Source organism: Schistocerca americana, chromosome 2, assembly GCF_021461395.2.
Source record: "Schistocerca americana isolate TAMUIC-IGC-003095 chromosome 2, iqSchAmer2.1, whole genome shotgun sequence".
Classification (NCBI taxonomy): Eukaryota; Metazoa; Arthropoda; class Insecta; order Orthoptera; family Acrididae; genus Schistocerca; species Schistocerca americana.
The window spans coordinates 657,945,413-658,017,501 of record NC_060120.1 but is presented as its reverse complement, the minus strand read 5'-3'; the positions used below and the strand labels follow the sequence as shown (position 1 = coordinate 658,017,501).

The window sequence follows — 72,089 nt, the reverse complement described above, 5'->3', positions numbered from 1 at the left end:
TTTTTGATTGTGAAAAATTTTGAATTGGTTCCGGACTATTTTCCCGACTTATTAAATTGTTTTCAACTTCATTATTCATCATACTGTTCTCCTGTGTTGGCGAGTTCGCTATGTTAACAATTTCGTCATTCTCACTATTTATCATTTTTGCCTTTTTCATCGATCGCGTAATCATTTACAAAATATACAAAACTCGTCACTATACGAAAATTACACACAATGACACTTTATCACCAAAAATATCATTCACACGAAATGCTTCCCTCAAACACGATTAACGAACAATTGAAATCTTCATAATTGCACAAAATTGTCAAACGCGTATACAAGCCATCAAAAATTAAATTCTGAGAAAATACCATTAAAAGAATGACAAGACAACTACCAATGTTCTGTTACCAAATCTACACATGCATTATCGACTACAACTACTAAACTACAAATTACTTCAACAATACTACTGTCTGCTATTTTTACTATCAGAAGAATTCCAAGGGACGATCCCAAGCAGCGGTCGCCACGTGCATGGAGGCTTAATTATATAAATAATGAATGCAAATACTTTTTAATTTTTTTTTGTCGCTGTCTGTCCGGTCACGAAGTCTCGTAAACGGTTGGCCCTGACTAGTACTAGTACGCAATCTGACTGCATAGAATAACAACAAAGAATGAGAGAAAACTTCCGTTCACACAATTAATTAATTAAGTCCCCAGCAACTATAAAACCTACGAAACAACAAAACACAAGTGTAGCTGTTCTGTGTGTGGAAGTGTGATTCAACGTATACATCTGGCACGGTTCTTCCTCAATAAGACCAGATATTTTAAACATCATTTATACTGAAGTAATTTAAAAAAAAAACAGAAATACTATAATTGCACATAGAAACCAGAAATACAGTGTAATACAAGAACACGAACCAGATGCTTTGTTGACTGAACCTGTAACCAATAGGCATTATTGTTCAAGACATTGAAATAATACAAAAAAAGGAATTTTTTTACCTTCATATATATATTGACGAAAAGCACATTACAGCATCCCTAATCCAACAACATCTGGTGTCTAGCCCATCAAAACAATATGACAACATCTGAACAAGCACTCTCCATGGGAACCTCTCAACAACGACTCACCACTGCTACATCTCAACAAGCACTGCCTACTACGACTTCTCGACAAGAACTCACCACTGCTACATCTCAATAAGCACTGCCTACTGCTACTTCTCAATAAGCACTGTCCACTACCACATCTCAACAAGCACTGCCTACTGCTACTTCTCAATAAGCACTCTCCACTACCACATCTCAACAAGCACTGCCAGTGGAGGCGGCTGAATAATACTCTTTGGCGCAATCTCTGGCGCTGTGGCTCAGTGTAGCCACCTTTCAACGTTCATGGTTTATATCCATTTTGGCCTTGCTAATGAAGTCGTGTTCCTGAACCTCTTCACCGTGCCGCATTCATTCTGTTCACTCTCAAGGGATGTTTTTTATTGCTTCTTGTATAAGTGTTTCAGTGTCCGCTGTCTTTAATGTTTTTCTGCTGCATAGTAGTAAACATGTGCCTACATTTCGTGATATTATACTGGCAGCAGTATGATGTTAAGCGTTTCACTTGGAGGACTTCTTATTGGGAAAGTGGCCGATATTAAACACGAATAAAATATATTAATGTGACAGTGACGGCTAACTACCACCTACTACTGAATCAAAAGCGATATTGTAAATAACTTGTATTTATTGTAAATTACCTCACGATAGAAATTAGATCATATTGAACAGATCATGAATGAAAACAAATTGTACACTGTTCTTAGATATACTACACTGGTGAGATTGGCTCTCAGCTCTTAATGTTAAGTTGATGCGAAGTTAGATTTAATTACGTCCCTGGATAAGCAAATGGTAAATGCCATCTGACTGCGTTCCTATAATCTCAATGTTAAGTTGGTTCAAATGGTTCTGAGCACTATGCGACTTAACTTGTGAGGTCATCAGTCGCCTAGAACTTAGAACTAATTAAACCTAACTAACCCAAGGACATCACACACATCCATGCCCGAGGCAGGATTCGAACCTGCGACCGTAGCGGTCGCTCGGTTCCAGACTGTAGCGCCTAGAACCGCACGGCCACTCCGGTTGGCCAATGTTAAGTTGATGCGAAGGTAAATTTAATTATGCCCCTGGATAAGCAAATGGTAAATTCGATCTGACTGGATTCCTACAATCTCTTTTGTGTCTGAAATAATATGCACTTCGGACACCAAAACCAAGAAACAAACCAAACAACATGCAAAAAGACGAATACCCAAGAACGAATCACAAGCAAAAGTGCACTGATGCTCAGTGGATGGCAAGAACACGATCCAAGAACTATTTCTGAACTTTACTGCCGCTGCTGCAAGTTTTACAATACCGTCTACCAGCGTGCTGGCTCCGTCGATACTGCTGGGGCGAAGACTGGAGCTGCGAAGTCGCTGAATTAAGATAAGTCTCTCAAATATCTTGATCAGAATAAACTGCTCAGTAACTACTAACACCACAAGCCCTATATTTGCTCTAAATGATATACGACGCTTTCAAGACTGGCTGAACAACCTTTAAGGTGCAGCCCAGTGTGTCTTGTACTAACGTGCAATACCAGTATGATAGCTCTTTGCACTGGTTGACTACGTTCAATGGTGACTGCCAGCCTATAAGGCAGAATCAACTGCAATTATACTAGTAGTCAATGCAATGCCTATCGTCGATGCTGATGTCCTACTGTAGCTGCAGACTTTAGATCATACACAGCACAGTATTCAGAATCTAAGTCCCTGTCTCAGAGTTGCCGAACTTTGCGACTGTCCGCTTTCACGGCACAAGCCGCTCACCTTTCTGCCTCGCTCTCCCTGATGCTCTCGCGACAATCTTGCCGCCAAACTCTAATCAGCCGATCCCGACGCTGCAAAGGCGTCCCACATCTCCCTCACGGAGTGATACAATTTCTCCACCTATCCAAAAATTTCTCTGACCCTCAGCGTTTCCCGCACTTTCTTATGAACTGCCCAATCAGAGCTCAGCCCATTTGCTGCTAAAACAGCGCGCGACCGGGCGGCGCCAGCGCGTACGTTGAACGCTCTCTGTCTGCTCGAAATTTCCCGTCTCTCTCTCACCTGTCACCCGGCGGTGTTCTTTTTGATGCTTGCCGGTCAGTGGCCCCATCCCCTGGGACCCCCGGCCCCTGCACAATGCTCTTCCGGCGCTCGCCGGCCCTCGCCTCCCCGGCTGTGCCTGTCCACTCCTCGCCTGCACTGGCAAATTTGCTTTGCTTACACCTACAGCATGCAACTAAATAGTATCATTTCCAAAGCCCGTATTATTTCAGACATGTGTTTAATCATCACATGTCTCTTTTTATAATCCACCTAATAAGACTAATTAACCATTATATGGGTTTATTTACTTCAAACATGCAGAATAATCTGCGAAATGAACGTCACAAATGAAAGCCACCTTTCACACTGTGTGACCACATCAACCTCATATGTTCTGTGACTTGTTTCAATTAACGAGGTGCAGGAGTTCGGCCATGGGTCTAGCTTACACAGTGCGCAATACTTTTATTTTTAAGCCAGAGCACAATGTCCACTTTCCTGGTGTTTCTACGTGGTGTTTTCTCTGTACCAGCCGAACGATAACTAGCATTGTCGGTAGGAATGACCGAATTCCGTGTAAGGTATGGTGAGAAATTTTTAGTGAACCACATGCTGAATGTAATTTCATGTCAGAATCTGCTGCCTTTATTACATCTAAATCCAGTTTTTCCCTCACAAACGAAACTAAAATTAGATCCAGCATACAGAATAATTATCCGATAACTTTTTCAGTGGGAAATTTTAAGTCTGGCTGTGCCGTAACTCATTTCCCAGCAGATTTCTCTTCGGTGATTGTAATTCACCCCATGTTGCAACAAGGCAGACATTGTTGAACAATCTTTGTCTCTTATTTCGTGCATCTTCTTCAGAAATGTAGCTCATGCTGTAGCTATACAACTGAAGAGCACAAGGCAAAAATGATGATAGTCACTTTTTTGTAACTTTTCAGGACGACGAATTTTCTGCTCTAGTCTCTCGTATATCGTAAACGTTCAATGTATAATTATCACAGCAGCATTTTTATTGTTCTATATCTATTTGTTTAGTTAATAAATGTAATACAATAAACACATTTTCAATTTTAAGATGGTCCACGAAACTCTTCTGATCCTAATGTTTCGTCCAGAACTGCGATGGACAACATCAGAGGTGTTGGTCTTCCGTTAAGTCTTGCCGACCAGCAGCAATGCCATGCACTCTTCAAAACCTTCATTCTATCAATATATCGTTAGCTCAAAATCAAAAGAAAAGGATTACCGTAATAGTTCGCAAAAACGTTACTTCATATTTAATAGTCCACTGTTATCACCACAGGTTGTAAGGAATAAATAAACGAAGTACAGAATAATAAGTACATTTATTAGAGAAATGTAATTGATTTGGGCAGTTACAAAATTCCCTTACTGTCGAAAATATGCGAGAGGTATTTCATATACGACAAAGAATATGGATTATCAAACGTCTTCGCGAGAGCCTGCTCTGAATTTTCTACGTCGTTGAAAGCCCGTGCGTATTCTGCGCCGTACATCTCCGAAGTCAGAACGAAGCCACTCATGGCGCTGAAGACAACGGCTGCAGCCAAACAGCGGTCCATGTCCCGCTGGAGTTCCTCCACGGTGTACGCGTGCGCGGCCTGCTCCATGCCCAGACGACGCAACAGGCCCACCAACGTGTCGCGGTAGAGGCGCAACAGGTCGCCCAAACGGTGGCGGTGACCACCTCACTGGCGTTCGAGTACAGGAGGTACTGCAGGTCCGTAGCCGGGCTGGTCACGTTTGCTGCCTACAACAAAGCCACAAGCGAGTGCAGGAAATGTTACAGGCAAGGGGAGTGGTTGCTGACACTTGAAATGACGAGGAGACGACGCTCATGGAGTGGTGATTCATCAGCAAGCTTTTCTAATGCGTATTTCGAGCAGCTAATGTACCGGAGGAATGTTCACGAATAACAATGCGGTGAGGGAGCTTACTTTCGGCCGCAGTCATTTGAATTTACACATTCCGATCCTGATACACAAATGCTAAGTAACTCCGCAATATGTGCGTTGGGAGAGTACAATGAGGTAAAAAAAAAGTAATGGGAAACTTGCTAATGTCGTGTCGACGACCTTTGCCTGGTGTTGTGCAGCACCTTGACGTGGCGTGGACCCAAAAAGTCATTGGAAGTCAGAGGCACTGAGCCATGCTACCTCTACAGGGCGGTCAGAAAATGTGTGAAATGCTTGTGGGGATGTTACAGGGCAGGTTGTACTGAGACATAAATGTTAAGAAATAAATTCCATACGTTGCTCCGTTTCCGGGTTATTTAGCGTAGAATTCAGCCAATCAGGGCGTCGGACGCTCACACTCAAGCGGCCTGCCAGGGGCGGTGTTGCCCAACGAGTGCTTTGTCTGGTTAGCTGAAACTTGAATTTACGCACGCGACGATCTGATTGGCTAACTTCAATGCTAAACAACTCGGAAACGGCGCAACGTATCGAATTTTTTTCTTAACATTTATGTCTCAGTACAACCTGCCCTGTAACATCCCTACAAGCATTTCACACATTTTCTGACCACCCTGTATAGCCGTCCATAACTGTGAAAGTGTGCACTTACCGACCTCTCGATTACCTCCGGTAAATGTTCGATTCTATTTATGACGGACGATCAGGGTGGCCAAATCATTCGCTCGAACTGTCCAGAATCTTCTTCATCGCGAACAATTTTGACCCGCTGACATGGCGCAATGGGATCCCTTAAAAAATCCATTGATGTTTGGGAACATGGCGTCCATGAATGGCTGCAAATGGTCTCCAAGTAGCCCAACACCCAGAAGATCCAGCTTATTCCATGTAAACACAGCCCGCACCATTATGGAGATACAACCAGCCAGCACAGTGCCACGTTAACAATTTGGGTTCATGGCTTCACAGGATCTCCTCCACACTCCAATTCTACCATCGGTTCTTACCAACTGAAATCACGACTCACGTCACCAGACCACGGTAGTGTCGAACTGATATGATCACGAGCCCAGTAGAGGCGTCGCAAGGGAAGTTGTGCTTCTTATAGCAAAGGCATTCGTGTCCGTCGTCTGCGGCTACAGCCCATTAATGCCAAATTTGGCTGTGCTGTCCTAACGGATACGTTCGTGGTACGAACCACATTGATCTCTGCTGTTGCTTGTCTGTTAGCACTGACAGCTCTCAGCAAACGCCACTTCTCTCGGTCGTTAAGTGAAGGCCGTCGGCCACTGCATTGTCCGTGGTAAGAGGCAATACCTGAAATCTGGTATTTTCGGCACAACCTTGACACTGTAGATAGCGGAATACTGAACTCTCTAATGATTTCAGTAATAGAATGTCCCGTGCGCCTAGCTCCAACTGCCATTCCGCGTTCAAAGTCTGTTAATTGCCGTCGTGCGGCCATAATCACGTCCGAAGGCTTTTGCACATGAATCACCTGACCACAAATGACAGCTCCGCCAATGCACTACCCTTTTGCACCTTCTCTACGTGATCCTACCGTTATGTGTATACGAGCAACTCGCTATCAAATGGTTCAAGTGGCTCTGAGCACTATAGGACTAAACATCTGAGGTCATCAGTCCCCTAGAACTTAGAACTGCTTAAACCTCACTGACATAAGAACATCATACACATCCATGCCCGAGGCAGGATTCGAACATGCGACCGTAGCGATCGCGCGGTTCCAGACTGAAGCGCCTAGTACCGCTCGACCACAACGGCCGGCTAACTCGCTATCCAGTGACTGCTGTCACTTCAGTGTACATCTTTCACTCTGTCTTGGTGGAAGAGGTAGCGGGGAGGGGGAAAGGAAATTTGGAGATTTTTGAAGCCAAATGTCTACTATATGCAAAACACGTGTACTTTTACACATTCCTGTTCAAATTGCACACGTATAAACGATAGGTCCATTGTATCCAAATTCAGAGGACGTGTTGAACTATGCACTGGCCACGATTTTCAGTCTGCAGGCAGGTCTGATGTAACTCTGCAAGCTAGATTATTCTGTGTAAGCCCTTCATCACTGTATCATTTGAATCCTCTTACTGTGGCAACCTTTGTTCCGCCTCTGCGATTTGTGTCCCAATCTTCCTTCCATTACAAAATTACATATTCTTTGATTACTCGGAATGTACCCTGACAGCTTAGACGTTCTTTTAGTCAGGTTGTGCCATAAAGTCTTCTCCCCATTTACATTCAATTGCCCTTCACTAATTACTCTTCTTGCCCATTCAATCATCACCATATTTTTGTAGCACCACGTTTCACAAGTTTTCATTCTCTTTCTGCCAGTACTGTATATCGCAAACGTTTCGTTTCCATATAATACCACACTCAAAATAAATACTTTTTAAAATGTTTCCCTAACTTCTAATTTTATAATTATAGGTCAGGCAGCAGTAGCCGACAGCGACAGACGCAGTAACAGATAAGTAACCGTATTTGTCATTTACTAGTTCGTAACCAGGAGCACATTTTATTGTATCTTCTGTGTGGTTTAATAGTTTAGTGTCTTGAGTTTCTGCGTGTAAATTTAACTTCTAATAGCCACAGTTCTCGCGTTTTCGTTTGCGTGAGAAAGTAAAGCGGTTTTTGTGACATATTACAAGTTCCAAATCAGGGTCAAATTATTTAGTTTCACCTAAGTGCTTCGGTAGTTAGGTTTTTGAATATCGGCGTATTACTTGACACAGTTCGTGTGTTTTCGTCAGGTTTTACAGTAGATTTCCGTAGCGCGAGTCGATAGTCGTTTGTTTGCTTGTTTTGAAAACTAGTGTTACCGCTTGTTGGCGTTAGTCAGTCAGTCAGGCAGCAGTAGCCGACCGCGATAGACGCGGCAACAGATAAGTAACCGCATTTGTCATTTACGAGTTCCTAAAAGGAGCGAATTTTATTATATCATCTGTGTGCTTTAATAGTTTAGTTTCTTTAGTCAGTCGATTTGGGAGACAATCTGAGCCGCCGTCTTAGGTTGTTTGCAGTCGATTATCGACTAATAAAGTCAGTCATCAGAAGATCAAAACAAACTGCAAAACGATTTAGAAGAAATACCGAAATGTTGCAGTTGACCTTAAACAACGAAAAGTGTGAGGTCATCCACATGAGTGTTAAAAAGAATGCGTTAAACTTCGGTTACACGATAAATCAGTCTAATCTAAAAGCCATAAATTCAACTAAATACATAGGAATTACAATTACGAACAATTTAAATTGGAAGGAACACGTAGGAAATGTTGTGAGGAAGGCTAACCAAAGACTGCGTTTCATTGGCAGGACACTTAGAAAACGTAACAGACCTACTAAGGAGACTGCCTACACTACGCTTGTCCGTCCTCTTTTAGAATACTGTTGCGTGGTGTGGGATCGTTACCAGATAGGACTGACTGAGTACATCGAAAAAGTTCAAAGAAAGGCAGCACGTTTTGTATTATCGCGAAATGTGCGAGAGAGTGTCACAGAAATGATACAGGATTTGGGATGGACGTCATTAAAAGAAAGGCGTTTTTCGTTGCGACGGAATCTTCTCACGAAATTATAATCACCAACTTTCTCCTTCGAATATTTTGATGACACCGACCTACATAGGGAGGAACGATCACAAAGATAAAATAAGGGGAATCAGAGCTTGTACGGAAAGACATAGGTGTTCGTTCTTCCCGCGCACTATACGAGATTAGAATAATAGAGAATTGTGAAGGTGGTTCGATGAACCCTCTGCCAGGCACTTAAATGAGATTTTCAGAGTATTCACGTAGATGTAGATGTTAATATATTCCTATTTTACAAGAAAACTTTTCTTGCTATTCCCAGTCTGTTATTATTTGTTCCATCGTCACATGTTTCGCTGCCTAAATAGAAAAGCTCGACTACTACTTTACTTCTTGCTCAACATTTACATTAAACAATTGGCATAGGATTACAGCACATCTCACACCATTCTCAATTGCTGTCTCCCTCTGAAGTATTTTACTCTTAGAAATACTGTTTGATTTACGTACAGGTTGAGGATAACCTATCACTCCCCCTCGTTTACCCCTGGCAACTGTATAATTAGAAAGAGTGCACCGTCAATAAGGGACTGGTACTGTGGACAGACGACTTCCACTAGGCTCCACAGAAGCCCTTTTTGTGTGACTAGAAAGATACGTGATATGCTAAACCCACTCAGTAAAGAAGCGTCAGACGATGTGGAAAGGTGAAAGCAAGTACCGATACGCCTTGCTGAAATCAGGAGGTGATGTATCGGCGTAAGACTGAATTAGAACGGGAAATTAGAACGGGACAAAACGATCGATTTTCTGTAAATGCATGTTCTAATGACATTTTGGTTTGTATACAGAATACTGCTATGTAAATAGTCCTATTAATTATTTTATTATCTGCAAGTGATATCTTTTTAAGGAGTGTCCAGACTTACTGTTGTGTGATATTAATTTATTTTTCTTTCCCTTTCTCTACAAATCTGTTTCAGCTAAACTTGCAGTACCTAGTGACCTGCTGTACAATGTGGATGACTTTATTTTCACTGTATATTGTTATGTTATAGTAGAACACTGATCACGGATCTGTACTTACGCATACATTGTCTAGATGGACTTACATACATATAACATCGTTGGCAACCGTATTTTGACTATCGTTCTATATTTGCTGATCTAAGATGGTAATTAATTTGTTACGACAGTTTCTCAGCTACGATATCTACATCTGCGTCTACGTGGTTACTCTGCTATTCACAATAAAGTGCCTGGCAGAGGGTTCAATGAACCACCTTCAAGCTGTCTCTCTACCATTCCACTCTCGAACGGCACGCGGGAAAAACGAGAACTTAAATTTTTCTGTGCAAGTCCTGATTTCTCTTATTTTATCGTGATGATCATTTCTCCCTAAGTAGGCGGGTGCCAACAGAACGTTTTTGCATTCGGAGGAGAAAACTGGTGATTGAAATTTCATGAGAAGATCTCGTCGCAACGAAAAACGCCTTTGTTTTAATGATTGCCACTCCAATTGACTTTTCATGTCTGTGACACTATCTCCCCTATTTCGCGATAATACAAAACGAGCTGCCCTTCTTTGTACTTTCTCGATGTCATCCGTAAGTCCCAAATGGTGTCGATCCCACACTGCACAGCAATACTCCAGAATGGGGCTGACAAGCGTGGTGTAAGCAGTCTTTTTAGTAGACCTGTTGCACCTTCTAAGTGTCCTGCCAATGAATCGCAGTCTTTGGTTTGCTCTACCCACTATATTATCTATATGATCGTTCCAATTTAGGTTATTTGTAATTGTAATCCCTAAGTATTTAGCTGAATTTACAGCCTTCAGGCTTGTGTGACTTGTCGCGTAATCGAAATTAGGCTGATTTCTTTTAGTACTCAAGTGAATAACTTCACACTTTTCTTTATTCAGGGTCAAATGGCACTTTTCGCACCATACAGATATCTTATCTAAATCATTTTGCAATTCGTTTTCATAATCTGATGATTTTACGAGACGGTAAATGACAGCACCATCTGCAAACAATCTAAGAAGGCTACTCAGATTGTCTCCTATGTCGTTAATATGGATCAGGAACAACAGAGCGCCTACAACACTTGGGGAATGCCGGATATTACTTTTGTTTTACTCGATGACTTTCCGTCTATTTCTGATAGGAGATCACGAATCCAGTGGCACAACTGAGGCGATACTCCCTAGGCACGCAGTTTGGATAGAAGACGCTTGTGAGGAACGGTTCGTAAGCCTTCTGGAAATCTAAAAATATGGAACCAATTTGGCATCCTCTGTCGATGGCACTTATTACTTCATGAGTATAAAGAGCTAGTTATGTATCACAAGAACGTTATTTTCTGAAACCGTGCTGACTATGCGTCAATAAATCGTTTTCTTCGAGGTACTACATAATATTCGAATACAGTATATGTTCCAAAACCCTACTGCAAGCCGGCCGGTGTGGCCGAACGGTTTCTAGGCGCTTCAGTCTGGAGCCGCGCGACCGCTACGAACACAGGTTCGAATCCTGCCTTGGGCATGGATGTGTGTGATGTTCTAAGGTTAGTTAGGTTTAAGTAGTTCTAAGTCCAGGGGACTGATGGCCTCAGCTGTTAAGTCCCATAGTGCTCAGAGCCATTTGAACCATTTTTGAACCTACTGCAACTCGACGTTAGTGATATAGGCCTGTAATTCAGCGGATTACCCCTACTTCTCTTTTTGGATATTCGTGTGACTTGAGCAATTTTCCAGTCTTTAAGTCTATAAAGTATATGCACTGTTATATTATATACATTATATGGCTGTGCGTATATCAATGGTTGCTGTATTTTAGTAGTACTCTTTGTTTACAGCGATCGTAGGTGCTATTATTTTGTAGTTATTTATTGGGTAAGCGTTTTTTATTTGAGATGTAAGTTTTTGTTAACTTCTATTTTCGATCATTTTTCGTAGATTATGATATTGTATTACCTATTGTATTGACTGAGTTAGAAGACTGGAATACATCCAGAAAATAATTGAGGTCGTGGGTTAATATAACAATGTGCGAATGTGGAGAGGTATGCATCGGCGAGACTGGTAGGCCAATAGCAACGCGCATTCGGGAGCACGAGCGTTATATTCGTCTAGGGCAACACAACAAATCCGCAGTGGCAGAACATCACCATGACTACGGAAAAGAAATAAAATTCAGTGAATCCTGTGTGTTGGCCAAGCAGCCAATTATGACGAAACGCAAAATCAGAGAGGCCGTCGAAATACTTAAACACCCTAACAACATGAACAGGGAGGATGGACTCAGGCTTGCCCCATCTTGGCTGCCAGCAATCAGAGCCCAACAGACAGCACTGTTAACAGGAGGGACGAACACTACCGGCGAGTAACTGCCGCCGCGCGGCCGACGTCCATCAGTTGGTAAACAGCAGCAAACTTCTCATTCGACGGTGGCCACCAGTCACAGTACATAACACAAGAGCCAATGGACAACAGAGGTCACGTTCTCCCTCCACCGCAATAACCTATTAAACTAAAGTTACCTCTACTTCTTCCTTAAGTGACCAATGAAACTAACTACCTTTTTAAAATTATGACGTAATGGCATGCGCAGTGAACACTAACAATAAAATATAAAGGACACTGCATAGCTAGAACGCACCATTAGACCCAGAAGAAGGCCTTGCAATCGTGGCCGAAACGTTGGTTTCTCTATAGCAGCAGTAGTTTTTACATTATGACGCAGTACCAAACTCAGAAAACTTTTATGTCGAATAACAACAAGATGAAGAGGTTGGCGAAGGAGATTATTTGAGGGAGGGGGCACATCAATCAGTCAGAGAAGTAATGACTCACAAAAAAGGTCACAAACACATGTTGTGTACTATTGGGGGAATGATGGTCAGTTCAAAAATGGTTCAAATGGCTCTGAGCACTATGGGACTTAACTTCTGAGGTCATCAGTCTTCTAGAACTTAGAACTACTTAAACCTAACTAACCTAAGGACATCACACACATCCATGCCCAAGGCAGGATTCGAACCTGCGACCGTAGCGGTCGCGCGGCTCCAGACTGAAGCGCCTAGAACCACTCGGCCACAGCGGCCGGCGATGGTCAGTTGATATAGTGACTACTATTAGTCTAAATGGCAGTCACCATGTCAATTGACTACACTATGTATGTATGTATGTATGTATGAGACCTAGAACGGAGAGGCTTCGTCCCACCATAGCCCTCAGGGTTTGATAATCCCACAACAGGCCACAGCCGTTCACCCACCCCACCGCTGCCCCACACCGAGTCCAGTGTTATTATGTGGTTTGGCCCCCAATGGACCCCCAGGGCACCTCTCATACTAGACTAGTGTAATCCCAAATGTTTTCATGGTAGAGTAAGTATGGTGTACGCCTGATTACCACACCAATTCTGGGATCATGTCTGCGGTACTCTAGCCCTCGCTTTCACCCACACGGCGGCACGTCACTGGAATCACATTTACTGACTGATTAATGAAACTGATCATGAGACCCCTCTGCATGGTGAGTAAATTTCTTCTTGCTACCAGGTAATTATCACAGATGATTCCATGGCGTCTCCGGAGGCTTCGCGCAGGCTAGGTAGCCACCTCTTCTGATAATAAAATGGTTGGTAAGCATGATCAAGTAGTTGAAGATATGCAACACTAATTACATTCTTTCTGTCGGTTGCACTGTCATGTTGATGTAAGGAAGCCACTTAGAATTCTGGTGTACTCCTCCCAAACTCATCTTGCTGAGACCTGTCGGTCAATGGGGGACAGTAGGACACGTTTCACTCTCTTCTCCAGCCCCCCCCCCCCTCCCCCAATGACACTTCCGGACCCATCCCCGCCCCCGAAACCTGGTCGCATGTGATCGGTTTCCACCACCGCAACAGGGTCGTGAACCTTCTACCCAGCGTAAGGTTGTACTGTTCCCTCCAACAATCCACTGCTCCAAGTGTCGGTCAGCTGTTAATGATTCCAGACTCACAAAAGTTGTTCTGTCCTTCTCATACGGACTGGGCGCTTAAATGTCGCTGGAGTAAATACCAGAATGTCGAAGAATACGCTTCCCCTCATCCCTCCTGCAAACCGAAACGCTCTGAGATGTTTTTTTGTTTTTCGAAATATCACTTAAAGACTGACCCAGCCAGTAACAACAAAATACCTGTTTACTGAATGCCACATCCCAAACATGTATGAGTCTGCAGACCTACGTTTCCCTCATATTACAGTCATGTAGAAGCGTTTCTATTGGCTCCGGCCAAATTAGTGGCCGGATGTTTTGAGACCTCAAATGGGTACCTCTGGAGTGTATGTGACGTTCTTTTCAAGGACTATTATTGAGAACCGCCTGGAGAAGGATTCTACTATCGCCAACATAGATTTCGCGATTGGCCATAAAGATAAGATACGAGAAATTAGCACTCACTAGGAAGCGTATGGACGGTCTTTTCCGCCCTTGTTCTATTTGCCAGAGGACTAGGAAACGAAATGACCAGTGGTGGTACAGGGTACCCTCCGCCACGCACCGTACGATGGCTTGCTAGGTATGCATATAGATGTAGAAGTAAATTTAGTCTGCCTACTAAGATGTGACTATCTATTTACAGGTACACTAAATTCGCGGAAGAAGGTTGTCTCTTATTTAGCGAGAAGAAAAGGATGGAACTTCTGCTGTTTATGGTCTCTCTGTAGAACCCTCATATTACTGCCTAATATTCTCACTGCGGTCACTTTGCGAGACTTATGCGAGAGGTTGGAATACGTTTGCCCACAATACATAGAAGAAAAGGTATAAAGCTCACAACCCCATTTACTCCTTCAAATGCAAGGCCAAACCACCTCCCACCAACCCCAAGCTACCTGTTCCCATTTGCCCCATCGATCAACCCAACCACCCCAACATTTCCCCCCACCCTCCCCTTATGGCTAAAGACATCATGCTCTAGAATATCCACCCTTCCAACATCCCCACACTCTCCACCAGCACTCTCTTGCAATCCACCCCAACTTCCATTTGAGTATCGACACTACATACTCTCATAACCAGGCTCACTTCACCTTCATCCACCTAGATGCTTTTGTTTAAGCCGCTCTCCTCCTTAGTCCATTCCCTTCCACCATTCCCCCTGGTGTTCCAACAGTACCATCTCCTGCAGCTAAACATTTGCTCGCTTGTGCCAACAAATACCTCTTCACGCATACCCTGTCCCAGCTCCAGGTCGACTTCATCACCCTTAACGAAACCTTCCTCCAAACTCACCATGTAGTCTACACCACTCACTACCTCCTTCACTGGACTGACAATCCCCTTCACCTTGCATGAGGTGGGGTCTCTATTGGCCACCTCAAGCATATCCCCATCTGGCCACAATTGCTGCTCACTGACCCAACTAGACACCTCATCCTTAGTGTCAATTTTCCCTCCCTCACTGTCACCTGAACCGCTATCTATGTCCATACTGCAGCTCCTCTCCCCTACGAATTCATCTCCCATGTTGACCACACCTTCTCTTCCTATGTGATTGCTGCAGACCACAGCATCCACAGATGTGACCCTGCTACCCTTCAGTAGTGGCATCAGTTCCTTGCTACTTTCCATGATGACCTTGTTCCCCTCCCACAGCACACTCTCCCCAAAAGTAACTCCAACCCAGATACTATCCTCACTTCCCCCAACCTCCTTGATTGTATCGCCACAGATGTCCTTGACCCTGTTGGTAGTGACCACTTTCCAGGCTTTCTCACCATCTCCTCCACCCCTTACCCCCTCCTGCCCCCTCCCTGCTGTCCCCCAAAGTCTGTCCATGGTTACCAACACACCGACTGGTATGCCTACTGGGAATATGTTACCCACAGGCCAAAAACCACCCAATTACCTTTCACCATCCCACTGATATCACCCATGCTTCCTCCTTCCTCCAGAAGAACATAACTGATTCCATGGTGGCCCAGGTTCCTACCAAACTTATCCACCCTTACAGCTGTATTCTTTCTCCATATGCTGTCCTTCTTCTCCATGAACCCCAGTGGATCTACTGCTCCTTCATTCGCACCTGTGACCAAGATTCACTCCTCTGCCACTGGCAATTACAACACCACATCTGAAACCTGTTAACAGCAAAGAAATGCCAGACTGGCGCCAGACTTGTACACAGCTCAACTCCACCCTCTATCTCAATTCATACAAGTATTGCTCTTCCTTCCACTGCCTCACTGGTGGCCATCCCTCCCGCTATTATCCTCTTCTCAATGACAACTTCTCCCTTCTCTGACAACTTCAGTAAGACAAACCATTTAGCTTCCCACTTCTCTGAGATCTTCTCCATACCCAATGATCCTTACTTTGATTATGCCCTCCTCCCCACAGTCCTTGAATGCTCCAATACATCCATCCTACCACTCGCCCCCGTTTTTCAGTATTTGGATCAGTTACCTCCCTCAGACATAAACACTCCCATTGCTTCACACAATGTCAAAGTCATACTCTGCCCCAAATGCAACACCACCCTTTTTCATGATGGTTTCACCTACCGCCCCCTCAAGAAATCCCTCCCTCATTCCCAGATGTCCTTGCTACCCTGTATCACATCATCCTCTCCACCAGATTTTACCCTGAACTGTGGAAGACTTGCCACATTCTGCTGTTCCCTAAATCCCACAAACCAGCCCTCTCCCTGACACCTGTTTCTATTGTCCAATCTGCCTCACCTCATTGTTCAGTAAGGTCTCCAAGTCCATCCTCTCCCACAGTATTCGTCACCAACTTAATCAGTGCCACCTCCTTCCCCTTATGCTGCATGGCTCCTGGTCCTGCTTCTCAGCAAACAACCAGCTGTTTAACCTTATCACTCTCCTTTCCCTCAAACTTAACTCCCATCATTCCACTATCTTTATTTCTCTTAACCTCCAGAACACCTATGACCGAGTCTGGCATCCGAGGCTCCTCTTTAAACTCCAGACCTATGAAATTCCCATCAATTTCGTCCACCTAGTTGCTTCTTTCCTCTCCTGTCATCCCTCCTATGTCACTATCGACAATACCAACTACCAAACTTTCTATCCCACCACCAGTGTGCCCCAAGGCTCCATTCCTTTCCCTTTTCCTCTATCACTGTAGATATGCCCAAACCTCCCCGATCTGTTCACCTCCTCCAATTTACTGATGGCACCGTCTTACTGGCCCTCTGTCCTACCCTTCAATGGTCCCAATGTACCCTTCAAACACACCTCGACCAGTTCACCTCCCTGTGCAACCAGTGGCTCCTTTGCATCAACCTTTCCGAGATCCAGACAGTCATCTTAGGTCATACCACCTGCTCCTTCCATCTCCACAAACTTTACCTTACCATTTATGTTCGTCCTATCTGCCTCACTCTCGCCCTGAAATTCCTTGGCCTCACCCTCGACCGTCAACTCAACAGGACTCTCCATCTCCTTATGATCCAATACAAACCCCACAATGGACTCTGCCTCCTGAAACTCTTGTTTACTCTTGTTCAGATTGACATGGGGAATGCATCCTTCCACCGTCCTTAACCCCTAAAAATCCTTAATCCATCCCATATTCTGTTATGACAGCATTCCCTGGATTTGTACCCCACCCAGATTCTATAAAGCCCTCCAAATCCTTGAATGCAATGCACTTCACTTTGCCTTCCATAACCACCTCCTGTCCCACACGCATGAGTCCTCTATGACCTCATCTCCTTCCCACATCTTCCCTTTTTCCTCAAACATATTCACAACATGTACATCGTCCACAAAGTCGATTCCCCCCCCCCCCGTTGTGTCCTGTCCTCTCTACCCCCATCCCATTGGCTCACGTTTACCATTGTGACCTCCCCTCTATTTATCTCCACACTCTCCACCTCCTTTACCAATGCAGCTTCCAGTGCCTACACCTCCTGGTTGCTGAGTTTCACCCTGATATCTACCCCTCCTACCATATGTAACCCCACCTTCCCCCTCCCCCTCCTAAAGGGGTCCCTCACCCCTCCTCTCCCCTCCCCTGAATGGTTTTCTCCTCTCTCCTATGCCCCCTCCATTCCCAGTGCACCCCTTCTGTGTCTCTACACTCCCTCCTGACTTACCTTCCCTCTCCCTCTTCCTGTCCCAGCCCACCATCTCCTGCCCCTTGGTGGGCCCCCTAACACTCGGTTTTTCATCACACACTCTCCAGCTGAGCCTCCCCTGTTGCCACCTCCTCTCCCCTCTTTTCCCTCCTCGGAGGCCTCACCTACCTTGGCATATCCCTCCCAGCAGTTTTTCCTCTTTATCGTGTGTGCTCCAAATGGCTCTGAGAACTATAGGACTTAACATCTGAGGTCATCAGTCCTCTAGAACTTAGAACTACTTAAACCTATCTAACCTAAGGACATCACACACATCCATGCCTGAGGCAGGATTCGAACCTGCGACCGTAGCAGTCGCGCGGTTCCAGACTGAAGTGCCTAGAACCGTTCGGCCACACCGGCCGGCGTGTGTGCTCCATCTTGTGCAGTTGTTGTGGTGTGTTTTAATACTGTGGCCGACTATTAACTTGTACATGTGATTTCAGTAAATTTTACAAGCTATTCACATCGCCAACTGGGATTTTCATCTTTATCTCGACATTTTTTTACTGTGGCAAACGGGCGTTTCCTTACAAGTGTATATTTTAACCCCCAATGTCTCCCCTTATAATGTTCTTATGGCCTCCTTTTTATAGCCTTTTATAAGTATCGTTTTCATCTTTTTATTCAATGTATCACTTAGCTGAAGAGTGGTGGATTGTGCCGCTGCCAGCCCTGCCCTGCCCATATGGGACAGGGAAATGAAATCACAATAAAGGAAAAGAAATAGCCACTCTGGGATGCGACCAACCTCGTTTAGATGTCAAACACTGTGTCAATATTTCACCATTGATGAAACACAGTCGCCTACATTGAACACCAGTGAAATAGAAACTGAAATTATATAAATAAAGACTACACTATTATTACGTCATCTGCAATGCAATGTGGTTACAATTGAATTTATGGCCAAAATTTGAATTTTCGTAAAAATTTGTGTTTCCCACTATTTTTATTGGCACATGGTTTGGAGGGGTTGGGATTGCACTGAGGGATCCATGTACCACCTGGGGAAAAACTATTGCATCAGGAGGTAGGTGGAATTAACTGATCAATTAATTCATTTTTCATAATAAATTTGATATCAATTTCATACCACAAGTGTGCCAGAACGAGCTTTATTGTACTACTACTGACATCAGCTGCATTTGGACACTGAAATAGTTCAAAGGCAAAAGATGAAAATTTGCTTCAGACCCAGACTCGACATAGGATTTCCCACTTTCTCTAAGCACTCCTCTATCCATTTGATCTACCTGGACATGCTTTCTATGAAATTCTCAAATTACTGCACACTACTCAGTAGGACCCCTGTCCATTTACCTTATTTGCTTACAGCATTTCCTGAATTCCTGTAAGACTTTCAGACACTATTGCCCATCCTCACTGAAGATATCATAGCAATCAAGTTCACAGATATTCGTGTAAAGAGGAAAGTTTCAGTCTAGGTCAAAATTTAACTTTCGCCAAATTGAGGAATTTCAATGCCTAATTGCAGCTGATATCAGTACCTTCTTCAAATATTGATATTCAAAGCCTCTGTACCAAAACGATGGATTCAACACATACGTAGTGTATAAGTGGATAGCTGAAAGCATAGGAACCCTGGTTGATGTGCTATACAACTGTTCATTTGCTATTTCATTGAACTATTGCATAGTCTGCAGTGTGTGACAGTATAAGTTAGCATTAGCAGCACAAGATGAAAAATGTTTTGTACTGCAAGGTGAAGTTAATACCATGAAATGGGGATCATGTAGTGTGTGGTTGATGTCGGTATTGTTTTTAACCAAACAAAGACAAATTTTCGACAAATAACACAGATCATTTAGGAGCAGGAATAATGTTAGCACTTTGCTACAAGGATGAAACTAAACTCGTAGAGGAATTCTGCCTTATGCTACACAACTTTGTGGTTTTGTTTGTTTCAGCACTTTTTATGCTGTCTTCATTGCATTTGTTTATTTTCATTGTCAGGTCTACTACACAATATACAGGTTATCAGAGGCCTTTTTTATGCTGTATTGTGTTTTTACTCTTTTGTGTCGAGATAAAGTTTATTCCTTTTGTTTTTTTCGTTACACATTTATTTTGTACGGTTTCTTGCCAAGTACAGTGAAACAAAAAACTAAAAAGGTCTTTTGCATGAGGTGGAATTCCTTTCCAATTTTCTTAGCAGGTATGGAAATAAGAAGAACTGCAACATTCACAAGATCGTCAATACGAGCATTCAGCTAGTAAGTTAGGTAACCAGTAGAAACCATGTGTGTATTGTAACGTTATAGAACATATTGTTATGTGTGTTGAAAAATCATACAAACAATGCAGGTTCCTTTAAAGTGTGATACAAAGTTTGAACTAAGTTCGCTGACAAGTGCAGCTTTACATGTGGTTAGATATGTTGTGTTATTATGTGAGCTGTATGTATTGCTTTAAAATGCCACACAACTACTAATAAATGACAGTAACGATATGTGTATTTTGCACTCAAAACATTTATGAACTTTGATAAGTACTAATAAAGACAATTTCATTTTGCTACAGAGATCAAATTTTTGTTCATTGGCAGCTCTCTGCAATTATACTTGTGGAGACTTGTCCATTGTTGTATCTGAGTGTGTTATGTTTTGTTTACATTTCGTATTTCCTGCACTATGAAGATATTCTTTTCAAATCACATGATTTTTAGAATGGTTTATTGTGCTAAAGTGTCAGAAAATGTCAGTCTGCTGTATAGTAAAGCAGTGGAACATAATAGCTTCTACATTCCTTATTAAAATATAGTTAAGAAGATCTATATTAGCCAGTAATAATTCAATTGTATTATATAACATTTTATTCCCCACTGAAGTGGTGGTTGATTAAGTGAAACATAACTGGAAAACTTATAAAATGTCATGCAAAGAAAATTTCCTCTCTGAACGATCAGTAACATAGCCTCAACTATGAATAAGATTAAAATGCCAGTATCTTTACATATACTGATAAATGTTACAGACGATTAAGATACGGACTGTGGCACTTAATTTGAAAGTCCAGGGTCATGTTTTGAACATCAAGTGTAAATTATGCATTAGGGGGAGTTAGAACAGAAATTTTTTCACATTTTATGGTGTTTATCTCACTATAAAATTTGCAATTTTCCGAATAAAATTGTATATATCTATCATTTCTAAACTCATATGGAAAGTACTTTATTTTATTTTTTTAAATATAACCTACACAAGTTGAAAATGTTAAAATATTTACATATATTACTTCAAGATCTAATAAAATCGGAAATTTTTTATATAGAAGGCTGTGGATTGCTGTGTTATAAAGGTCATGTCCAGAAGAGGATGGGTACCAGATAGAGGAAGTGAAATGAAGTTTGAGAGACAAGAAACTTCCAGATAGTAAAATTATAAGAGGCAGGCTGACAGTCAAAATGATTGACGAACTACAGCAGTATTTTGGGATGGCTATTAGAAATAATATTGAGAATTTGTTGAAAATGAAGTGGGCAGTGTAGGCTACCTTCTTCCACAGACTGACAACTGATGAAAACCCAGTACACCACCTTTGTCCTCCTGGACCTGATTAATGGTGCAATCACTGCAACGCCCGGTACTCAAACAGTTCATACACCCATAAACATTCCCTCCAAGCAGCAGTCATGGATATCATAAAACCTGTTTACAGAGACGTGGAAAATCCTGAATTACTGAAGAAGTGTCTCCATAGCCATATTCAAAATCCCAATGAGTTGTTCAATAATCTTATATGGACCCCCTTACCATAAAAATGTTTTTTTTAATGAAGACACTTAAGTTGGGGGGGGGGGGGGGGGCAGTGATGCTGTTATTGCTTTTAATGATGGGAAAATTGGTAGGGTGAAAATGCTACAGCATATAGGAATTAAACCTGGAGCAAACTGCGCCATAGAACTTCAATGGATGGACAAGGTTCGCATTGATCAAGCAGAGTATGCAGCACAGTTGGCCACTAAGAAGTCCAGAAAGAAGAAAACACTTTGAAAAAGATCAAGAGATTGATATACAGTATGCTGCAGAGTGCTTCTGAGTGACTAAAAATAAAAAATTGAGCATATATTAAGTGAGATACAGTCTTTTGAAACTTTAGAAACCATCCCTGAAAATTTACATTTTCTGTTGCATTTTCACTAAATCTCAGAAACCACTTCGAGTAGAGTATTCAAATTTTCAAGGAGTAATAACATACATATCCTGAGTCTATTCAACTAAAAGAAGAACATAATGCTATCTATAATTAAAATATTTAGGATAATGTACAAGAAACGTACACAACATTTTAACCATGTAATTAAAAAGATTGTATTTCCTAAATCAGTGGCTGAAATGCTATTATTGTAGTTTAGTAGACTCATAACATACAGTTTAATGGCCTGTAGAAGTTTCATGTCATGGTTCCTGAAGTACAGGGAAGTCAAGTCATTAAATTTAACATTGTCTTGATAGGGCGTTCCAACTCCCCTTAGATGCAATTTTTTGGTAGCTGAGAGTTGTGCATACCTGTGTTTGCGTACATGTGTGTGTGTGTGTGTGTGTGTGTGTGTGTGTGTGTGTGTGTGTTTGCATGCGCATGCCTGTGTATACTTGATAAAAAATACAACAGATGGGATGTCAGAGTATTTAATTTGGGGCTCCATTGTTTCTTACACCAGGTGTGATGCAGAGATTAAACTATGCTCATTAACGTGTGCTACCATATGTTGATGATGACAGCAGCAGGGTCATGGCTTTGTAGCGTACTGCTCAACATCATTACAAACTGACAGTTGATTTTATTTCGAATGTGTTTATAATTTGTTAGTAACATTATGTAAGTGAACATTGGTTGTTAACTATTTATGGCGAATATGTTTCATACTCATTCTCATATTACCTCGACAATGCTGTTTAGTTTCCAACACTTTCCTGTTCGGTGTCAAAGTAGCAATTGATTTGAATGTTTATGCATGTCAACTAGCTTGGAGATGTATTACTATCAGCATGATGTTTCACAATATATTGAACTACATGACTCAGTATTTTTCTTGTGGTGGGTACCTATCATGCCAGTTTGAACTTCTGTAACAGAATAAACCTTCTCTTTTATGCATTTTTTAGGTTACATCATGTGGTAGCTTTCAGAGATAGGACTTGGCCGTATTCTGACAAGCAAAGAATATGCACTGCATTTTATAATTACCATCTCCACCTGACAGGGATATCATGCCTCCTTGCCCATCCTTGAAACAGAAAACTCTCTAGTTAGTGTACTTCCAAGAAATAAAATACAAAAGTGTAGCGAAAGGGTGACTTAACAAGGAGAAGTGATGGGCCCAATGTAGTGCTGGGCTATGACTTGCAGCTCTAAGTGTGTGTGTTTGTGTGTTTTTTCACTGGTGTGGCAGAATGTTTGCTAGGGGGCAGAACTGTTGCTGATAAGCATGGCTCACAGCATGGGTGCAGGTGTGGCTGAGGGTGTGGCTGGGGCCGGTGGCTTGTCTTCGGGTGTTAGCAGCAATGCCCTCACTATACGTTCATTGGACATCCAGAACCTAAGTTGCCTTCCTACTTACCAAGAGTAACATTCCACTTATTTTTACATTCATCTTACTATAGCAAGCAAATGGAAGTAACAATGAATCTTCTTGAAGAATCGTATTAAATTTATTTTTAATACCTCTATATCTACTCTACTGGCCATTAAAATTGCTACACCAAGAAGAAATGCAGATGATAAACGGGTATTCATTGGATAAATATATTATACTAGAACTGACATGTGATTACATTTTCACGCAATTTGGGTGCATAGATCCTGAGAAATCAGTACCCAGAACAACAACCTCTGGCCGTAATAACGGCCTCGATACGCCTGGGCATTGAGTCAAACAGAGCTTGGGTGGCGTGTGCAGGTACAGCTGCCCATGCAGCTTCAACACGATACCACAGTTCATTAACACTAGTGACTGGCGTATTGTGACGAGCCAGTTGCTCGGCCACCATTGACCACACGTTTTCAGTTGGCGAGAGATCTGGAGAATGTGCTGGCCAGGGCAGCAGTCGAACATTTTCTGTATCCAGAAAGACCCGTACTGGACCTGCAACATACGGTGGTACATTATCCTGCTGAAATGGGGTTTCGCAAGGATCGAATGAAGAGTAGAGCCACGGGTCGTAACAAATCTGAAATGTAACGTCCACTGTTCAAAGTTCCGTCAATGCGAACAAAAGGTGACCGAGACGTGTAACCAATGGCACCCCATACCATCACGCCGGGCGGTACGCCAGTATGGCGATGACGAATACACGCTTCCAACGTGCGTTCACCTCGATATCACCAAACACGGATGCGCCATTATGATGTGTAAACAGATCCTGGATTCATCCGAAAAAATGACGTTTTGCCATTCGTGCATCCAGGTTCTTCGTTGAGTACACCATCGCAGGCGCTCCTGTCTGTGATGCAGCGTCAAGGGTAACCGCAGCCATGGTATCCGAGCTGATATTCCATGCTGCTGCAAACGTCGTAGAACTGTTCTTGCAGATGGTTGTTGTCTTGCAAACGTCCCCATCTGTTGACTCAGGGATCGAGACGTGGCTGCACGATCCGATACAGCCGTGCGGATAAGATGCCTGTCATCTCGACTGCGAGTAATACGAGGCCGTTGGGATCCAGCACGGCGTTCCGTATTACCCTCCTGAAACCACCGATTCCATATTCTGCTAAAAGTCATTGCATCTAGACCAACGCGAGCAGCAATGGTGCGATACGATAAACCGAAATCGCGATAGGCTACAATCCGACCTTTATCAAAGTCGGAAACGTGATGGTACACATTTCTCCTCCTTTCACGAGGCATCACAACAACGTTGCACCAGGCAACGCCGTTCAACTGCTGTTTGTGTATGAGAAATCGGTTGGAAACTTTCCTTATGTCAGCAGGTTGTAGGTGTCGCCAACGGCGCCAACCTTGTGTGAATGCTCTGAAAAGCTAATCATTTGCATGTCCCAGCATCTTCTTCCTGTCGGTTAAATTTCGCGTCTGTAGCACGTCATCTTCGTGGTGTAGAAATTTTAATGACCAGTAGTGTAATATTCAAGTTGTGGTCTAAACCTTAAATAACAGAAGAGGCAATACAATATGTGGTGGTCTTTAAACTTGTATTTTCGTCTTTGCAAGATGTGTACACAGAACGGTTTGTTTGTGGTTTATCTTCTCCTTGTTTGAATGGACTCTGTATTGTCTTCAGTGTGGTTGACAACATAATGGAGACGTTCCCTCACGACAACCAGGGTTTGCATTAGGTATATGTTTGGTATTTGTCATTAGAGGTTTGTAGTAGTTACTTGGAAGATTTTACGGAGTATATTAATATTTTGTGTCTCCTGTTTTTATCTGTTGACAGCCTGAGGACGACTACAGATTGGTCGAAACTGTTATGGTATTGTGAAGTGTTCATGTTTCTTTGTCGTACTAAACATGAAAAATAAAGAGAAAGTTGTCAGTCACTTCACATCTATGTAACAAATGGCATTTTTTTCCTAATAGCTGTTTCACTTCTGTGATTTTCTAAAAATGATAAATATCGCCAATAGGGTTCTAGAGGTCTACGCTTCACAACATTTCCTCTCGCAGACATCTATTTTGGAAGGGGTCTTTAAAACACCTGATTGTCTTTCATACCTTCAGTTTGCTAAGCACTTCGGTAGCAACACTGATTTATCACGTAGTAGCTCAGTTGTTAAGGTGGAAAGAAGCAGTATTCTTTCAGCGAAAACTAAAATGTTCGCTGGATATACGTTACTTTCGGTTGTTTCTAAATATTACCAGGAGACTTAGTCTTTTATACAATGCGGTTCAATGAACAGGTTTTCGAGTTATACTGAGAGCAATCAGATGGAATCGGAACTCCGATCTATGGTGTAGGAATTGTGACTGTCATTGCGTTCCCATTCGGAGTAATACCAGACACTTGTTAAAATAATTTCACAAGATCATAGTGTCAGAGATGGATCCAGACTTTCCAGTAAAACAGTTTTCCGATCGTGATGTATTTACGTTGAAATCCACATCACATGCGTTCCAAACGAACCGTGTTGACAGTTGCAGTGGGTGTTAAGCACATCGCAGAAGTGGGATGTCGATGAAAATGCACTTCAGTCGTCTTCTCGTCTGCAGTGACCTGATACAATCAGTTGTGTTCTTGGTAGACTGGCTAAACTTTGGACAATAACTGACAGTTTGCTCCATATTGCTAGGAATAGTAATTCGCAACTTTACATTTTAGTGATATTATTTTACATTTTAGTGGCATTAAGAGGAACAATGATCCACCTGGTTGTGTTTTCAGAAAGTATCTACTGTAAAATACCGCTGCGAATCTCGAAAATGCATAATAAATTTACAAACTGCTTGATATAAGAATACTGCTTAAGCAAGTTACCGAAACTGTCATTACCTGAAAATCGAGAAGTCGGACCTCTGTTACTTCTCCGTTCATATACTTAAACATCATATTGTTCTTCCAGCAGTCGCCGTGGGTCAATACAGGTAACTTTGTTTGGTTTTTGTTCTCCTCTAACATTCTGTATGCTGTATCGAGACGTCGTTCAATAAACTCCCTATACTACTGGGAGTGCTCCTCGTAGCCAGGGCACTTTTCCAACTCATTCGCTAGGGCGCACATCACGTTAGAAGCCAACGATCTGAAATGTTTCTGGGCGGTTTGGTTGGTAAACATATTGTTATAGAAAGTGTTCTTGTAATGTGGCTGTCTGGTGAGCAGAAACGCTGAAGCGGCGTGCAGCCTGGCGTATGCCCTCAGCACAGCCGCACAGTGCCCATAGTCCACCGGACGGCCTGCCTTGGCCATCCTGAACCCAGCTGCTGCCAGGTCCTCTAGCACCAGGAAGTCAGAGGGCTTCTGGCCACAGTGGTAGCAGTGCGCTGCCAGCGGCTGGAACTCGTCACCTTCCAGTTCTGCCAGCTTGTCGTGGATCTGCGGCATCACCTCGTGCAGCGCCTGGGACTCAATCCTGAATGCCTGACAACTTTCGAACACCTCCTTCATTGCTCCAGTTTCAAGGGCTGTTTTCACGATTATGGATATTTTCCTTGCTTTCTCACTATTTCCATACTTTGCGAATGCGGTAATTCTGTACATCAAGCTTCCATAGCCAATTCCTTCTGCATTTGCGTGTTGAATGTTCATGTTTTCTACAGTAACTTTCACCTTTTCTTTATTACTGATGGCAAATTCTATGAATTTGCGGTCGATCCATGGAGGTGGTGGCACTCGTGTATCTTTTACTGTTTCCATGTTAATCTGATGGCATCACCTGCGTACAGACAAGGCATATTTGAGTCTCTGATTAAACATTACAGATCGTGGGTTTTAGTCTAATGTGAAATAATGACAAGAGCACGTGACGAGATAAATCATATAAGAATTTACATAAGGCCTTTGGATACTTTTTCACTTCACGTTCAGTTCAAATAAAGGAAAATTGACACAGTAATTTATGAATACACAGACCGTAACAAGTCATAATTTTTTTGTCAACTTACTTGAAAACTTACTTAAATGTTTAACACTGAAACATATTTGGAAGAATAGCCTATCATTAGACTACACAAAAAGAATTTAACACAAATATACAAATGTGGATCTTATAAAAATTTTATTCTGTCATGGAATGTGTTGTGGTTTTCCTGCGGAAAAAACAATTACATCTCATATTGAAGGAGCATTTCCATCATCTACTTGTCTGTTGCGAACTCAACAATCGTAATTAAGAACTTATCCCATTCATGAATCTTTGCTGTCTTCTTGTACTGCATTCACTCTCACCAGTGATTGTGTCTAACTTGATTTTATCGTCCACTGTTCACAGACTTGTTAGTAACACAATTCGCTGTTTATTAACATCAGTACCAATGTGCAAGAGAAAGTAGGTCGCGTTCAAACCAAAAGTTAGTTCTACATCATTCATCAATGAATCAATCCTAGTGTTATCTGTAATTTATAATTTCTTTATTTACACTTGGCGTTGCAGCTTTGATTTTGATAGACGAAATATATTACAATAATACGGAATACAACTATTCCATGTTTCTAGTGACAACATAAAGTTCCTCTAAAAATTATAGAGATTGTGCACACACGTTGATACATGCCATTGATCATTACGGTTCTTATTTTCGCACTCTTCATTCTCTGTTCCAAGCTCATTACCCAAAAAAATCGGGAATCCGTACCATGTCTAATCCAAAAAGAAGCAAATATCAAGTTCTCTCCCTCAGCAAAGAGTTCGGGAGTAATAATGGATGAAAATCTAAATTGGACGTAGCACGTAACTGCAGTGTGCAAAAAAACATCAGCATCCCTTCATGCCATACAAATATATAAAATACTCTTCCCTTTCAATCTGAAAAAGAAATTAGTACAAACGCTTATACTCCCAATCATTGACTAGAGCGATATCATCCTACAAGGTCCCTCTCAGGAAAATTCGCGACGTCTGGAACTGGTCATCAATGCCTGCGTCCGATATATCTGTGACGTTCGACTTTTTGATCACATTTCACCAGCATATGCACAACTGTCCTAGCTGCGTGCAGACAAACGCAGAGGTTTCCATACACTCTGTCTCATCTACTGTCTTATAAATGAACACTGTCCGTCATATCTCTCCTCGTCCTTAACGCTCATGTCTGGATAACATGACAAAAACACATGTTCCCATCATAATAAAACTACATTGCCCAGTCACATTCTCGAAGTCCTTTACAGTAGCAGGAACCCCACTCTGGAATAACCTCCCTCGTTATATTGCAGGACTTAAAACACGTCCGGCTTCAAAAAACAGTTAATGACGTATCTACTTAAGCAACAGTATTGCCTTACTCTGTACATAAATGCACTTCACCTCATTACTTCCTTCTTTCTTACTTGATCTTCATCAGTTCCCAGTTTTTTCGTAACTGATGCGGCCTCCTTAAATCTCCCTTCCCCTAAACTCGCTATATCAGTAAACAGCTACTTTATATACCAATATATTAACGTACATCTGCACAAACCTTCATTACCATTGCGAGTTTTTCTCATGTTTACCGTTAGTATTTCATTTTTTCTTTTACTATTATTATCATTGCTTTTATCATAATTTTTGTGTATGGCACCTGTTGTAAAACTTCTGCCAGTATTTACTGTATTAGGTCTTAGTCATTAATCTTTATTCATATTGTGATTAGATTAAGCTATTTTCCGTATTCAAACAACTGTCATGATGTAACTATGATGTGTAAATTGCTGCATGTGTGGAACACTGGTCCGATGTAAGAGACGGCCTGGTGGTCCTAATCTGATCAGATTAAATAAATAAATAAATAAAGAGAGCGGGCTGCTTAAATAGGCTGGGACTGAACGCCGCGTTTCCCAGTTGGCAGTAAAGGAAAAGGATTACCAGTTTTGCTATTCACCTGACATCCAAAGAAAGCTCTTCAAAATCGTCGTCGAACTAGTTGACTGGGGGCCTTTTTATTTATTTCTGGCTGAATGGCGTCTGTTATCCTAAGTAAGAATCCAAATTTTGTGTGTGTGTGTGTGTGTGTGTGTGTGTGTGTGTGTGTGTGTGTGTGTGTGTGTAATGGATTTTTCTAATTTAAATATAGTTTTAAACTCACGTAGTCTATACACCACTTTCTCCAAAGGCATGCCACAGTATATTCCTAAAAAGAACACAATTACACTACTGGCCATTAAAATTGCTACACCACGAAGATGACGTGCTACAGACGCGAGTTGTAACCGACAGGAAGAAGATGCGGTAATACGCAAATGATTAGCTTTTCAGAACATCCACACAAGGTTGGCGCCGGTGGCGACACCTACAACGTCTTGACATAAGGGAAGTTTCCAACCGATTTCTCATACACAAACAGCAGTTGACCGGCGTTGACTGGTGAAGCGTTGTTGTGATGCCTCGTGTAAGGAGGAGAAATGCATACCATCACGTTTCAGATTGTAGCCTATCGCTATTGCGGTTTAACGTATCGCGACATTGATGATCGCGTTGGTCTAGATCCAAGGACTGTTTGCAGAATATGGAATCGGTGGGTTCAGGAGGGTAATACGGAACGCCGTGCTGGATCCCAACGGCCTCTTAACACTAGCAGTCGAGATGACAGGCATCTTATCCTCATGGCTGTAGCGGATCGTGCAGCCACGTCTCGATCCCTGAGTCAACAGATGGGGACGGTGGCGAGACAACTACCATCTGCACGAACAGTTCGACGACGTCTGCAGCAGCCTGGACTATCAGCTCGGAGACTATGGCTGCGGTTACCCTTGACCCTGCGTCACAGACAGGAGCGCCTGCGATGGTGTACTCATCGACGAACCCTGGGCGCACAATTGGCAAATGTCCTTTTTTTCGGATGAATCCAGGTTCTGTTTACAGAGTCGTGATGGCGCATCCGTGTTTGGCGACATCGCGGTGAACGCACATTGGAAGCGTGTATTCGTCATCGCCATACTGGCGTATCACCCGGCGTGATGGTATGGGGTGCCATTGGTTACACGTCTAGGTCACTTCTTGTTCGCACTGACGGCACTATGAACAGTGGACGTTACATTTCAGATGTGTTACGACACGTGGCTCTACCCTTCATTCGATCCCTGCGAAATTCTACATTTCAGCAGGATAATGCACGACCGCATGTTGCAGGTCCTGTACGGGACTTTCTGGATTCAGAAAATGTTCGACTGCTGCCCTGGCCAGCACATTCTCCAGATCTCTCACAACTGAAAACGTCTGGTCAATGGTGGCCGAGCAACTGGCTCGTCACAATACGCCGGTAACTACTCTTGATGAACTGTGGTATCGTGTTGAAGCTGTACCTGTATACGCCATCCAAGCTCTGTTTGACTCAATGCCCAGGCGTATCAAGGCCCTTATTACGACCAGAGGTGGTTGTTCTGGGTACTGATTCCTCAGGACCTATGCACCCAAACTGCGTGAAAATGTAATCACATGTCAGTTCTAGTATAATATATTTGTCCAATGAATACCCTTTTATTATATTTGTCGAATGAATACCAATTTATCATCTGCATTTCTTCTCGGTGTAGCAATTTTAATGGCCAGTAGTGTATTTTATGCTCTATATCTTTTTGTGTTGCTATGTTTGCCTGAGATTGTGCCACGGAAAAACATAAAATCCATAGGATGTTTTTGCAGTCTGTCGCAAATGATGGTTCTCTAAAGTCTCTCATTGTTTCGTGAATCTAATCCCCCCCACCACGGATTCCCATTTGAGTCCACCGCGCCTTTCTGTAAAACTCGAATGATGATCAGACCAACCAGTAACAAACCTAACAGCGTGCCTATGATTTGCGCCTATATCTTCCTTTGATCCGTCTTGATGGGAACCTTAAAAACTCGAGCAGGATTCAAGAATACCTCGCACAACCGACCTTACACACTCATTCCATTTTACATCGCTTCGTAACGTCACGCCTAGACATTTAATTGACTAGTGTTGAACTCGAACGTTACAAGGTAGTTTTTTTGACTCACCAACATTTCTTACATTTTCGTACGTATAGAGCCAGTTCCACTCATCACACCAAAGAGAAATTCTGTCTAAGTCATCATGTATCGTCCAGCAGCCACCCAACAACAACACATTCCCCTACATTACAGTGTGCACCTGGTGTTTTGTTGGTATGGGCAATGCATCACTTAAATTGGTTGTTTGCCTCGTTCTTGAGAGAGATGTGGGTCGTGTATTGTAATGCAGAATATATTCTCAAACACTTTTTGGTAAGCCGGCCGTGGTGGCCGAGCGGTTTTAGGCGCTTCAGTCTGGAACCGCGCGACCGTTACTGTCGCAGGTTCGAATCCTGCCTCGGGCATGGATGTGTGTGATGTCCTTAGGTTAGTTAGGTTTAAGTAGTTCTAAGTTCTAGGGGACTGATGGCCTCAGATGTTAAGTCCCATAGTGCTCAGAGCCATTTTGACCATTTTTGAACTTTTTGGTAAGCAGAGAAGTTATCTAACAGGGTAAACATATCTGAAATGATTGGATAAATCTCGTATGGTTAATAACATAGTTAGCAGATGAAATAATAAGAAGTGAAATAAGGCATATGAGATATCCATGGCTCGGTGCTAAATGCCAAATGGTAACAGAAGGAAAGGACAAGGCATATAACAGGACACTAAAATCACAGTGAACAAGAAAGGTGACGGAAGTTCATTAAGGAAAACGAAGAACTGAAAAGAATAACCACCTGACAAGAAAGAAACAATGGATGAAAGCAAACTGAGGAAATGTAGCTTCTGAGGAATAACGATGAGGCAACGAAATTCTACAGTGAAGTAAATATAGCGTGGGAACCCTTCAGTGTTACAACAAGCTTGACAGAAGATGAAGCAGGAAAAATTTTGAATGATGGGTGAGAGATGTGTGAACGATGGCGCCGACATTTTGACGAACTCCACAACCACAAAATTGTAACTTCAAGAGACTCAGCAGAGGTAGCGGACAAAACGACTCTGATATCATAGATCCACCAAACCTTCAACAAATAAGAGCTGTCATAAGAAACTGAAAGCAACCGAACTGCTTAAGCGAGGAGGCAGTGAATTGGAACGAACCTTCCTCAACATGGCTACTTTAGACAGGGGAGAGAAGAAAATGCTCCAACAATAGAAATAAAGGATAATTTGTCCCATATACAAGATGGGAGATCAATTAGAATGTGATAACTACTGGGGGAAAACATTGCTTAACTTGGGGTAAAAAGTATTCTCAAACATACTATGCGGCATGAGAGAGATTCGGGTGTACCATTATGCATCCTACCAGGAAACTCAACTGTAGATGAGGTCTACGCTTTAAGGCAAAACCTAGAGGAGACGCTTTTTTTTTCTTTTTTTTTCTTTCTTTTTTTTTTTTAACTAGACTGAGACTGAATGCAATTATATCAAGCCCTGATTGAATTTGGAATCCCTGCAAAATTAGCTACAGTGAGAATGACAATGAGCGAGACATGAAGTAGCATAAGTGCAGGAAGAATGATATCTCACACATTAAACATCGAAAGCGGGTGCAGCAAGGAGAAGCACTGGTTTGCCTCCTTTCTAATGCTACTCCGGAGACGGTGCTGAGAGCTGCAAACCTTTTCAGCTGGAGGTCAACCTTCCACCAATAAGTGCTGCCACTCACTTATGCGGATAATATAGGTACAGTGGAAAGAACCATGAAGACAATGCAAAAGACATTCGTTGCACTTGATCGGTTTAGCAGGAACATGGGTTTATACATCAACCAGGAGAAAACAAAATACACGGCTGCCGGAAAGGCACGCAAGGAGAACAAGCTGGCCTCAATAACATTGTAAAACTAAACCACTGAGAGAGTTGAGCAATTCTAGTATCTCGCTTCGATAGTCACCTACTCAAAAAAACTTCCTATGACATTAACAAAGAGTAATAGCAGCCAATAGAGCATATTTTGCTCTAACAAGACTCTTATTATCAAGGCCCCTGACATGCACCACAAATTTACTCATCTACAAAACACTTATAAGAGCAGTGCACACACACAACTCCGAAACTTGGAACCTAGTACCAAAAAAATGTTCAAATGTGTGTGAAATCTTATGAGACTTAACTGCTAAGGTCGTCCGTCCCTAAGCTTCCACACTACTTAACCTAAATTATCCACAGGACAAACACACACACCCTTGCCCGAGGGAGGACTCGAACCTCCGCTGGGACTAGCCTCACAGTCTTTTGCACTGCAGCGCCCAAGACCGCTCGGCTAATCCCGCGCGGCGAACCTAGTACCAAAAGACATCAAAATACTGGACGCATTTGAAAGAAAGATTCTTCAGAGAATCATCAAATTGTGTAGGAGAAAGAAGGAGGAAAAGACACTGTCTTGAGTTGTACAACGTTTATAAAGACCCACTGAACAGAGAAATAATGAAATCACCCAGATTGAGATGAGATGGGCATATAACACAGACGAGAGATGTGGAAGTACCCAAAATCCATTAGAAGGAAGTCCAGCAGAGAGGACGTGGTCTGCCAAAAATAAGATTGGCGGATAGAATTATCGAGAAGCTCCGGAAAATGGTTTATAGAAATTGGAGAGCTCCATCAACGGAGATAAATGGTGGAAAACTGTTCAAGAGCCCAAGGATCACAATGAGATGTAGAGCCAAAAAGAAGATGATTAATGACGTTGACGAAATAAGACGGTGGTGGGTTAAAACAAATAAATGTTTATTTAAATAATGTTCACATTTACGTGAATGGTAGCCTCTCATAATTGGCGGACTTAAATCAAATAAAACAAACAATTAAACAATAATTAAATTATGTAGTGTGATTAGAGCCTTGAATACAGAAGCATATGCGAGTAAAGTTCAGTCAACTGCACGAAATATTCAAGACACATTCACTAAAACAAACATGAGACATTCAAAGAATGAAATCTCAGTGACCCACTAATCAGTCACGACGCAAAGTTTCATAGCTCAAATAATGACTGCGAAACCGTTCACCGTGTTTCTCACACACGAATATAAATATCAACTGCACCAAATAATTATACTTCCCAGCTGCCTCAGGTACTGTATAAAAAGTTAGAGTTCTATGAGTTATGCAAAATGAATCACCAAAATTGCAGTCATATAATTTGAGTCCAGTGAAAGGATAAAGTCTGTAACTCACCCTCATAAAATTGTCCCAACGTGGAAACGTTCAAGTGTTTAGTCTGTGCTCGCAAAAAACTATCACTAGTCCTATAAAAGTTAAGTATATAATTCGTGTTTTTTAAATTATTCCAAATTCATCAGAAAGTTAGAGTATGTAACCTGTACAGCTATTCCACCGACGGCAGACACCGACAAAACAGTTATTCTCCTATTCATAATGTGGAGCGCAACGATCTGGTGCTGTGATGATGATGAGGTCCCATACTCCGAGGAGCGTAGGGGACGATGCGGAAGAGCCGCACCGCTGTACTAGGCAAGGTCCTAGTGGAGGTGGTTTGCCGTTGCCTTCCTCCGACCGTAATGGGGATGAATGATGATGAGGAAGACGACACAACAACACCCAGTCATCTCGAGGCACAGAAAATCCTTGACCCCACCGGGATTCGAACCCGGGACCCCGTGCGGGAAGCGAGAACGCTATCGTAAGACCACGAGCTGCGGACTCTGGTGCTGTACGTAGGGTTAAAAATCAACAGCCGAGATCTCAAAAACATTTGTTTATTGACCGATTTCGGCTTATGTTAAAACCATCCTCATATCTTTTGGGCCGCTAGTGCTGGCGGCTCGATTGTGCGCGATTGTGCACTGTCAGTGTACGATAGGGGATCCCAAAAAATCTGAGGACGGCTTTAACATAAGCCGAAATCGGTCAATAAACAAATGCTATTGGGATCTCGACTATTGTTTGAACCTGTTCTGCTACTGCTCTCCCTTACATACTTCAAGCCACGTCAGACACTACTGAATCCAAGTAAAGTACTAAGTAAACACCACCTACTCATGCTCATAAATTGAGGATAACTGCACAATGTGGTGCCACACAACGTGGCAATACACAAAATTGGCGCTAATGGCATAGGCACATAGGGAACACACACGACAAAGATCAGTAAGTCCACGGCATTGGTGAAAAGTTGAGAAAACCGTCCCGAAACACATGTGCTACAAAACGCCACTGCTTCCTGCGCATCTACCCTGACATCAAAATGGAATAAGATCACCATCCACACGTACACAGGCCACACAACGGGTTGGCATACCCTGGAACAGGTGGTCAAGCAGCTGCTGGCGTGTGGCTTCCTATTCTTGCACCAGTGCCTGTCGGAGCTCCTGAAGTGTCCTAGGGGTTTGAAGACGTGCAGCGATACGTCGACCGAGAGTATCCCAGATATGCTCGATGGGGTCTAGGTCTGTAGAACAGGCAGGCCACTCCATTCGCCTGATATCTTCTGTTTCAAGGTACTCCTCCACGACCGCAGCTCGGTGTGGCCGTGAGTTATCATCCATCAGGAGGAAGGTGGGGCCCACTGCACCCCTGAAAAGGCGGACATACTGGTGCAAAATGACGTCCCGATACACCTGAACTGTTACAGTTTCTCTGTCAAAGACCTACAGGGGTGTACGTGCACCAATCATAATCCCATCTCTCACCATCAAACCAAGACCTCCATACAGGTCCCTTTCAAGGACATTAAGAGGTTGGTATTTGGTTCCTGGTTCACGCCAGAAGAAAACCCGGCGAGAATCACTGTTCAGACCATACCTGGATTCGTCCGTGAACGTAACCTGGGACCACTGTTCCAATGATCATGTACTGTGTTCTTGACACTAGGCTTTACAGGCTCTCCTGTTACCAGGGGTCAGTGGATTGCACCTAGCAGGTCTACGGGCGAATAACCCGTGTCTGTTAAATCGTCTGTAGACTGTGTATCTGGAGACAACTGTTCCAGTGGCTGCAGTAAGGTCCCGAACAAGGCTACCTGTAGTACTCCGTGGCCGTCTGCGGGCACTGATAGTAAGATATCGGTCTTCTTGTGGTGTTGTACTCTGTGGACGTCCCGTACTGTAGCGCCTGGATACGTTTCCTGTCTGCTGGAATCGTTGCCATAATCTTGAGATCATACTTAGTGGCACACGTAGGGCCCGTGCTACGACCTGCTGTGTTTGACCAACCTCCAGTCGCCCTAGTATTCTACCGCTCATAACGTCAGCAACATGTGTTCTTTGAGCTATTTTCAACACACAGTCACCATTAGCATGTCTGAAAACTTCTGCACATTTACTCGCTGGACCGTACTCTGACATGCACCAACACACCTCTGCGTATGTGGACTGCTGTCAGCGTCACCGTGCGACGACCGCAGGTCATATCCACCACATGGTCATACCACGACGTGATTTAAACCCACAAACCGCCCACCAGAGCATTGTTTCACCATGTATCTGCATTATCCTTAATTTATGAGCATGAAAAGAGAAAATCATTGTAGAGAGTTTGTGACATCTTGTTACAATAACAATACAGTGTTAAACAAGTTATTTACCGAGCGAGGTGGCGCAGTGGTTAGCACACTGGACTCGCATTCGGGAGGACGACGGTTCAATCCCGTCTCCAACCATCCTGATTCAGGTTTTCCGTGATTTCCCTAAATCGTTTCAGGCAAATGCCGGGATGTTTCCTTTGAAAGGGCACGGCCGATTTCCTTTCCAATCCTTCCCTACCCCGAGCTTGCGCTCCGTCTCTAATGACCTCGCTGTCGACGGGACGTTAAACACTAACCACCTACCTACCTTAAACAAGTTATTGTCAAAGTTCACAAAGCACGGCTATGTCCGCTTTCTACAACATGACAATACTTAACATGAAACTATACATACCCATGAAACAGTAAATCCACTATGAAGATTAGGTAAGGATTTGGAAAACTCACGCTGCCTTCATATTACGTGTAACTGTGGAATATTTACAGTATTGACATTTTTGAAAATAAAGGTTTAATAAACTCTTTATAAATATGCGTCATTTGAAAAGTAACTTCTTATGGTCTTCACTGAATCATCATCTTTCATTATTACATCATGTGATTGGAGTGATACAGCTGTTCAAACGTTACTTTATGCTCTATCACAATTGAAACAAATGAAGCTTAAGTAAAATTTATCGTACAGCTATAATTGTAGTTGAAATGAGCTCGGATAGTCAGCACGATTTTTCTGGTGAAGATGTTTTTTGTATCTTATTTGTAAGGTCTATTGCGTAATGTCGTGGAATATATTAAATTTACATTTCAATTCAACCATCGTGGCTGCCATTGAGTTGTCACCATCGTTCAGCCACGAGTGCGCAGTACAGTCACGGGAAAAACTCACTGCCGGCACTCCGCCACCTGCATTCCTTGCATTCCTCACCCGGTTTGCCAGCCGCCACGAGCTGCCAAAAAAACTCTGCCCTGTCACTAGCTCTGAGAGTCAGGAGCTCAAAACGTCACACGTGTCGACAGCAAACAGTCACTGATTGCTGCTCAGCTTATTCCTCAAATTGTTCGTTTATTGATGTAACCAAAGCAGTGCCATATCATGAGCCATTATGGCTTTAAATAGTAAGATTAGTATTTTTTTTATTTTCAGTTGCAGCCACGACATTTAGTGATTTGTACATCAAATTGTCTTTATTCAAGGTTTCGTTGTACTGTTTGAACACCGCCATAAAAACCGCACCAACATTTTCTCTGAAAACGCTAACAGTTTGTCATTTCGTATAGTAAAAGAAGTACTGAACAACCGCTAGAGAATTTTACCACTTTGATATTCACTTAAAGTGATTTATGGAATACCCATGAACTCCACCACTGCCGGTCCCAAGTCCGGGGCCTCATTTCACAAGTGACAAGAAAGGAGGAGGGGAAGGAGTAACACCTCGTTAAAAAACCTGGTTCCATCTGGCTCCGGATGGTAGTACCCTGTAAGGGCCCCTGCCTAGGGTTACTAGGTGAAACCTGGTCAACGGTCTCAAAGGCGGTAGAGGAAGTTCAGATTCCCAACGGCGGAGAGAGCGGAAGAACTACCTCCAGGACTCACAATCTTGGTTGTATATTTTGTGGCCTTTGGGCCACACCCAAAATAACTTTCATCAATCAAGGAAGTGAGTGATGTAAACTATTTTGCCCCAGGTGGACGATCCACCGTGCGCCAGTACGTCAGCAGACATTCGGATTCTGGGGAGTCTGCAACATTGCACAAAGACAAGTCGGAGTGTCTTGGAATCTCATCCAAATTTCAATATAGGCAATCAACGTTCCTAGCAGTTTTCAATGCAAACTCGTTGTTGGAAACCGGAAAACTGAAACATCTAACAGATACGCTAAAGAACCACAACGTACTCATAACAGCCTTCAAGAAACACGATACATGGATACAGATACCTTCGATTCCGAAGGTTTTAGGATATACAAAGGTAAAGTGGGACCGAGAGTAATGAAAATTGTACCACATCTTGGGACAGCCTTTATAATCAACAAACAAATCTAGAACTCAATAGTTGACTTTGATTCCCAATCAGAAAGAATCTCAAGTCTTACATTCACAAGCACAAACAAAATCTACACAATTGTCAATTCACATGCCCCATTAAATGAGGATAACAGGAAAAACAAAGAAAAAGTGGAGGCCTTTTGGAATCATCTAGATGACATTATTCAGGAAATTCCAGATAAAAACATCATCATTCCTCATGGTGGCCAGCTGACCAGATGAGGGCTGCATTGAATGCAGGAGGCTGAGCGCTGCCGGGGCAACTCAGTGGACACAACGGTAGTTGAAATTGAAGATGAAGGTAAAATCTTCAATAAAATTATGTTACAGTCTCTACAAACATGATACAGAAAATTGAAGTTCACCAGATGACATCATTTCAAATACAAGTATAATTCTAGGATACTTATTATGAAAGCTATAAACGGTTTAATTCTGACTGATTATAAAATTAACTATTGAACCAGTGAAGCAATCTAATGGTACAAAGCATAAAAAGGAAGATATTGACATTAGTAAACGTTTCAACAACTTTCTTTTCAGATAACGCATGTGTTTAACGAATTACAGACGAGTTTATTATAAGTTTTTATGTAAGTGTGTCAGTACTATAAATCCGCTACATATACACATAGTACGAAGACAGCATGACTTTCTCAAACCCTTACCTAATCCTCAAAACGGACGCATACTCACAATTTATTCTTTCATAGTATTTATATACTACTGGCCATTAAAATTGCTACACCACGAAGATGACGCGAAATTTAACCGACACGAAGAAGATGCTGTGATACGCAAATGATTAGCTTTCCACAGCATTCACACAAGGTTGGCGCCGGTGGCGACACCTACAACGTGCTGACATAAGGAAAGTTTCCAACCGATTTCTCATACACAAACAGCAGTTAACCGGCGTTGCCTGCTGAAACGTTGTTGTGATGCCTCGTGTACGGAGGAGAAATGCGTACCATCACGTTTCCGACTTTGATAAAGGTCGGATTGTAGCCTATCGCGATTGCGGTTTATCGCATCGCGACATTGCTGCTCGCGCTGGTTGAGATCCAATGACTGTTAGCAGAATATGGAATCGGCGGTTTCAGGAGGCTAATACGGAACGCCGTGCTGGATCCCAACGGCCTCGTAACACTAGCAGTCGAGATGACAGCCATCTTATCCTCATGGCTGTAACGGATCGTGCAGACACGTCTCGATCCCTGAGTCAACAGATGGGGACGTTGGCGAGTCAACTACCATCTGCACGAACAGTTCGACGACGTTTGCAGCAGCCTGGACTATCAGCTCGGAGAATATGGCTGCGGTTATCCTTGACGCTGCGTCGCAGACAGGAGCGCCTGTGATAGTGTACTCAACAACGAACCTGGGTGGACGAATGGCAAATGTCCTTTTTTTTCGGATGAATTCAGGTTCTGTTTACAGCGTCATGATGGCGCATCCGTGTTTGGCGACATCGCGGTGAACGCACGTTGGAAGCGTGTATTCGTCATCGCCATACTGGCGTATCACCCGGCGTGATGGTATGAAGTGCCATTGGTTACACGTCTATGTCACTTCTTGTTCGCACTGACGGCACTTTGAACAGTGGACGTTACATTTCAGATGTGTTACGACCCGTGGCTCTACCCTTCATTCGATCCCTGTGAAACTCTACATTTCAGCAGGATAATGCACGACCGCATGTTGCAGGTCCTGTACGGGCCTTTCTGGATACAGAAAATGTTCGACTGCTGCGCTGGCCAGCACATTCTTCAGATCTCTCTTCAATTGAAAACGTCTGGTCAATGGTGGCCGAGCAACTGGCTCGTCACAATACGCCAGTCACTACTCTTGATGAACTGTGGTAACGTGTTGAAGCTGCATGGGCAGCTGTACCTGTATACGCCATCCAAGCTCTGTTTGACTCAATGCCCAGGCGTATCAAGGCCCTTATTACGGACAGAGGTGGTTGTTCTGGGTACTGATTTCTCAGGATCTATGCTCCCAAATTGCGTGAAAATGTAATCACATGTCAGTTCTAGTATAATATATTTGTCCGTATAATATATTTGTCCAATGAATACCCGTTTATCATCTGCATTTCTTCTTGGTGTAGCAATTTTAATGGCCAGTAGTGCAACATTATGTAAAGTATTGAGATGTGTAAACAGGAAATAGGTATGCTCTGTAGTCTTTATTAATAACTTGTTTAATACTGTGTTATTTAAATGAGGGGTCATAAAATCATTGCAATAATGTTCTGTGTTTTCTGTGTCTTGCATTTTATCCTTATACATTAGCTAGCTTTCATTTTGATTTTTGGACATTGTTTGTCTGACTTGTTCAAATATGTTCATATGTGTGTGAAATCTTATGGGACTTAACTGCTAAGATCATCAGTCCCTAAGCTTACACATTACTTAACCTAAATTATCCTAAGGACAAACACACACACACCCATGCCCGAGGAAGGACTCGAACCTCCGTCGGGACCAGCCGCACAGTCCATGACTGCAGCACCCGAGACCGCTCGGCTAATCCTGCGCGGATGACTTGTGTTCAGTAATGTCTGTCATCAGGGAAAGTATTTAAGGGAGAGCAGAAGGATGAGAATTGTCTTTTGTCATCATTTGTCAGAGTCTTCGTGCTTTAGTCAGTCGTTATTGGTGAGTGCTTTAGTCAGTCGTTATTGGCGACTTTGAGAGTGGTGGTACCGCTGAATAGCCGTGTAAGTTACGTACTCTAGCTTTCTGAGGATCTTCGAATAATTTTGTGAACACGAGTTACTCGTACAGGATTAACTTTTTGTAGCTCTTGTAATAATTTTTTTGTGAGCACAGGGTAAGAACGTGAACTTTTCAGTGCACTTGGAATAATTTTGTGAGTGTGAGTTACAGACTTTAACTCTTCTCTGGACTTAAATTATTGAGACTGTATTTTTGATGGTTGATTTTGCCCAATTTCAAGAATAACTTTGTTTACAGGATCTGAAGCAGCTGTGAACCGTAATTATGAGTTGCAGTTGGTATTTATATTCATGTGTGATACGCTTGTTGAGTAGTTTCTGCAGTGGTTATTCAGAATAACAAATTTCATGTTGTGATTAACGGCGAAACACTGTACTTGTGCCATTGTAACATTTAATTCCGATAATAGGTCACACACAGGCGTTATCGGGGCCGGGTAATGCTTCACCTATGTTATCTAGTCACAGTAAATGAACAAAGTCAGTGTGAAAGTTCTTGAGTGGTGTGTAGTGTGAGTGTTTCGCGACTGTCTGCACATATCGCATTTCTGATTGGTCGGTTTACTCGGCGAATGACTGACAACATCAAATATAATTCCAATTAATAGGTGAGGTTGTTTATGGAGTTACTGAAATTACCATTGTGAAGCTGTTAGTCTGGATAATGTCGGCAGTCTAGTTGGAAATGTATATAAACATTTAAATTCTGTAACTTGGTTGCAACTTTAGTAACTATGTGACAGTAAATTATAATAGGTTGAAAATTCAGCCAACCAGTTACAAATAAATGTTTACTAGAATCTCTGACCTAGATTTTCACAATTTTAAAACTGTCTTCTTCAGACGGTGTAATGGACCCTGTTACATCAGATGCGGATAAAGTACACTGAATAAAGGCAAACAACTGTTGTCGTAATCGACATCCACGCAATAATACAAATAATCACAGGTCGTGGCTTGGGGTTGTAGCACTATAATATTGCAGGCGTCTAATATGACAAGAGCTGTTTGGCTTTATTCAGTGTACTTCATCAGTATCTGATGTAACAACCGTCAGAGGAAGACAGTTCAAATTTGTCAAAATATAGATCAAGGTTTGCAACAGGCTTTTGTTTGCAACTGGATGGCTTATTTTTCAATCTCTCCAAGTTTGACAACATTTAAATACTATACATTAGTAAATACTAAGAAATGTGCATTTGACACCAAGTCTTGCAGTGTTAATTACTGCTTTGTGTATATTTCCACCTTAGTTCTCATCCTTAGTGACCATTGGCCATTTTGTGGGGGAGGGACTGCTACCGATCTTAATTGTTTGCTACCACTCAGGCGTGCGAACGTTACTATACTTATACTCGTGTGTGTGTGTGTGTGTGTGTGTGTGTGTGTGTGTGTGCGCGCGTTAGTTTCGTACCCCTTTCATGTCTTTGATTGTTATTGCATTGTTGCACAGTAACGTGTAAGAATTTGAAACATGTTTCTCCTCTTTTATAGTTGTGGCAAGCTAATTAAGTCATTAGTCTGGCAGCCGAGAGGATGGCGATTCCAGTTCCAAAAGGGCGTTCAGTATTCGGTTTTCCGAGGTCGTTCTAAATTGCTTAAGGCAAATGATGAGATAGTTTCTTCGAGAAGAAGAAAGCCATTTTTCTAGCTGATGCTTGTCCTAACCAAGCTAGTGAAGTCGTTATCGATATGACGATAAACACTAATTTTCCTCCCTTCTTTTCTAAGCACAATCTATAACTTTTTAGAATCCGGTATAGGCTGGTGCTGTACTGAATAAATTTTAGTTTCAGTCTTATTTTGGGTTGGGTAATGAATGTGGGTTACTAACAGATTAGCAAAAGTATGATAAAAGCCATTTGATTTCGAGGCTCTGGAATTTTGAGGGAGGTGTTGTTAACGCCCTTACACGACCCTCCCACAAAAAGAGCATTGTTAATTGGTAATCATTGTAAACATCTGGTGATCGGCAGACGCTGTTTGTATTTACAGCCGGTTATTTCAATTTTCACCCAAAAGTCCAGGAGGGACTATACTCTGCACGATCTCACAAGTTGTATTAAATGACAGTGAGCTACATTTCAATAGTTAAATACTTCTCACAATTAATGCTTTATGTATTACAACTTTCGTGCTATGAAAGTATGCTATTTCAGTGTTAGGGAATGTTGCTGATAATAAGAGGGAGATGGGGCTACAGGTGCACTTTTGATACCTGATCGAAATGCAGATTAAATTAAATTGGTCGATTGTTAATCCCCTTGACCACACCTACCCCATCCCTGGATGACGTCATATGTTTCTCTCAGCCTGGATAAGAACCCCAGCCCCCCCTCCTCCATTCCCCTCCCCATGCTCCACCCAATGCCCCACCTACCATATAGCTGGGAATTTCGATTTTTTTGCGGGAGTTTCGAAATTTGGCGGGAATTTAGAATTTTGGTGGGAATTTCTTTGTACCAGTGCTGTGCAGACATTCAACCCGCCCCCGGGAATTGGCGGGAAATTAAAACTGGTAGTGCCCTTTCCAGGACTCAAACCCTGGGCCTCCTGGACAAAAGCCCAAGTACACCCCTTAACACAATTATACCACCAGAGGCTTAGAATAGGCTTAGAATAGGCGGGAACATAAAAATGGCCATGCCCTTTCTGGGACTCGAACCCTGGGTCTTCTGGATGGAGGGTCCAAGTGCTCCCTCAACATATGGAAACTCTCCAGATGCAGGAAACGAAGGTTAGGTAGTGTACTTTATTTTATTTTGGTTGAAAACTAACATAAAGATCGGTCCAAATTACGTAACTGATCACAAACATCGGACCTAATTACACAACTACATGCATAGCGCTACACAAGGACTGCCCAAAAACGGAATACAGCCCAAAAATTGACGATACCATACAACCGGTGGTATCCTGTTGGGAGAAATTTCGCAATACCACTGTAAACTAGTGAGATACACTCAACTCTACCATTCACCTATAAGCTGGTGGGAGGAAAAGCTGGGGTGTAAGGTCCTCTCTTTATTCTTTTTCGCACTAAATATATTCAATTGACGAGATGCTGATGTTGGACAAAGAGGAGATTAAAAAGTGTGTTACCAGTAAGCATACACCTGAGGATAGTATCTATCATTGTTTGACATCAGTTCGCTATAGGTGCCTGCTCAAAAATCATCCTGCAGCCAAAGTAAACGAAGCCAATACATGCTACCACAACCGATGGAAAAAATGCTTCACTGTTCAATTACACTTCGGAACTGCCGTGAAAAAACAAGAACCCATCATGAACAGGTCATAATGCAGCATAAGTATTGTGGAAAATCGTCGTCCCAAAAGACTGCAGTGAGGGTAGTAGCTAAAAGTGTATTCCCCTCAATAGGCGCTCACAAACTGCCAAAACTCGAGGCCCTCTTACCTTCCCTCATCCCACCCCTCCCTCCATCCAACCATACACCTACACAGGGAGGACACAGGCTTTTTCAAATGGCGAACTGCTATGGACGAGCACCTCGCGGTCACTGGCCACACCTGGCCTTCCACCACAAACTCGCAGACACTGGCTGCCTCAAGGCGATGGTCCTTCACCAACTCAAAGGCATGTATAGTTAACTAAATAACAGGAGATAAAAGAACAGCCATCCCAAGTTAAACTTGTTTGTCTAAAGTCTAGTGCATAGCTACCGTTAATGGTTAGGGAGCGCACCTGCTACAGGATCTCACACAGACTAGGCAGGTCCCTAATGCCTCCAATAGGTCTGTCGTTCTGCGATGGAAAACACTGTCATCACAGTAAAGAAAAATCGAGAATTTAACCTCCAGAAAAAAAACATCTATGTTAAGCAGTTTCTTTCAGCATGACAGAAAAATTACACGACCTGAGAGCATCTCTCACGTTCAAATGTGTCAATAAATAAACTGTCATGAACATTTGTAATAAAACGTTTCAGAAACGTAAAATAACATGAGAGAATACAAACTTTCATGTCATTGGCTCACATGTCGGAAGAGACACAATCATTTTACATTTGACAACAACAAGCTATAATTCAAGACAATGCAGCTGTTTTGTACACTACGATAGATCCCGTTTTACTTATGTGATGCTATATCATACAAGCATTTACGAAACAAATTGTGAGAGCCTGTCTTGTAACAGAACCTCCTGTGACATTTTAGTACGTGTCTGTCTCTTACATTGAAACCAATTCCACCTGCAGGCTTACATTTGACATTTTTGATGCGTAACTCACCTCCACCGACATATCTGGAAAGCTTCTATCATACAGTAACAGATTTTCACGTAGTAGTTTTGTAAGCAATTTGATCATCACATCCTGTTTCACGCAGCCTATTCACATGTTGGAAAGAACACAATCATTTCTACGTTCCACATACTTCATAACCTCTAATTGTAAGTCTACTTTACAATTAGAGGTTATGAAGTATGAAATAACAGCTATTTTTTAAAAACGCATTCCTGACGATAACAATAAAAACAGTCATGATTCCATGAGAATAGATACAGGCGATTCCCATTAGTTTTACGAGCAAAATCGGTGTAGTTTTGAGAGAACTATATGTATTCGAACTTTAACCAGTTATAGCACTCTTTGTGATAGAACCTTTTATAAGACATTACCGCATCTCTCTCTTCCAACGTATCGAAAAACAATTACTGTTTGCTTGTTGTCATTGAACATATTACATATACAGATATCCCACCATTGGAGCTGGAGGTCAGTGTTCGAAATCGTTTGTGCAGATCGGCACAAAGTTTTCTCATCTGTACTGGTGGAAGACCATATCCAACAGACTATCAATCACACGAGGAGGTTCCTGCATTGTTCCTTCGTAAGCAGTGTAATACATTGTCTTTTTGGTTGTAACACATCTAGTCAGTGTACACCGTCACACACTTTGTTTTTCTACCATGACCTCGAGGTCTGTATCAGCTGCTGCTAAATCAACATTAACACATTTCGATCCTTTGGCTCTCACAGAAAGCTGAAAATCACGTGGCGTAAACTATGTAGCTCCTACAACCCACATGTTGGTAGAAATAAAACGCAGAGGCGATGCTCCTTATCGACAAAAATGTGGAAGACAACGCAATATATGGAAACTGGGAGAGCTTTCGGTATTATAGAGCGGTATTGTGTAGAGCTATCCAAAGGTGATGACCTGTACAGTTAATCTCATCTCCCCCAGCCACAGCTTAGCCAATGTCTCAGTGTTCCATTTAAAAGAGCGTTGTTCCCTCATTTTGCAGTCACGTACGAGATTAATCTTACTGTGTTGAGCATCGTCAGAGGGTGCAGTTCTCAACATGTGCGAGGTTGTTGTTGTTGTCGTTGTGATACTCAGTCCTGAGACTGGTTTGATGCAGCTCTCCATGCTACTCTATCCTGTGCAAGCTTCTTCATCTCCCAGTACTTACTGCAACCTACATCCTACTGAATCTGCTTAGTGTATTCATCTCTCTACGATTTTTACCCTCCACACTGACCTCCAATGCTAAATTTGTGATCCCCTGATGCCTCAGAACGTGTCCTACGAACTGATCCCTTCTTCTAGTTAAGTTGTGCCATGAACTCCTCTTATCCCCAATTCTGTTTAATAGCTCCTCATTAGTTATGTGATCTACCCATCTAATCTTCAGCATTCCTCTGTAGCACCACATTTCGAAAGCTTCAATTCTCTTCTTGTCCAAACTATTTATCGTCCACGTTTCACTTCCATACTTTTCTACACTACATACAAATACTTTCAGAAATGACTTCCTGACACTTAAATCTATACTCGATGTTAACAAATTACTCTTCTTCAGAAACGCTTTCCTTGCCATTGCCAGCATACATTTTATATCCTCTCTACTTCGACCATCATCGGTAATTTTGCTCCCCAATTAGCAAAACTACTTTACTACTTTGTCTCATTTCCTAATCTAATTCCCTCAGCAACACCAGACTTAATTCGACTACATTCCATTATCCTTGTTTTGCTTTTGTTGATGTTCATCTTATATCCTCCTTTCAAGACACTGTCCATTCCGTTCAACTGCTCTTCCAAGTCCTTTGCTGTCACTGACAGAATTACAATGTCAGCGGCGAACCTCAAAGTTTTTATTTCTTCTCCATGCATTTTACTGCCTACTCCGAAATTTTCTTTTGTTTCCTCTACTGCTTGCTCAATATACAGATTGAATAACATCGGGGATAGGCTACAGCCCTGGCTCACTCCCTTCCCAACCACTGCTTCCGTTTCGTGCCCCTCGGCTCTTATAACTGCCATCTGGTTTCTATACAAATTGTAAATAGCTTTTCGCTCCCTGTATTTTACCCTGCCACCTTCAGAATTTGAAAAAGAATATTCCAGTCAACAATGTCAAAAGCTTTCTCTAAGTCTACAAATTCTAGAAACGTAGGTGTGCCTTTCCTTAATCTTTCTTCTAAGATAAGTCGTAAGGTCAGTATTGTCTCACGTGTTCCAACATTTCTACGGAATGCAAACTGATCTTCCCCGTGGTCGGCTTCTACCAGTTTTTCCATTCGTCTGTAAAGAATTCGCTTTAGTATTTTGCAGCTGTGACTTATTAAACTGATAGTTCGGTAATTTTCACATCTGTCAACACCTGCTTTCTTTGGGATTGGAATTATTATATTCTTCTTGAAGTCTGAGGATAATTCGCCTGTCTCATAAATCTTACTCACCAGATGGTAGAGTTTTGTCAGGACTGGCTCTATCAAGGCCGTGAGTAGTTCTAATGGAATGTTGTCTACTCCCGGGGCCTTGTTTCGACTTAGGTCTTTCAGTGCTCTGTCAAACTCTTCACGAAGTATCGTATCTCCCATTTCATCTTCACCTACATCCTCTTCCATTTCAATAATATTGTCCTCAAGTACATCGCCCTTGTATAGACCCTCTATATACTCCTTCCACCTTTCTGCTTTCCCTTCTCTGCTGGGTTTCCATCTGAGCTCTTGATATTCATACAACTGGCTCTCTTTCCTCCAAAGGTCTCTTTAATTTCCCTGTAGGCAGTATCTACCTCGCCCCTAGTGAGATAAGACTCTACATTTGTCCTCTAGCCATCCCTGCTTAGACATTTTGCACTAGCCCTCGTCATTTTACCTACTTGATCCTCTGCTGGCTTCACTACTTCGTCCCTCAGAGCTACCCATTCTTCTGCTGCTGTATTTCTTTCCCCCATTCCTGTCAATTGTTCCCTTATGCTCTCCCTGAAACTCTGTACTACCTCTGGTTTAGTCAGTTTATCCAGGTCCCATCTCCTTAAATTCCCACCTTTTTGCAGTTTCTTCAGTTTAAATCTACAGTTCATAACCAATAGATTGTGATCAGAGTCCACATCTGCCCCTGGAAATGTCTTACAATTTAAAACCTGGTTCCTAAATCTGTCTTACCATTATATAATCTATCTTACACCTTCCAGTATCTCCAGGCTTCTTTCATGTATGCAACCTTCTTCTATGATTCTTCAACCAAGTATTAGCTATGATTAAGTTATGCTCTGTGCAAAATTCTACCAGGCGGCTTCCTCTTTCATTTCTTAACCCCAGTCCGTATTCACCTACTATGTTTCCTTCTCTCCCTTTTCCTACTCTCGAATTCCCGTCACCCATGGCTATTAAATTTTCGTCTCCCTTCACTACCTGAATAATTTATTTTATCTCATCATACATTTCATCAATTTCTTCATCCACTGCAGAGCTAGTTGGCATATAAACTTGTACTACTGTAATAGGCATGGGCTTCGTGTCTATATTAGCCACAATAATGCGTTCACTAGGCTGTTTGTAGCAGCTTACCCGCACTCCTATTTTTTTATTCATTATTAAACCTACTCCTGCATTACCTCTATTTGATTTTGTATTTATAACCCTGTATTCACCTGACCAAAAGTCTTGTTCCTCCTGCCACTGAACTTCATTAATTCCCACTATATCTAACTTTAACTTATCTATTTCCGATTTTAAATTTTCTAACCCACTTGCCCGATTAAAGGGATCTGACATTCCACACTCCGATCCGTAGAATTCCAGTTTTCTTTCTCCTGGTAACGACGTCCTCTTGAGTAGTCCCCGCCCCGAGATCCGAATGGAGTACTGTTTTACTTCCGGAATATTTTACCCAAGAGGACGCCATCATCATTTAACCATACAGTAAAGCTGCATGCCCTCGGGAAAAATTGCGGCTGTAGTTTCCCCTTGCTTTCAGCCGTTCGCAGTACCAGGACAGCAAGGGCGTTTTGGTTAGTGTTACAAGGCCAGATCAGTCAATCATCCAGACTTGCCCCTGCAACTACTGAAAAGGCTGCTGCCCCTCTTCAGGAACCACATTTTTGTCTGGCCTCTCAACAGATAGCCCTCCGTTGTGGTTGCAGCTACGGTACGGCCTTCTGTATCGCTGAGGCACGCAAGCCTCCCCACCAACGGCAAGGTCCATGGTTCATGGGTCATGGGGAGGGGGGGGGGGGATGCGCGAGATAGTACAAACAAAAAGTGGTACTGTTCAGTCTGGAACCGCGCGACCGATATGGTCGCAGGTTCGAGTCGTGCCTCGGGCATGGATGTGTGTGATGTCCTTAGGTTAGTTAGGTTTAAGTAGTTCTAAGTTCTAGGGGACTGATGACCTCAGATGTTAAGTCCCATAGTGCTCAGAGCCGTTTGAACCATTTGCTAAATCACACCTACACTACTTCACAAGTACCATATACTAGATTGCGAATGCAGATAGATGACTGTGCAGTACATCCATTCGACCATATGCACTGAAGTATACAAGACAGCATCCTATACCATTGCAAAGATGTTATCTACATATTTCCAGCGTATCGATCATAGTGCAGAATTTACGATTACAACTGGCCATCTTTTCCTGCAACACTAATCTTACCCATAGCACCCATCCAAAAGCACAATACCTCCCCAGATGCATGCATTTCGAGGAGGATCACATCTCTTATCGGTGGATATTAGGCATGAGAGTGTTGCATTGGTATAATTGACAGTTAAGAACAAAGGTGTGGTATACACATGGTGGAGGTGCAGGTGTGTGGAGTTTGAAATATTTCACGTAAATCGACCGTGCAATCAATTCTGAAGCATTATTCCACTGCCTGGAGTCAATACCAGGGAGGTACCTAAAGGAGAGAAATGGTCGTAGAGGATAAACACCCACTTCAATAATTACACTTTTCTGCAACTAAAACTACTATAATGTTAAGGCCTTACGGTTTCTGAAGTATTAGTCGTGTGGAATGCAACACCCTTAATGCTCTGATGTAGGATATTTTTGTCCAACATCAGACACACAACCAAACCGCAAGTTTATTACCCCAATCGCCACGGTGACAAACTTTAAAATGATAAAACTACTTATTCTACACTATCCTGGTGTCCTAGGAAGGCATTGTCAGTGTGTATTCATTGCTCGAGATGCTTATAAACCAACTAGAACGAAGTTTAGCGTGCGTGTGGATCGTTAGGAAGAGGAGAATCCTTAGGGGTTTCTAAAAGGCAGATGTATAGGACACGCAAATATCCTCATATGAAATCAAACAACACATGGGAATCCCTGCAATATGACCGTAAACCTAAGGTAAAATATCAAAAAACATGAAAAAAGACATATAATCGATAAAAATCGACGAAAACCTGGTATAATTACGACAAATTTATGGAAAATACGTAAAATTGAGGGATATACGAGGAAATATGTAGAACTGAGAAAAAAAACTTTCAAAATTACTCAAAGTGACTAAGGATAAATAAAATTAGAGAAGAGGTACCACGAAATGAGGGGAATTATGGAGGGTTGGGGGTACCCGGTCACTCAGACCGAGAAAAGCTTAAAAATTATGCTCTGGTTGCATTCATTTGTAATCCTCTCCCTCCCCTTGTCAACTATATGGGTTTTCGTAACACACGCTCCAACAAAGGTGACATTTGTATTACACAGGGCCGCCAAGTTAAAGCAGGTAAAACATATGCCTCTCGATTCATAACTGTGTTCTCACAAATGCAGTCGAATATAGAGTATGTATTTCCTAATTACGGCTGGTTCTCACAAACAATGTCATTCCTTAAGAATAAAAAGGAAGAATCATTGCGTTTATCAGACTTAATCTATTCCCTAAAGTATTCTGAAGGAGAGTGGACCACTGACACATATATCACCTTCAATAGTGTGAAGGGGGAGGGGGGCGTACTCGAGAGGTGTGGTGCTAGGATGAGATTGCTGATTGCTATACTATCCTAAACACGATCAAAACTATCTAACATAAGACCAGGACTTCTTAGTGCAAGTTGAATGCTACCACACCTGTCGTGGCGCTATGCAAAAAGCAATAAGAGTGTTACATCTCCTTTGTCAACTGATCGTGGTCCTTCCTTCCTAGTAACAACTTGCTGCATCTTTGTGTGCATTTTCCTGCAGCAGTGTGTGTGTCGTACCTGAATGTATTTGTTTTTCTTTTTTAATAGATGCTTGATTATAGGAGATTTGTTGATGTTAAATACAAATGTTACAGCCCAATGCTCAAAATGCCATGGTGGTCAAGTTCGGTAGGAGGTCGCAGCTGTCCCTTTAGACAAAAACACGCGGTCCTCGATTTTCGGCAGTTTGTGAGCATCTGTTGAGGAGAATGCACTTTCAACTACCATTTTTTTGATCAGTTGTGGTAGCATGTATTGGCTTCGATTACCTGGGCTGCAGGGTGATTTCTGAGTAGGCGTTTGTAGCGAACTCTGACAAAGAACAATACATACTGTTCTCAGCTGTATGCTCACAGTAACACACTTTTTAAACTCCTCTATGTCCAACACCACTTTACACCTCTGCCCTTTTCCCCGCCAGCTTGTACGTGAAGGGTAGTTTGAGTGTTTCTCACTAGTTACGAGTGGTGGTGTGAAATTTTTCCCAGCAGGATGAAACCAGTTGTATGGTATCGTCAACTTTTGAATTTTATTGCGATTTTAGGCGGCCCTTTTGTAGCGCTACGCATACAGTTGTGTAATTAGGCCCAATGTTTGCGATTAATTATGTAATTAGAACCAATCTTTATGTCTGTTTCCCAACCAAAATAAACAAAGTACACTAACCTAACCTTCCTTCCCTGCATCTGGAGAGTTTCTAAATGTTGGGGGGAGCACTTGGACTATCCATTCAGAACACTCAGGGTTCAGGTCCCACAAAGTCCATAGTCATTTTTAATGTCCCACCTATTCTAAGCACCTCTGGTGGTATAATTGTGTTGGGGGTTGGGGGTACACTTGGTCTTTCTGTCTAGATGGACCAGGATTCCAGTCCCAGAAAGGACACCGTCAATTTTTATTTCCCGTCAATTTCCAGGTGTAGGGGCGGGGGGGGGTGGGGGGGGGGGTTGGGTGGGGTGCTGGCACAGCCATGGGACAAATAAATTCGAAATTGCATGTGCAATCTGAGAAAAACACATGACATCGTCCGGCGTTTGGGGTTGGTGTGGTCGGGGGTGAGGGTGGGCGTGATGAAGGGGGAATTAATTGATGAATTTAATTAATTTGCATATCAATTTGATATCAAAATTACACCGTACACCCATCTGCCTAATACTGACGGTTTATGTAAAATGTGTTGTTTATGATAGAAACTGGTAGAGTCAAATATAAAATAGCTATGCTTGGCTGCAGCCTTTACATGTTTTCACATTTTCTATGTTATAAATTAGACACTGGTGTGCCACAGCTACTGTAATGTAATTGATACTGTGTTGAGCCGTGGAGACAAAGATGCAGATTCGTAGCCAACAAGTTGCATTTTTTTAGGGTTGTAATAGATTCAGAAAATCTTTATTAATTTAATAGAAGTTGTTGTTGTTGTCTTCGATCTAAAGAAGTTTGATGCTGCTTTCCATGCAACTCTATTCTGTGCAAGCCTCTTCATCTCTGAGTAACTACTGACACCTACATCCCCTTAAATCTGCTTCCTGTACTCATTTCGTGGTCTCCCTTTCCGATTCTTATACCCCACGTTTCCATCCAGTACTATATTGGTGATCCCCTGATGCCTCAGAATGAGTCCTACCAACCAATGCCTTTTTTAATCAGGTTGAACCACAAATTTCTCTTCTCCTCAGTTCTATTCAGTACCTCCACATTTGTTACGTGATGTCCCCATCTAATATGCAGCATTCTTCTGTAGCACCATATTTCAAAAGATTCAATTCTCTTCTTGTCTAAACTGTTTATTGTCCATGTTTGAGTTCCATATCCGGCTACATTCCATACAAATACATTCAGAAAGGACTTAATGAAACTTAAATACATAGTCAACGTTAACAAATTTCTCTTCTTCACAAACGCTTTTCTTGCCATCACCAGTCTACATTTTATATCCTCCCTGCTTTGACCATTGTCAGTTATTTTCCTTTCCAAATGGCAAAACTCGTTTACTACTTGAAGTGTCTCATTATCCAATCTAATTCCATCAGCATTACCTGATTTCATTCGACGACATTCCATTATCCTCCTTTTGCTTTTGTTGATGTTCATCGTATATACCCTCCTTTTAAGATATTTTTCATCAAACCTCAAAGCTTATATTTATTCTCCATGGATTTTAATTCCTACTCCTAATTTTTCTTTTGTTTCCTTTGCTGCTTGCCTGACATACAGATATACTCCGTTCTCAACCACTGCTTCGCTTTCATGTCCCTCAACTCTTAAAACTGCCTTCTGGTTTCTGTACAAATTGAAAATAGCCATTCGTTGCCTGTATTTTATCTCTGTCACCATTAGAATTTGAAAGAAAGTATTAGAGTAAACATTGTCAAAAGCTTATCTAAGTCCAAAATTGCTACTAACGTAGCATTGCCTTTACTTAACCTATCTTCTATGAAAAGTTGTAGGGTCAGTATTGCTTCGCATGTTCCTACATTTCTTTGGAATCCAAAGTAATCTTCCCCGAGGTCAGCTTCTACCAGTTTTTCCATTCTTGTTAGTATTTTTCAGCCGTGACTTATTAAATTGATAGTTCGGTAATTTTCACATCCGTCAGCACATATTTTCTTTGAATTTGGGATTGTTAAAACTGGCGTTCTACGGATCGGAGCGTGGAATGTCAGATCCCTTAATCGGGCAGGTAGGTTAGAAAATTTAAAAAGGGAAATGGATAGGTTGAAGTTAGATATAGTGGGAATTAGTGAAGTTCGGTGGCAGGAGGAACAAGACTTCTGGTCAGGTGACTACAGGGTTATAAACACAAAATCAAATAGGGGTAATGCAGGAGTAGGTTTAATAATGAATAGGAAAATAGGAATGCGGGTAAGCTACTACAAACAGCATAGTGAACGCATTATTGTGGCCAAGATAGATACGAAGCCCACGCCTACTACAGTAGTACAAGTTTATATGCCAACTAGCTCTGCAGATGACGAAGAAATTGAAGAAATATATGATGAAATAAAAGAAATTATTCAGATTGTGAAGGGAGACGAAAATTTAATAGTCATGGGTGACTGGAATTCGAGTGTAGGAAAAGGGAGAGAAGGAAACATAGTAGGTGAATATGGATTGGGGGACAGAAATGAAAGAGGAAGCCGCCTGGTCGAATTTTGCACAGAGCACAACATAATCATAACTAACACTTGGTTTAAGAATCATGAAAGAAGGTTGTATACCTGGAAGAACCCTGGAGACACTAAAAGGTATCAGATAGATTATATAATGGTAAGACAGAGATTTAGGAACCAGGTTTTAAATTGTAAGACATTTCCAGGGGCAGATGTGGACTCTGACCGCAATCTATTGGTTATGACCTGTAGATTAAAACTGAAGAAACTGCAAAAAGGTGGGAATTTAAGGAGATGGGACCTGGATAAACTAAAAGAACCAGAGGTTGTACAGAGATTCAGGGAGAGCATAAGGGAGCAATTGACAGGAATGGGGGAAATAAATACAGTAGAAGAAGAATGGGTAGCTTTGAGGGATGAAGTAGTGAAGGCAGCAGAGGATCAAGTAGGTAAAAAGACGAGGGCTAGTAGAAATCCTTGGGTAACAGAAGAAATATTGAATTTAATTGATGAAAGGAGAAAATATAAAAATGCAGTAAGTGAAACAGGCAAAAAGGAATACAAACGTCTCAAAAATGAGATCGACAGGAAGTGCAAAATGGCTAAGCAGGGATGGCTAGAGGACAAATGTAAGAATGTAGAGGCCTATCTCACTAGGGGTAAGATAGATACCGCCTACAGGAAAATTAAAGAGACCTTTGGAGATAAGAGAACGACTTGTATGAATATCAAGAGCTCAGATGGAAACCCAGTTCTAAGCAAAGAAGGGAAAGCAGAAAGGTGGAAGGAGTATATAGAGGGTCTATACAAGGGCGATGTACTTGAGGACGATATTATGGAAATGGAAGAGGATGTAGATGAAGATGAAATGGGAGATATGATACTGCGTGAAGAGTTTGACAGAGCACTGAAAGACCTGAGTCGAAACAAGGCCCCCGGAGTAGACAATATTCCATTGGAACTACTGACGGCCGTGGGAGAGCCAGTCCTGACAAAACTCTACCATCTGGTGAGCAAAATGTATGAAACAGGCGAAATACCCTCAGACTTCAAGAAGAATATAATAATTCCAATCCCAAAGAAAGCAGGTGTTGACAGATGTGAAAATTACCGAACTATCAGCTTAATAAGTCACAGCTGCAAAATACTAACACGAACTCTTTACAGACGAATGGAAAAACTAGTAGAAGCCAACCTCGGGGAAGATCAGTTTGGATTCCGTAGAAACACTGGAACACGTGAGACAATACTGACCTTACGACTTATCTTAGAAGAAAGATTAAGGAAAGGCAAACCTACGTTTCTAGCATTTGTAGACTTAGAGAAAGCTTTTGACAATGTTGACTGGAATACTCTCTTTCAAATTCTAAAGGTGGCAGGGGTAAAATACAGGGAACGAAAGGCTATTTACAATTTGTACAGAAACCAGATGGCAGTTATAAGAGTCGAGGGACATGAAAGGGAAGGAGTGGTTAGGAAGGGAGTAAGACAGGGTTGTAGCCTCTCCCCGATGTTGTTCAATCTGTATATTGAGCAAGCAGTAAAGGAAACAAAAGAAAAATTCGGAGTAGGTATTAAAATTCATGGAGAAGAAATAAAAACTTTGAGGTTCGCCGATGACATTGTAATTCTGTCAGAGACAGCAAAGGACTTGGAAGAGCAGTTGAATGGAATGGACAGTGTCTTGAAAGGAGGATATAAGATGAACATCAACAAAAGCAAAACAAGGATAATGGAATGTAGTCTAATTAAGTCAGGTGATGCTGAAGGAATTAGATTAGGAAATGAGGCACTTAAAGTAGTAAAGGAGTTTTGCTATTTGGGGAGCAAAATAACTGACGATGGTCGAAGTAGAGAGGATATAAAATGTAGGCTGGCAATGGCAAGGAAAGCGTTTCTGAAGAAGAGAAATTTGTTAACATCCAGTATTGATTTAAGTGTCAGGAAGTCATTTCTGAAAGTATTTGTATGGAGTGTAGCCATGTATGGAAGTGAAACATAGACGATAAATAGTTTGGACGAGAAGAGAATAGAAGCTTTCGAAATGTGGTGCTACAGAAGAATGCTGAAGATTAGATGGGTAGATCACATAACTAATGAGGAAGTATTGAATAGGATTGGGGAGAAGAGAAGTTTGTGGCACAACTTGACCAGAAGAAGGGATCGGTTGGTAGGACATGTTCTGAGGCATCAAGGGATCACCAATTTAGTATTGGAGGGCAGCACGGAGGGTAAAAATCGTAGAGGGAGACCAAGAGATGAATACACTAAGCAGATTCAGAAGGATGTAGGTTGCAGTAGGTACTGGGAGATGAAAAAGCTTGCACAGGATAGAGTAGCATGGAGAGCTGCATCAAACCAGTCTCAGGACTGAAGACCACAACAACAACAACAACATATTCTTTTTGAAGTCTGAGGGTATTTCGCCTGTTTAATACATCTTGCACACTAGATGGAAGGGTTGTGTCATGTCTGGCTCTCCCAAGACTATCTTGTCTATTCCAATGGGTTGTTTTGAGTTAAGTCTTTCACTGCCTTGTCAAATTTTTTATGCAGATTCATATTTTCCTTCTCCTCTTCCATTACGTCCTCATCCATTTTCATAATATTGTCCTCTCGCTTGTATAGACCCTCCATATACTCCTTCCACCTTTCTACTCTCTCTTCTTTGCTTAGGACAGGTTTTCCATTTGAGATCTTGACATTTATACAAGTGATTCTCTTTTCTCTAAAGGTCTCTCTAATTTTCGTAGTCATTATCTACCTGACCCCTAGTGCTATATGCTTCTCCATCCTTACATCTGCCTTGTAGCCATTCCTGTTTAGCCATTTTGCACTTTCTGTTGATCTCATTTTTTAGACATTTGTATTCCCTTTCACCTGTTTCATTTATTGCACTTTCTTATTTTCTAATTTCATCGATTAAATTCAATATATCTTGTGTTACCCCAGGATTTCTACTAGTCCTCGTCTTTTTACCCACTTGATGCTCTGCTGCCTTCCCTATTTCATCTTTCAAAGCTACCCACTCTTCTTCTACTGTATTCCTTTCCTCTGCTCTAGTCAATATTTCCCTAATGCTCCCTGTGAAACTCACTACAACCTCTGGTTCTTTCGTTTATCCTGGTCCCATCTCCTCAAATTTCTGCCTTTTTGCTGTTTCTTCAGTTTTAACCTGCAGTTCCTAACCAATAAACTGTGGACAGAGTCCACATCCTCCCCTGAGAATGTCTTACAATTTAAAAACTGGTTCCTGAATCTCTGTCTAACCGTTATATAATCAACCTTCCGGTGTCTCCAGGTCTCTTCCACGTATGCAACCCTCTCTCTTATTTCTTAAACCAAGTGTTAGCTATGATTAAATTATGCTCTGAGCAAAGTTCTATTTGGCGGCTGCCTCTTTCGTTTCCCCCCCCCCCCCCTTCCCAGTCCATATTCACCTACTACTTTTTCTTCTCTCCCATGCCGGCCGGTGTGGCCGAGCGGTTCTAGGCGCGTCAGTCTGGAGCCGCGAGGCCGCTACGGTCGCTGGTTCGAATCCTGCCTCGGGCATGGATGTGTGTGATGTCCTTAGGTTAGTTAGGTTTAAGTAGTTCTAAGTTCTAGGGGACTTATGACCACAGCAGTTGAGTCCCATAGTGCTCAGAGCCATTTGAACTTCTCTCCCTTTTCCTACTATCGATCTCCAGTCTCCCATGACTATTAAATTTTCGGCTCCCTTCACTATTTCAACAATTTCTTGTATCTCACCATACAGTTCCTCAATCTCGTCCTCATCTGCGGATCTACTTTGCGTATAAACTTCAAGTACTGTTGTGGGTGTGGACTTCGTGCCTATCTTTGCTACAATAAAGCGCTCTCTGTGCTGTTCATAGTAGCGTTCCTATTTTTTTACTCATTTAAAAGCTACTCCTGCGTTTCTCCTGTTTGATTTTGTAATAACGCTGTATTCACCTAACCACACGTTCAATTTCTCCTGCCACTGAATTCCTATTCATTTTCCTTTTTAAATTTTCTAACTTACCTGCCCAATTAAGAGATCTGAGATTCCACACGGCTATTTGTATCACTGAGGCACGCAAGCCTCCCCACCAACGGCAAGGTCCATGGTTCGTGGGAGGTGGGAGGTGGGAGGTGGGAGGGAGAAGGGGGAGGAGCGGAGGATTTGATAGAATTAAATCCTAAATTCTCGACCTTATTAACTGTAACTAAGAGAGCTCTGCGTCCAAGACAGAGCCAGAACATGGACCAATGAATTACAAGACTGTCATCTACATCATAGTCTGATTCCCCCACAGTCCAATGCAGCTCACCAATTCATACTACAAGACGAACAGCAAATACATTTGTATCCCAATAAATTCAATCAAAGTGGAACAGTGCGCCTATAACGTTAAAAGTAAGAATTATTACATCATACAGCATATTACTGAGGCGAGGTGCTGCCCCCATGTTTGACAAAGTGAATTAGGTCAGGCTGAACCTTATGACTGCAGATCATTATCGAACAAAATTTTTGAACATGTGGAACATGTACAACGTGGAAAGTAGAAAAATAGGAGAGAGCAATAGGAGAGCGCTACGTGAGATTACTAGAAGCGCACGTTATAATATTTGCCACAAGTGGTTTGTAGTCGATCTTGTTCCTCATTGTTCATTGCAGCATATGTAATGTTCCTTCACCAGCACTTCGGTGTTCACGCCATCAACTACGCGAGAATCTTATTCGCGATTTTCTCCCTTCTTTTTTGACGAGCACCATAAGAGTAAGCGTAGCTACACTCCTGGAAATTGAAATAAGAACACCGTGAATTCATTGTCCCAGGAAGGGGAAACTTTATTGACACATTCCTGGGGTCAGATACATCACATGATCACACTGACAGAACCACAGGCACATAGACACAGGCAACAGAGCATGCACAATGTCGGCATTAGTACAGTGTATATCCACCTTTCGCAGCAATGCAGGCTGCTATTCTCCCATGGAGACGATCGTAGAGATGCTGGATGTAGTCCTGTGGAACGGCTTGCCATGCCATTTCCACCTGGCGCCTCGGTTGGACCAGCGTTCGTGCTGGACGTGCAGACCGCGTGAGACGACGCTTCATCCAGTCCCAAACATGCTCAATGGGGGACAGATCCGGAGATCTTGCTGGCCAGGGTAGTTGACTTACACCTTCTAGAGCACGTTGGGTGGCACGGGATACATGCGGACGTGCATTGTCCTGTTGGAACAGCAAGTTCCCTTGCCGGTCTAGGAATGGTAGAACGATGGGTTCGATGACGGTTTGGATGTACCGTGCACTATTCAGTGTCCCCTCGACGATCACCAGTGGTGTACGGCCAGTGTAGGAGATCGCTCCCCACACCATGATGCCGGGTGTTGGTCTTGTGTGCCTCGATCGTATGCAGTCCTGATTGTGGCGCTCACCTGCATGGCGCCAAACACGCATACGACCATCACTGGCACCAAGGCAGAAGCGACTCTCATCGCTGAAGACGACACGTCTCCATTCGTCCCTCCATTCACGCCTGTCGCGACACCACTGGAGGCGGGCTGCACGATGTTGGGGCGTGAACGGAAGACGGCCTAACGGTGTGCGGGACCGTAGCCCAGCTTCATGGAGACGGTTGCGAATGGTCCTCGCCGATACCCCAGGAGCAACAGTGTCCCTAATTTGCTGGGAAGTGGCGGCGCGGTCCCCTACGGCACTGCGTAGGATCCTACGATCTTGGCGTGCATCTGTGCGTCGCTGCGGTCCGGTCCCAGGTCGACGGGCACGTGCACCTTCCGCCGACCACTGGCGACAACATCGATGTACTGTGGAGACCTCACGCCCCACGTGTTGAGCAATTCGGCGGTACGTCCACCTGGCCTCCCGCATGCCCACTATACGCCCTCGCTCAAAGTCCGTCAACTGCACATACGGTTCACGTCCACGCTGTCGCGGCATGCTACCAGTGTTAAAGACTGCGATGGAGCTCCGTATGCCACGGCAAACTGGCTGACACTGACGGCGGCGGTGCACAAATGCTGCGCAGCTAGCGCCATTCGACGGCCAACACCGCGGTTCCTGGTGTGTCCGCTGTGCCGTGCGTGTGATCATTGCTTGTACAGCCCTCTCGCAGTGTCCGGAGCAAGTATGGTGGGTCTGACACACCGGTGTCAATGTGTTCTTTTTTCCATTTCCAGGAGTGTATTTGGCGCGGGTCCATTTTCTCAAACAAAGCAATTTGCGTCCAGATGCAGCCAACTACCACTCGAGAGCGCTGCAGTATCAAATTACAATGAGTAGCACGTTCTGTGATATGTAGCAAACCGTTTCACGGCCTGTAGTAACCACGATGGATGCCTTGTCTGACATGCTTCGTAATAACAAACACATCTCTTGTGAGGAAGGCTTTAGGCACAATTACGTTACATTGCACCTTATACCACTCAATCTACAATTTTGAGATAGCTGTATACCATTTCGTAGCGCACAACAGCAATTAGACGTAGTAATCACCACCAACAATGTACGCGTAACTTCGTTATGCACTATTTATTAGCACCAAAGGCAGCTATTGTTTTGACATTTTACATTTGTGTTATCTATGGTCTTGGACACTGAGAGGAAAAAACTCGTAGGATAGCGATATGCACATATACAGATGGGGTAGCATCATGTACAAAAGGTACGAAAGGGCAGTACATTGGCGGAGCTTTCGTTTGTACTCCGGTGATTCATATGAAAAAGTTTCCGACGTGATTATGGCCGAACGAGGGGTTAACAAACTATGAACGCAGAATAGCAGTTAGAGCTAGACGCATGGAACATTCCATTTCGGAAATTGTTAGGGAATACAGTTTTCTGATATCCACAGTGTCAAGAACGTTCTGATAATACAAAATTTCAGGCATTGTCTCTTACCACGGACAACTCAATGACCGACAGCCTTCACTCCACGATCGAGAGCAGCGGCGTTTGCGTAGAGCTGTCAGTGCTAACAGACAAGCAACACTGTGTGGAATAACAGCAGAAATCAATGTGGGACGAACGACGAACCTATCTGTTACGGCAGTGTGGGGAAATCTGGCGCTAATGGGCTATGACAGCAGTCGACGGACGGGAGTGCCTTTGCTAACAGCACCTTAGTGTAACCGCGCCTGTTGAATTATATCCATAGAAAATCACCGGTTGTATAGTTGCCAGGTGACGTTACAGCGAGTGTAATAGGGCTTCATTTACTAATCGAATGAGTGGGACGAGTATCATACAGACGGTTGCCTCTTTACACGCCGAACTGAGGCGGTGCTCCATGTTTTTATAAAAAAGATTTTATAATACATTCAAGTTTACACTTTCAAATTACTCAAATGAAACGCACCGTGTGTCTTCATTCAAATCTTAAAACGCTCAAATGTGTGCGAATTCCTAAGGGACCAAACTGCTGAGGTCATCGGTCCCTAGACTTACACACTACTTAAACTAACTTAAACTAATTTATACTAAGGACAACACACACACACCCATGCCCGATGGAGGACTCGAACCTCCGGTGAGAGGGGCCACGCAATCCGTGACATGGCATCTTAAACCGCGCGGCCACTCCGCGCGGCTTCAAATCATATATCCTCGTCACTTTAACTTGGTTGATGTAATGGAACACAAACAGTGACCTATTATGCCAACAATCTATATAGCTAACGGACATATTTAGACCTATACTACCTTCAGCTGATTCAACAAGTAGCACGTTAACTATCTAAAAAAAATGCGCACTTCAGCGCTAGACACTAACTAACTAACTTACGCTCTCTTTCGTATTCACCGTTTACATTATGTCATAAAATTCATCTGAAGCAGGTAGGAAAGGGTTAGTGCAAAATACTGACCTGCAGCTGTGAGTGTGTCGCTTCAGTAGACAAGAAACTGTGTGGACGGGCTTCGCGGGCGGCGCGCGGCGTTGCTAAGGAGTCTGCCCGTCTGCCAAGACCAAGTCAGGTTTTTGAGGCGCTATCCAGGGAAGACCTATTTTAGTAGCAACGTAACAGACGGTCTTATCTCTGTATTACGTATGTGACTTCAGGACCTTCTACCATCTGAATGCGAGGGTGTTATTGTCTGGCTCACTGACGTCACTGTGTTGACAAGAGATCCGCAAACACTCTTGTGAGTGTGATATGAACAGGCTGGAGTGCACGTACTCTAAAATAATGGATGTCACCCACGTTGCGGTAACAGATGATTTCGTCATCTCTCCATATAGAATAATGTAATGACTCTGAATCAGTGCTGGATTTATCTTCGTTTAAAACGACATTAACAAATTAAAGAATCAATAACAACTGTTCTTAATAGTGATGTGTAGGATGAGTTACAACAAGACGGAACTACAGTCACTTGGTGATAACTCTGGGTTCTTTAATTGCTCTGGAAGACGGCTCATCGAATTACAACAGATGAAATATTAGTTCACTTTATTACGTGCACGAACAACAAGATTTACTTAACACTGTACTATCCGTTGCCACAGGAGCGCTTGATAATTTACAAATGCCACTGACTATTTAAGAATCACTTGACGCACTAATTAACACACTGTTCTCTTGATATACAATGTTCAACATTTACCAGAGTAAATTTCCCTCTGAGACATGGATAACTCTTCAGTTGCACTTGATGATGTTGTCCGCTTTAGCTAAGGTCACGAACTGGGGCAGAGCGCCTCCGTGCTCGGCTCTGTATTGACCTCCATGCAGGGCGCCGCTATGCTGAGAGACAGGGTGTGTCTTCTTCAGCCTTAGCCTTTCCGATTCGTCGTTGAGGAATGAAGCAAGATATCGCTAATTTCTGTATTATCGACGTACTTTGCCCACTCTGATGCAGTGTGGTGCCATGAACTTTCGAGGACACCAAATAGTGCATCATGATTAATACCGAAAACTGACATAGATCAAAGCGTACGACAATAGAAGCCATAAAATTCCAGCGAACATGAGCGTGCAAACTAGCCATTTGGGAAATAATTGTCAATGTGTGGATACCAGTCGTAAGTGACTGAAACATGAAATATTATCTTAGTTAATAAATTTGTTTGAAATGAAGTTTTTCTTCTGTCTCTATAGACTTTTCTTTAACTTTTACTGACATTTGAAATTATCACTAACTGGTAATGTTGTAATACCATGAGATGACCTTGAGGTGCCTGTTTTCGTGAAAGCCCCTTGACTAGAACTGCAGTCAACACAAAACCATTCGTCATTCTTTTATGTTTTCTCCTTTTTTTAAACATAAGAATAGCAATATTAAATCGAAGGAAGACATTTCTTAGTTTCGACCTCTGTTTCTTCCATATTTCCATTCTTGAGATCAGATGTTGCAAAGTTTACTGCATAACTCCTAGTGCTGTTGAGGAACAAATGGCAACATCGTCAACAGGTCTTCCTGTTTTGCAACTGTTAAACTTTGCTGATTTTTCAGATGAAGTACCGCATGTCATACATCAGACACAGTCTTCCCTCTTTCAAATATATTGATATTTTCAATTCTTCTCTTTCGGAATAAGAATACTTAATAGCTATTTCAGTTGGATGATTATCAGACACTTTGATGATTTTTCATTCAGAGGTTTAACACGCCAGCATTGGCAATAATGTTTCACCAGTATCTTTAAAATCAAAGAAATGAGTTTTGTGCACTGGAATTACATGGAATACGTTCAAAGCCTTACCTGAATCAACAGTGATCTTGCGCAACAAAAGCGTTGCTTGTCTTTTTTATTTCTCTGGAACTGTAAAATATATATCGTGACTCAGTATGGTGTGCCCACTCACACAAACCATCCCAGACTAAGTGGAGGAAACCATAACACATATCACTTGTAACGACAGAGGGGAACATTACTTGGCACATAAATGACACGCTATATAGAAGTTTGAAATATTTTCTCCCGTGGTCAGATTAATTCCTACTCCGAATTTATCAGCTGTGTTGGTAACGAACACAACAAAAATACATCGCCCGACTCAGAGAGAACTTACGACTTCAAATTCTATATGACAACGTAATTTACTGTTGGAAATAAAGACACTATTACAGTAAATGGCAGTCTACATGCGTGCGTGACACTTTCATTGATACTGACCTACCAGCCAGTGCTGCGTCTTTGAAGGTCAGTGGCACTTATCCAACCTGTCAAACTCACCCGAACTTACTTCCAGTATAGTTATCAGTACACTGGCCTCCAACATGGGGATTCTGCCTAGTTAAGTTTTCAACCCAACGTAGGCAATTTCAATACCTCTATTAGTAAAGAGAATGTAATTATAATGAAAGCTATCTATATAGTGGAAACCCAGTGTTCTAAAATAAGTCGTTGCACATTCGTTACTATATCGATACCAGATCGTTGATGGTACTTGCGATAATTCATAGAATCTGCTCAAACGCGTGCCGATACCAGTGGTACAAAGCCAAACACGAAATTTTCACACCACGGCTAATCTATCTTGGTAGAATACAATTAATGCTCTTTGCCACGCAGGATAATTTAGAAAAGCCAGAAATAATGAAATATATGTTCTCCAAGAACACAGATATCCATTGAACTACAAGTAGCGACCGGAAAGTTATCAGCGACAACAATACTTGAATAGTCAACTGCTTGATAGCACGTCTCAGCCAACCCACTTTAATAATCGAGAGTGATGCACCACACATGTCTCGCTCATTAACTACTTGCGTCTAAGTCTCAGCAGTTTGTCACCAGCAAACGTATAGTTAAATCACATTCGTAAAGTTCAGTTCGTGTGTGATTTTACTTAGTCAACGCTATTTATTCAGTATGAGCATTAACAAAGCTTATTGCGCATGCAAGACGAAGCCACACTTGCCGAACATCCATCTGTTTCAATCACCGAGCCGCGTGTCTATACACAATAGCGTGTCGCCCTACCACTTACAATTCTTGCTGGCACTGACGTCTGACACTATAACTTACTTAATATTAACTCTGTTTGCGATTATATCATTCTCTACGATTGACTGACATGGAGACAAATTCTAAAAGTTACCTTAACTAATGCTGCAACTTCTCTACTAGCCACAATAATAATATTTAGGGTGGACAATTTCTCAATTTGGCTGGGTCCGCTTATGTACCCTTAGGCAGGATCCAAAGTGAAGAGCTATATGCCGCTGGAAACTATGTCTTAAGGTGTACTATGGCTCATTTTGCAGTATAGCTCCGCCTGTTCCTCCACTTTCCACATGATTCTGGCTTAGCCCATCATACTGACTCGGTAATAATGGGAATCGCTGGCTACACCTGCCCCTGAAGGCAATATCTTGCATCCTTGCGCTCCAGCCGCTACGAAGTAAATTCCGGCCGGCTAACTGAATTAAGTCTGAAATATCTCAGCTGTATATAAATCAATCAGTTTTCTATTTTCATCGTTCTTACTGTAATAAAATACACTACTGGCCATTAAAATTCCTACACCATGAAGATGACGTGCTACAGACGTGAAATTTAACCGACAGGAATAAAATGCTGTGATATGCAAATGATTAACTTTTCAGAGCATTCACACAAGGTTGGCGCCGGTGGTGACACCTACAACGTGCTGACATGAGGAAAGTTTCCAACCGATTTTTCATACACAAACAGCAGTTGACCGGCGTTGCTTGGTGAAAAGTTGTTGTGATGCCTCGTGTAAGGAGGAGAAATGCGTAACATCAAGTTTCCGACTTTGATAAAGGTCGGATTGTAGCCTATCGCGATTGCGGTTTATCGTATCGCGACATTGCTGCTCGCGTTGGTCGAGATCCAATGACTGTTAGCAGAATATGGAATTGGTGGGTTCAGGAGGGTACTACGGAACGCCGTGATGTATTCCAACGGCCTCGAATCACTAGCAGTCGAGATGACAGGCATCTTATCCGCATGGCTGTAACGGATCGTGCAGACACGTCTCGATCCCTGAGTAAACAGATGGGACATTTGCAAGACAACAACCATCTGCACGAACAGCTCGACGACGTTTGCAGCAGCATGGACTATCAGCTCGGAGACCATGGCTGCAGTTAGCCTTGACGCTGCATCACAGACAGGAGCGCATGTGATAGTGTACTCAACAACGAACCTGGGTGGACGAATGGCAAAACGTCATTTTTTCGGAAGAATCCAGGTTCTGTTTACAGCATCATGATGGTCGCATCCGTGTTTGGCGACATCGCGGTGAACGCACATTGGAATCCTGTATTCGTCATCGCCATACTGGCGTATCACCCGACGTGATGGTATGGAGTGCCATTGGTTACACGTCTCGGTCATCTCTTGTTCGCATTGACGCCACTTTCAACAGTGGATGTTACATTTCAGATGTGTTACGACCCGTGGCTCTACCCTTCATTCGATCCCTGCGAAACCCTACATTTCAGCAGGATAATGCACGACCGCATGTTGCAGGTCCTGTACGGGACTTTCTGGATTCAGAAAATGTTCGACTGCTGTCTTGGCCAGCACATTCTCCAGATCTCTCACAACTCAAAACGTCTGGTCAATGGTGGCCGAGCAACTGGCTCGTCACAATACGCCAGTAACTACTCTTGATGAACTGTGGTATCGTGTTGAAGCTGCATGGGCAGCTGTACCTGTGTACGCCATCCAAGCTCTGTTTGACTCAATGCCCAGTTGTATCAAGGCCGTTATTACGGCCAGAGGTGGTTGTTCTGGGTACTGATTTCTCAGGATCAATGCACCCAAATGTAATCACATGTCAGTTCTAGTATAATATATTAGTCCAATGAATACCCGTTTATCATCTGCATTTTTTCTTGGTGTAGCAATTTTGATGGCCAGTAGTGTACTATACCAACTACCATGTTTTCCAAATAATTAATTCTGTTCGTTAATATGCTTTAATTGTTTAATTCGTTTAATTATCAACTTCACTTTGTGCAGTGTTATGAAAACATACTCTCACGTGTCAAAGACGGCATTTAGAACTATTTACATTTTCTCTCTTCATTTGAACTAATATGGGCAATATTTTATAGTGAAGTCAGTGGTTGCTCATAAACACAAATTTGCTTTTAAGTTGCAAATGGTTCACCTGAAGATTGGTCTTCAACGGACCATTCTGTCTGCTATAATATTGTCTTACCTTTGTCGTTGCAAATTATGATAAACTCTATACAATTACAAGATTCTCTTTTCTATGAAAGTACACAATGGATCGAATGTAGCATTGGCATTTAATTACTCAACCACTTTAAAATAAATTTCGTTTATGGACATGTTAAGTGGTTTCGTTGGTTTTGTTAAAAGCAAACTTAACTACTAGTGAGCAGTTCAAAGACATAGGTTAAGGAATGCTCAAAGAAAGTGACAGAGTTATCTTCCTTTGTTGCCATCTCTCTAGTTACAATATGTAGCAGCATAAAAGTAGTACTTACGGAACTTTTACATTATGTATATTCGCCAAGACTGTTCAGCAAGTGTTCCATTTTTCCATAAACAGTTTAAACAGCAAGTAAAGTGAATGTCAGCTGGAAACATTCTTTGTCTTAGAATTTCCTACTGGCAGATGTCCAGAATTCCGAAAACAAGGAAGACGCAAGCAGATGCGTAAGTTTGGTAGGGAAATTGGAATAGTCGAGTGGCTAATGTTGTGCAACAAATGTAAATTAGTAGATGTCTTACTGAACTGTGGTCGCTTGACGACTTTTCTCTGCTTTTGTGTCATTTTTCACTGGTATGTTCCACTCCTTACTTAGCAGAACTTAACGACATAGAAATTAATACAGCAAGATGAAGACTGATTACACCATAAACAGAGATGATCGTGCCAGCAGTGGACGTGGAAAGCTGTTAGGAAAATTACAATGTGAACACCTGTGTTATGGTTTGAGCGGTCTGTAGTTACAATATATAGGAAGAAATTCTCAGCAATTTGCACAGACGTTCCAAGACAAGCAAACTATCACTCGAAAACTCCTGAGAATGCGTGTCAACGTGACAGGTAATTCCGACGAAGGCGATGAACATAAAGCACTTAAGAGAATGATTATTGAGCTACGCGGTCACGGCCGAGTTTAAAAAACTTTGATGGCCGTTCCTTTAGAAATATTGAAAGACGAGACGCATCTGTGTGCTCGCAAAAACGAAGTATTTCCAGTTCCGAAAGCTGAACGAGGTGCTATTGTACCGACGCGCTCTGGTACACAACTTAGACTAGCCAAGCTATTTAGCAGCTTGAGTAGGTACACAGGCAACAGCTGGGCCTGTCCAGGCGGCTTGGACAGTAATCAACGACGCACCTTCACATGGAATTCTCGCCACAAACAACTGAGATGGAAATTCGACCAAATCACACTTTTAATGGACATAGCACGACATGCAAACTAGATCACATCATCTGTTAAACTCCCATATAGTTCACCGTCATCAGTCTTCTGCTATATTAGCAGGTCCTCTGCGTCTCCATTTCATGCGATCCATTTCTTCCGTCTTAATGTTGCTGTACTTCACCCAGGATCGAAATCTCTTCCTTCCTCGCCTCCTTTTCCCTTCTACGTACCCTTCTAAGATCGTTTTTATAAGCCCCTTCTTCTTTCTTAATATACGTTGAATCAAGTTTCGTTTTCTTCTTTTTATTACAACAAGTAATTGTCTTTGATCCCTCAATTTTCTCAGAACCTCTTCATTTTTCGCTCTATCTATTCAGTCTACTCTTACTATCCTCCGCCCTGCACACATTTCAAATGCTTCCAGCCATGGTCTGTCTGGCTTCCTCAGTGTCGACGTTTCTGCATCATTTTATAAGCCTTCTCCTCGAATCTTTGTCCATGTTGCTGCAGAAAATTCTCCATTTCTTATAATGTCCTCTTTCCCCATTGCTGTTCTGTTTTTCATTTCTGTGCTGCTCTTGTACTCAGTTCCTATACTGCTTCCAAGTGATTTAAAACTTTGTACATGTTCTAATATATCTCCATTCAGCATTATACTTCTAGTGCCATTACTTTTGTATTTCGCTGAGCAGTAATATTTTTACCTGACAGTGCCAGCAGGAGAGAGAGCTCCATATTTGAAGAATATAATCTTCTTACTAGAGAAGTAAGAGACAGCTAGTTTCGTCAGTTTAAACTGGTAGTCTCAGATAATCAACATACATCAACCAGTGTGCCACTCAGTACAGTGCACTGTCATCTAGTCATCAACATATTTGTGAGAGAAACAGGCACAGCAAGCAATACTCTGTTGTGAACCAAATGTACTTTATCTGAAGCTTTTGTGTTTACCACAAACATGGTTTTATTATGCAAGTGCGATATATGGCGTTACACTTGTGCGTCTACTTCTTTATGACCAGATAGATGACATTACACTACACTGAGCGACACAATTTAAATTCCCGAAAAAAGTTGTGTAAATATATATTGATGTAACATGTATGTAGATAACACTCACAAAAGTTTCACATAAAATACAAAAAAGAAATATGTATACGAACACCGTATTGCTATCTGGAGAAACAGAACTTCTCTAGTAAGAAGATTACGTTTTCCTTTGCATTATTTTTCATTCAATAAAAATTTCCTTTAACTTCAGTGGTATGCAATACATCCTGCAATTCTTTTTCACCTGTTGCTAGGACCACGTCGCCTGTAAACCTGAAACACCATACTCGTCCTCTTCCTGTTTTTGCCCACTTTATATCTGGTGGGCAGTGGTCAATCATACTTTCTAAGTATAGATTGAAAAGGGTAGGAGACAGACAGCAGCCTTGTCTTACTTCTTCACCTAGTTCTATCTTCTCATTTTCATTAACAGTTTTTGATTTAAATATAATGAGCTTATAAGCCGTCCGGTTTCCCAGGCCACTCTCTTTGATCTCGTTCTAATTGCAAGCTTGTCCAAAACCACATTATCAAAGGTCCTTCCCAGGACTATAAAACACACACAGGATACTGTCCGAATAGCTTGTAAGAACAAATTCGATACCTTGCGCCGTTTCCGAGTTCGTTAGAACTGAAGTTAACCAATCAGGCCGTTGAGCGCACAAATTAAAGCGGCCCGCCATAGATGGTTCGCTAAACGTGTTTTCTAAACCCAACGGAAGAGCGCTAGGAAAATTGGACATATGACCGTAGTAAGGATAGAACCCCCGCCAAAGACTAAGCAGTCTCGTCCGCTATCATCTTCGCTACGATAACAGCTAACGCTAATTGCATCTTGCGGACCGCTTAAATTTGCGCGATCAACGGCCTGTTCGGCCAATGTCAATGCTAATTAATGCTCAAAGGGAGCAACGTATCGAATTCTTCTTGTAAAAACTAATTCGCAGCACCACCCTGACAACCTTTTCAGATTGTTACTGACCAACCTGTAAATGAGTCTCTTCCCTTTCCAACAAAACTCTCTCTCCAAAATTCTCAAGAGTACTATTGCATCACTTGTGTCTTAATAGCCGATAAAACGAAATTACGCAGTCGGATTATCCTCCATTACCTTTTCCAGCGTTTCATTTTTGATTCTCTACATTACTTGGCGGCATGTCAAAACAGGCTAGTTGTTTTGAGCTCACTTCATTTCTTGGTTCCTTGTTTCTTTGGAAACTGGACTCATTCGTGTCAGGAAGTCCCCTGGCCGTTGATCAGTGTCATACACACTACTAGCCATTCAAATTGCTACACCAAGAAGAAATGCAGATGATAAACGGGTATTGGACAAATATATTATACTAGAACTGACATGTGATTACATTTTCACGCAATTTGGGTGCACAGATCCTGAGAAATCAGTACCCAGAACAACCACCTCTGGCCGTCATAACGGCTTTGATACGCCTGGGCATTGAGTCAAACAGTGCTTCGGCGGCGTGTACAGGTACAG

The 72,089-nt window shown here is 42.4% G+C and overlaps 1 protein-coding gene across 1 annotated transcript; it reads right to left on the bottom strand.

Annotated features, from left to right (window-relative positions):
• Window positions 1-26,412: 26,412 nt before the first annotated feature.
• Window positions 26,413-63,183, bottom strand: LOC124594296. The gene is made up of 2 exons (XM_047132658.1): window positions 63,085-63,183; window positions 26,413-27,124 (listed from the first exon to the last, which is right to left on the bottom strand). Exon 2 carries the CDS (start codon window positions 27,103-27,105, stop codon window positions 26,413-26,415), a length of 693 nt encoding a protein of 230 aa, XP_046988614.1. The 5' UTR covers window positions 27,106-27,124; window positions 63,085-63,183.
• Window positions 63,184-72,089: the final 8,906 nt, after the last annotated feature.

Excerpts from the sequence above, each read along its gene's own strand:
- LOC124594296 (XM_047132658.1), bottom strand. The coding sequence starts at position 27,105 with ATGGAAACAGTAAAAGATACACGAGTGCCACCACCTCCATGGATCGAC.